The sequence below is a fragment of the Monodelphis domestica genome, chromosome 3 (genome assembly GCF_027887165.1).
Source record: "Monodelphis domestica isolate mMonDom1 chromosome 3, mMonDom1.pri, whole genome shotgun sequence".
NCBI lineage: Eukaryota > Metazoa > Chordata > Mammalia > Didelphimorphia > Didelphidae > Monodelphis > Monodelphis domestica.
In genome coordinates, this window is record NC_077229.1 from 2,430,027 (window position 1) to 2,499,201 (window position 69,175).

General features: G+C 44.4%; 2 protein-coding genes and 1 long non-coding RNA gene across 9 annotated transcripts; 1 reads left to right on the top strand and 2 right to left on the bottom strand.

Moving 5' to 3' along the window:
* The first annotated feature begins 19,696 nt into the window (after window positions 1–19,696).
* Window positions 19,697–32,585, top strand: LOC100015852 (zinc finger protein 260-like). 4 transcript variants are annotated; one of them, XM_056820251.1, is made up of 5 exons: window positions 20,142–20,506; window positions 25,837–25,963; window positions 26,196–26,215; window positions 26,664–26,759; window positions 30,512–32,585. In XM_056820251.1, exons 1-5 carry the CDS (start codon window positions 20,440–20,442, stop codon window positions 32,338–32,340), a joined length of 2,139 nt encoding a protein of 712 aa, XP_056676229.1. In that variant the 5' UTR covers window positions 20,142–20,439; the 3' UTR covers window positions 32,341–32,585. The 4 variants fall into 4 exon arrangements, with proteins under 4 accessions (XP_016288399.2, XP_056676231.1, XP_056676230.1 ...); XM_016432913.2 differs by lacking the exons at window positions 26,196–26,215; window positions 30,512–32,585 and adding an exon at window positions 28,712–28,846 and having other exon boundaries at window positions 19,697–20,506; XM_056820253.1 differs by lacking the exon at window positions 26,196–26,215 and having other exon boundaries at window positions 20,137–20,506; window positions 25,778–25,963.
* On the bottom strand, window positions 28,647–41,352 carry LOC130457868 (uncharacterized). The gene is made up of 2 exons (XR_008917115.1): window positions 40,807–41,352; window positions 28,647–28,885 (listed from the first exon to the last, which is right to left on the bottom strand). It is a non-coding gene; the product is annotated as an uncharacterized LOC130457868 (long non-coding RNA).
* A 1,789-nt stretch (window positions 41,353–43,141) lies between these two features.
* LOC100015925 (zinc finger protein 420-like) lies at window positions 43,142–59,783 on the bottom strand. Of its 4 annotated transcripts, none has more exons than XM_007490143.3 (4): window positions 59,164–59,783; window positions 53,911–54,037; window positions 53,492–53,584; window positions 43,142–50,090 (listed from the first exon to the last, which is right to left on the bottom strand). In XM_007490143.3, the coding sequence occupies exons 1-4, from the start codon at window positions 59,194–59,196 to the stop codon at window positions 47,839–47,841; spliced, it is 2,505 nt and encodes an 834-aa protein (XP_007490205.1). In that variant the 5' UTR covers window positions 59,197–59,783; the 3' UTR covers window positions 43,142–47,838. The 4 variants fall into 4 exon arrangements, with proteins under 4 accessions (XP_007490205.1, XP_007490206.1, XP_056676218.1 ...); XM_007490144.3 differs by having other exon boundaries at window positions 59,314–59,782; XM_056820240.1 differs by lacking the exon at window positions 59,164–59,783 and having other exon boundaries at window positions 43,142–45,369; window positions 47,952–50,090; window positions 53,911–59,153.
* Between the last annotated feature and the right edge of the window lie 9,392 nt (window positions 59,784–69,175).

A 69,175-nucleotide genomic window follows, 5' to 3' on the forward strand; every position in this document is an offset into this window, starting at 1 on the left:
TTGCTTGGCTTGACTTAGGACAGCCCAGGGGTCTGTCAGCTGTTTCTGCACATGTCTGTTGAAGGCCATTTCCTCAGATAATTAAATCTTGAGATTGATGCAGACCTTCCTAATCTTGTTAAACTAAGGAGGGTGGAGAAGTGTAGAATTACCAAGACCTGATTCTGTTATTCCAAGTATCTCCATTGTTAATGATCAGGAAATAGCTACATCAGATCTTCTAAAGTACGGTCTGATTAGGGTGAAATAGTTTTAAAATTCACACTAGCTGGGTCAGACCTAACCTCCACCCACCCAGAGACTGAGGTGGTATAGGAAAGGGAACTTGTATCTTCAAAGTAAATATCCCTTTGCTAAAACTTAAGTGCTGTTAAGCCACTAGTCACTGGACCCCTAAGAGAATACATCAAGTGGGGACTTCAGCCAATGACAGAGAAGAGACTCCCAACCCTTCTTGGGGTGTCTGAGAGGGAACTGTAGTGAGGCAAGAATCAACTATCTTAAATAGTTTTGTTCTAGACTCACTTGTTCTCTGCTTTGAGTAAACTATCAAAACAGAAATCAATCCAATCTCTTTTGTTCCGTTCTGGCCTCCAACTCAAAAGTCCCAGCAATTAGGGAGAAGGTGACTACGGATATCAGAATAAAATCTCCTCCTTCTCTTTTGTGTGTGTTCTGCCATCCATTTCGTCCTCCCTTCCCAGATATACATACATAAGGCAGTGTGGCACTGAATGGTAGCTTGAAGAAATGGGTTTCTTGGAAAACAAATGCAAAGCAGGAAGTTAAAACAACTCTGGAAGAAAATGAGAGTTGGGGAAGCAGAGCCAGCATTGTATCATGTGGTACAGCACAGGCCCTCTCTGTTCTCTAAGAGGAGGAGCCTCTGGCTGCTCAGGGCTATTCCATGTGCCTTCCTTCCCTTAGTGCCTTCACGTTCTCTCTCTTGTCCTCATAGGCAGAGCTGTGGCACCAACCTGCCCCTTTTCTTTTAGCCCTTGGCCTGTGGCCTTCAACCTTACATTCTGACACCATTACCCTGTGGAAGGTTTCTCCTTTTTCCTTCCCCTCAGGAACTGAAGCTGTGGTGAGGCTCTACCAGGTAACGGGGGCACAGTGGACAAAAGTGCTGGGCCTAGAATCAGGGAAAACTGAGTTCAAAGCCAACTTCAGACACTTCCTAACAGTGTGACCCTGGGCAAGTCACAGAACCCTACTTGCCTCAGTTTCTTCATCTGTAAAACGAGCTGGAGAAGGAATGGGCAAAGCACTTGAGCATCTTTGCTGAGAAAACCCCAAAGGAGCCAGGAAGAGTTGGGCATGACTGAACAAGGCCCAGATCTGTAGCAGACGTAGGTCTCTCTGAACATCCACATCAAGTAAGTGTCGCCCTCCTCCCCCGGTCCCAGGAGACCTCCAACTTGGGCTTCAAAGTCGCCATTCTCCGTTCTCCTTGGGCACACGGGAAAGCCAGAACCCTTATGGATCACAGGACTTCCTGCTCTCCCGGAAGAAGTTTCCCGGTGCAGATGGAACTGGCTAGCAGGGCCTAGAACAAAGAAAATCCACCTCAGTTTCCAGGCGTTCAGTGCCTCGTTCTGCAGTGGCTTCGCACAGCCCACTGGGAGGCCCTGCTGATGGCTCCAAGGCTGGAGGGTCTGCCGCCAGGAGAGGCAGGAGCCGAACCTAAAGAGCAAGGAGGGACCGCTCAGGGAACTGATTCCTGATCAGGTACTTTAAAAAACAATCAGGAGGGGGCAGCTGGGTAGCTCAGTGGATTGAGAGCCAGGCCTAGAGATGGGAGGTCCTGGGTTCAAATCTGGCCTCAGACACTTCCCAGCTGTGTGACCCTGGACAAGTCACTCGAACCCCATTGCCTCGCCCTTACCACTCTTCTGCCTTGGAGCATTTACACGTATTGACTCCAAGATGGAAGGTAAGGGTTTAAAAAAAACCATGGGGCCACTGAGGCCCAAGTGTTGGGGCGGGGCTTGTCCCCACAGGTGGGGCCTCCTCTCCTCTCTGTGCAGAGCATACAAGGCGCCCCTCTGGTCGGAGCACTACACTTCCCAGAAGGCTTTTCCAGAACAGTCTGAGCCGGGAGGACTGAGAAGCCCTGTGGGCGCAGCTTCCGCCCAGTCCCCTGCTTGTCCCTGCCCCCTTTCCCTACTTCTGCTCTGGTCTTACTGTATCGTTTCCCCTGGTGAATGCAAGGCCTGCTAGTGAGGTTCTCCTAAGCCCAGGCGCCACCCTGGGAGAGGCTGCTGGGCCCAGGGCTAGAGGGAAGGCCCTAGCAAATGTACACAGCCAAGGGGGAGTGAGCACAGGGGAAGAGGGGGCTGGGGCTGGCAGAGGGGCACCTGGGGGGAGGCAGGTAGGAGGTGTTAAAATTAAATTAGGGTTGGACTCTGAATATATATATTAGGTGGGCGCCAGGGATTTAATTTCTAAATCCCAAAATGAATTACTAAAGTAAATGGAATTTATGGTAGTTTATTTACAATAGAAGGAAGATATTAAGGAATGAGAGAGAGAGAAAAAACTCTGACTTCCTCTTATACCAGTTAGCATTTCTAAGCCCCAGCCAGGGGAAGAGAGTCTCAAAAAGATGGGCCTTTCCTGGAGGCTTCACCAGAAAGGCGGGGTCACGAAGTCAGCTTTTCACTCACCAATGGTAACAGTCTAAAAGAAGTCTGGGTGTCTGTATTCAGGTGGCTTCTCCGAGTCAGTGCCCAAATCTCCGAATGTCCATCTTCTCTTCAGCTCCAAGTGACTGATCCTTCACTCCAAGCCCTGGTGACTGTCTTTTTTCCTCTATTTAAAGAGCTTTTTCTCTTGTGTTACCTCCTCTAAATTTTCATGGCTACCAATCATAGCAGATGCTTTTGCCCATTCTTTAGTTCTCACCTTCTCTGGTTAGATTATATCTTTTGGGGTTACTTAACACCTCTTTTGTTAAATTCACCTTTTGTAGTTACTTAACACCTTTTTGTAGTTAAAATCTAAAAATAGATTGTAGCTTACAATTCTAGCTTCACTATAAAGGAAGAGCTAAGTATCTTCATTGTTACAATCAGTAGATAGCTAAATCAAATCTTCACAGAGGGGAAGACCTGGGGGGGCATGGCATGTAGGAAGGCACCTGATGGCAGGTAGGAGGGCAGGCGAGGGTGGGTACCTGGAGGGTACTTGAGGAGTGCCAGCTGGCATCATGGGAACCCAGCTAGATGAGCTGGGCCTAAAAGTCTGCCACTGCTGTGGGAGAGGGGCCAATACCCTTCGGTGCTGGAGGCAGCTGGGTGGCCCGAGGATGCAACCCTGAGCCTGGCCTCAGGAAGACCCTAATTCAAATGTGGCATCCAGCGCCATTCCCCTCCCCACCCCCATGTTGCCCCACCCCCTCACCCCAGACAGGGAGGCAGGAAGCGCTACCATTGGCTTCTGGACAGAGGGGTGGGGGAAGTGAGGAATGTCCTTAGGGGCTTTCTAGTAAGGGACTGCAGGCGTGCCCACAGAGGGCTCTACATCACATGCCACAGGTTCGCCATCAGGGCCTCAGTCCATTGGAGAAGGCAATGGTAAAAGGCTCAGTGTCCCTGCAGGATGGTGCACTGTGGCCCAGGGTGACCCAGAACAAGCCTCAGTTAGTCTACTAGCACTGATCCCAAGAGCCAATATTCATAGAGGCCCTTCAGGGGGTCAGCCCAGCTTTGGCTTGGATGTTGAACACTATTCATCTGTTTAAAGCTTCATTTCCAACTACACCACAAAGGTTGGGGGATACCTGGACAGCAGCAGGAGATTTGAAAAGCTCTTTCCTCAGCTTCTCTCTCTTAAGCCTGAGGCAGCCATTGCTTCCTATCAGACCCATTGTATAGAAGAAGAAACAAGCTAAGAAAGCTTGAATGACTTATGTTAAATTTATGGTTGGACTGAATAATATTTTAGTTGGTTGCCAGGGGTTTAACTACTAAATCCCAAATGAATACTAAAGTCATAATGGAATTTATGGTTGTTTATTTTACAATTAAGAGAGAAGATATTAAGGAAGAAAGAGAACAAAAGGAGAGAGACAAGCTGATCCAGCCTCCTCTGAGCCAGGCAGGAGTTCAGAGGTCCCAGGCAAGGGAAATGAGTCTCAAAATTATGGGCCTCTCCAGAGGCTGGTGCCTCCAGAAAGGCCACAGGAAAGGGAGTCAGCCTTTATACTCACGTGTCAGTTCAAAGGAACAGGGTCACCAGGAAAAACAGGTCCAGTAAGCACTCTTCTGAATGAAGAATTATTGTCTACTCCAGTAGAATTGCCAGTAGAACTCCAGCAGAAGTGGAAGTCCATGTTGAACTTGCAGAAGAACTGAGTTCAGGACTTTGTCACTCTCTTTTAAAGACCTTTTTTCTTGTGTCACTTCCCTTAAACTTTACATCTACCAATCACAGTTGACGATCCACTCTAGGACTGCCCAGAAGGCAGTCAGTCAATTCTGATTCGTCACCCACTCTTTCACAAATGAGTCACAGACCTCCCACTCAGTGTGTGAGATGGGTGTTCATACCTTTTTGATTAAAACCAAAATGGGCAGATCTCCATACTCAACTTTAAGTACCATGCTTACACTTTGGGGGATTAAATCCAAAAATAGGGGATTACAATTTAATCTTCACAATCAAGGAAGAGCTAAGTACCTTCATTGTTACAATCAGGAGAGAGCTAAATCCAATCTTCACACTTGCCTAGTAAACATTAATTAGATGCCTACAGTGGGCCAAGAACTACTTGTGCAAAGGACTGGAGATACAGAAAGAAGTCAAAAACAATCTCTGCCCTCAAGAGTCTTGCAGTCTGATGGAGGAAAAGAAAACAATGAAAAAAAGGAAGGCTCTGGGATGGTTTCAGAGGAGTTGGGGAAGGCTGCCCATAGAAGGTGAGATATTAGTGGGGATTTTAGGGAAGTCAAAGAGGTTAGTGGTTGGTACAGAAGAGGAGGAGGGCCTTCCAAGAATGAGGAACAGCAGAGAACATGCTGGTTTGTGGAGCTGGCCGGGGTCAGGGTCATTGACCTGAAAAGTTTGTGTTGGGGAATAAGGGATAATAGGCCTGGAAAGATAGGAGGCATCTGGGTCACAAAGGGCTTTGTTAAGGGTAAATTTTAGGGTTCAGACAGAATATATTTTTTAGTGCTCGCCAGGGATTTAAATTCTAAATCCCAATGAAATACTCAAGTCAGAATGGAATTTTATGGTGGTTTATTTACAATAGAAGGAAGAAATTAAGAATGAGGGAGAGAGAGAGAAAGGGGAAGATCTGTTCCGACTTGGTCTGATCCAGGGGATGTTCAGAGGCCTCAGCCAAGTGGTCTTCCCAGAAGATAAAATCTAGCTCAGCTTCCAGCCACGAGGCCTCCTCCAAGATGAAGGGTCTCCTTGGAGGCTAGTGTCTCCAGAAAGAGCCAAGGAAAAGGGTAGTAGTAAGCTTTATCACTCACCATGTGGTCATCTCAGGGAAGCTGTCTGAGGTTCCATGCTTGAGCTCCAAGTCAAGTTCTACCACCAAAGCCTGAAAAAGTCCCTCTCACAGGAAATGACAAGAAATATAAAGGCAGTTATTTACATCATTTCCTGTGTCTCACACCAATGGTGGCTTAAACTTGGCTTCATACAGTCCAGGGGGTCAGTCAGTTATTTCTGATTTGTTACTTGCTAACACACACACATAAGTGGGGGGTGTATACATTCCTGGTTGTTAAAATTCTAAAGACTAAGCAGGGTGGAGTAAATCTAAAATTCTCGGCTTTGAAGGCCAAGCAGAGGATTTTGTATTTGTTCTGGGAGGCAGTGGGGAACTCTTGGAGTTTACTGAGGAGGGGACATGATCAGACCTTCATTTTAGGAAAATCCCTTTGGTATTGGAATGAAGGATGGACTGGAGGGGGCAGCAGCCATTGCCATAGTCCGGGAATGAGGTGATGAGGGCCTGTAACAGGGCAGAAGCAAGGAGAGCTGGGGCATATTTGAGAGGTGAAATTGACAAACTTTGGCACCATATTGGATATGGGGAGTGAGAGAAAGAAAGGAGTCCAGCATGACTCCTAGGCTGTAAACCTGAGAGATTGGGAGTATAGTGGTAAAATTCTCCAATCTGCAAATAAATCAACTGAGGCAGAGTTCCAAGCCAACAACTAAAGGGAACCTGCCCATTTCAAAAAATAGGATCCCAGACCTTCTTCATGATCAGAGACCCCTACTTTATCCAGAGAACAGCTTTTATTCTCTTCAGGGCCCAGCCCTGTCCTTATATGCCTGGCCCATTTAGGCAGCGGTCCCTTATAAGTGGATTCAGAACTCTTGGTAGGGCCCAAGTCATATTGTTATCAAACAACAAGGTGGGCATTTGACAGTCGCTCCATCTGCACCCCATCCTTATGACAGCTAGCCCATCCACACCCTATCCTTACAATGCCTGCTTTAGCAATCGGCCCTGGGTGCTCTTTCTAACAGATCCTGAGCAATAAAGCTACTGATTGGTCACAACTGAAACTTAAACAGAGAGAAGGCCAAATGACTTCTCACAGAAAGATGGTGTTGCCCTGGAAGCTTAGAAAGTGGGGGGTACTTAGGGGGAAGGAGAGTTCTGTAATGCACGTGTTGAGTTTCAGATGTCTGCTTGACATCCACTTTGAGATGCCTGAAAGGTAGTTGGAGATACTAGAAAGGAGGCCAGTAGAGGCTGGGGCAGGAAAGGTAGATTTGAGAATCATTTGCGTAAAGACATTAATTTAGCCCAAGGGACCCAATGAGATCACCTATCTTCATCATCTTCAAGCCCCCAGTTAATTGTACCATCGCCTACTCCTATAAGGCCTTTGTTTTTCTGACAAGTGAAAACTGAGCAGAACTTTTACTCCTGTGGAAACCACCATCTTCTCTTGCAGCCCCAAACTTTTAGCTGCCCTTTATGCTAGGCACGAACCCCAAGGAAATCAAACACAGAGGAGTCCCAAGCACAGTCACCATTTAGAAGCAAAGACTGGAAACAAAATAGTAATGGGGAAATGTTCTGTGTGAACATAATGGAAGTATGTGACAGTAGGAATGTGAAGACTCAGAAAACCATGGCAAGGTATATAAACCAAGCAGACCCAGGAACCCTATATAGAGAAAGGCTGCAAAAATGTAGTGGGAAATTACAATGATAGAAATTAAATTCCATGTCATTAGGATACCTAAAGTCTCCTTCCCTCCTTGCTCCCTGGGCAAGAAAGGGGAGCTTCTGGCCAGAATTGTGATTCAGGGATTGATTCATCTGGATTTGGCGAGCCTCAAAGGAGGGATGACACTCCAAGGAGAGCACCGGAAGAAGGATTTGGAAGTGGCACCCAGGAGCAAGGAGAACCCTCCAGCTTGAGAGTGTTGGTGCTAGGAATGTCTAGCAAGGGTCCATTGAAGAGTGGTCAGAAAGAAAAATTCCCACCTTGATGGAAAGCTTTGGCACCTTTAATGAAGCATGAAGCCTGGGCAGAAGAGTTTCTCAGAAATCCAATCTAAGACCACATTTCTATGAATAGCCTGATCCTTTAGAGACAGAAGACCTCCACTGACCTTGTACATTGGTTTATGGCCTTTCTTTACTCCTTCAAGCAACGAAGTTACGACATCAAGGCTGGTGGTCCCCTTGTTATAGGGAATTTTAATGGCGAGGCCCTTCTTATTTGAGGCATATTGAATCTGACATGTTGATCTGCTCTCAGGAAGCAGCAAGGTCCAGACCAGAATGGAAATCCATTTGAAAGCTGGGAGCAGGGTACAAGGAAAGAAGCCATTTGGAAACGACTATCACGATTTGATGGTTATTAGAAAGTTCTGTCATGATTGATGGGCAAGTTGTTCACACTGATTAGCAAGTTATTCTTTTCATTGATATCCCCGTGTCTCCTATTCCAGCAGAAATAGATGCAGCCTGAGCTTGTAATATGGGTGAGAGATGGGTGATGGGGACATAGGACTCTCTTTATGACATAAATGAAACTTCATTGGATTCACTGAGCAGAGTTCTTTTTCTATGTCTTCTTCATTCAACCACTCCCAGAAGGAAGTGTAGCCTAGTGGTTATAGAGACTAGGTCTTGGGGTCCAGAAGACCTAAGGTTAAGTTTCAAGTATCTGTGCGATGGCCCTTTGTGTGTCCTTGCTCCAGGTAACCCCCAGACCATAAATGACTGAGATGTTGGCCTGGACTGGCAGAAGAAGTTTCCTCAGGGGTTTCCAATAAAATCACTCTCCCCCTAGATGAGTCTCCACTGATCACTACATAATTTTGTGATCCTCTGAAGAGGTGGGTTAAAAGACTGATTCTTTAAAAGAGAAAATAAAAGGCATTTCTCATAAGGTGTATTTGACTTCTCAACAATTCCCCTCCAAATGGGGGCATGAGGCCATCATTCCAGCCCAAAAGGCTGACATTGTTTAGACGCCGGAGAGACAGGATGACCTATTCACGTAGGATCCTAGATCTTGAGCTGGAAGATCTTGGAAGTCTCTTGAGGTCTATGCCCTTGTGGAGAGCCATCATACCCCACTGCCTGACAGAGTTGCAGTCTGGGGTGATGAAGGCTGCAGAGCAGCCTTCAGAAAAGATGAGGCACCTACTGAATCCCCTCTGTGTGACTTCTCCCTCCAACTTCCTTTACTAATGGAATTGTTATGATTATTGTTCCCTTCCCAGTACAAGAGAAATAACGTAAGAGCAAATACTTAGAGGGTTAACACACATATGCCCACATATGCCCCACTTCAATCCCCCAGATTATTACCCTAAGAAGACTACATTCACAGAATTAAAACCCTAAGATCATCACCCATTACCGCTCCCTTTTCCCTCTCAGCAGAGGTACACTCAGAGGCCCCACACCCACTATTAACCAAACATACAAGCCACAATCAATCTCTCCTCTGAAGCACGAGTACTGACACTCTTCACTGCTTTGCTAAGTTTACAATAACCAGGCAACATTGACAAGGTGCCTTAATGAAGCACAAGAAAAATGTATCTTGGAAACCGAGGAAATTCCTAATTCTAGTCTGTCTTAAATCACCCTCTAACCCCGTACCTAGCTACGAAATGTTTTCTTACCCATCGCCTAAGTAAGTAATTGTGATTGACTGTGAGAGCTGATCAAAAGTAAGTGATTCTCCTAGCTGGTCAGGAGGAACTAACCTCCGGATCACCCTGTTCATGTCACTCTTCTCCATCTATTGTAGCAACATAGTGAATGATCACAGAATGTCCATTAAGTGATTTGTTAATGTGTGACATATCCAGTTATCTGTAGATCATGTATGTTGAAAAATGGTGTGCCAGAAAAACATGTACTCACTAAAGCTATAAAATAAACAAACCCCGTGCAATGGCAGAACGGCTGAGTGACGCCTAAGCACAGGTTTGAGCATTCAATCGTCTCTCATCTCTTATTCACCTGACCGCTCCACCTAGTCAGAAGGACCCTGCACTTTGGGAGACCACAGGCTTGGCTCTCAAAATACCCTCCTATTACAAATGAGGCACCAAGACCCTGACTTCCCACATTCACCTGGGTATTGATTGTCAGTGGGAGAATTTGAATCCAGATCCCCTGGAGCCAGTGTTTCTTCCATGGTAATTCTATGCCTCCAGAGATGTCTGGAGGAGGGGCTTACTTTGTGTACAGGGAGCCCTTGGTTTGCAAACTGACCCTCCCAGCCCATTTCCTCAGGTCGAAGATTGCCTCTAACTTCCCATTACAGAGACCTGAAGACAAGGAAGGTTCCCAACATATTCATAATGGATGAATGGGCCAAATGAACTCATTTTCTCTTGTAAAGATGAAAATTTTGAGGATACGGGTAGAGGTAGAAATTTGTAAAGATTAAAATTTAAGGGAGACTGAGGCAGGTAGAAATTAGTTTCTCTCTGCAAGGAGTATTATATTTTTAAGAGGTTTATTAAGGATTAAGGATTAAAGAAAATACAGGATAAGGAAAATGTGCCTAGGCCAGAGGCCTAGACAAGACCTCACCTACATTATGAAAAGAGCCACGTCTGCTCCAAAACGGAAGTCCAAAAAAAAGACCCAAAAACCTTTGCCACCAGCTTAAATCCTTCCTCGATCTCAGCCCTCCTCAGAATTCCTGTGAGATTACAAAGCATTTTGGGGAAGTGGAGCAAAGGCTTGTGGGGATTGAAGTCCAGAGTTCAAATCTCAATTTTACACTCTTTATAATCCATGCTGTGACCCATTTCCTTGTACTTCCTGGTAACAGTAATTGAGTATTCTCCAGAGGTCTATTTGCCATCCTTGGGGTCTATGCTTTCTTAAGCCCCAAAGAGAGAGAACCTAGTATTGAATCTTTTTTTTTAAACCCTTATTGTCCATCTTAGAATCGATGCTGGGTATTGGTTCCAAGGCAGAAGAACAGTAGGGGCTGGGCAACATGGGTTAAGTGATTTGTCCAGGGTCACACAGCTAGGAAGTGAGGCCACACCTGAACCCAGGACCCACCCATCTCTAGATCTGGCTCTCAATCCACTTAGCTGCCCCCTCTAGTATTAAATCTTAAGGTAGCTCATTGACTCAAAACATTTTCCAATTTCTAATGAGCAGGGCTTGCAGCTTGCAAACCCAGCTGGAACAAGGGGAAGCTCCATCAATGGCAGAGCAAGATAGTGGCCCCAGCCTTGTGGGCAACGGTTCATTGAGCTCTTCGGGTGCCCTGTTGGTGAGGAATGACCCTTGTTTCTCTTGGGTCTCTTCCTATCTTGCCCTCGTCCTCATTCTCCATTTCTGGTCCCTCGGCCATGCCAGGCTCACCAACGGGAGGAAACAGCCCTCTTCCATCAGGTGCAATGGAGAGGCCCAGAACATGGATAAAGGAAAGGCCATGAGATCGGACGATGAGGGAATAGATGGTGACTGGACAGAGTAGTTTCTCAGTGATGAGCCTGGAGTCCTCGCTGCAGATGGGTTAGAAGGAGAGGAGGGGAGGGACTGGACGTAGATGGAGAGCAGTGGCTCCACAGTAGGCATTAGGGCCATGAGGGTTTCAGAAGGACAGGTATACTTGGGGTGTTTGTAGGCAGCAGGGAATAAACCGATAGAGAAGGCGATACTAAAGCTGAAGGAACAAGCACGCCACGGACTGTAAAGCTTGTGGCAGGAGTGAGCAGTCAAGCTCAGAATGACCCGAGACTCGTGAGGATAGCTAAGAGGAACAAAAAGATGGTATTAGCTGAACTGGGGGGAAAGAGGAGAGCCCGGGTCTTCTTGGCTCCAACTCCGTGATTATCAGGGATGAAACAGAGAAAGAGATACCGGTAGATATTACGAGTGAATGTTGCTTCCTGCAAGTCAACGTCACGTTCACTTCTTTGCCAGGCCCATCACACTGCGGATTCATATCAGGCTTGAAGTCCACTGAAACCCCCAGATCTTTTTCAGAATAACGGCTATCTAACTAATCTTCGCCTGTCTTTTCTTTGTGAGGTTGATGTGTTTTATTCTCAAGAGTAGGGCTTTACATGCATCCTTCTGGAAGGCTGCTGTCTTAGATTCACCCCAGTTACCTACGCTGTCACACTCCTTTTGGATTGACCATCCTTAAATTCAATCTTTGCTTTCATCTGAGGCATTACTTCTAATCATAAAGAGCCCAAGGGGCCAATCAAGACACAAAGAGCACTTCTGGAATCCATCTGTCACAACTAGAAAGAAGTAGCTTTAGTCAGAAACATGCTTTGATTTATGGGAAAATGTAACACAAGTTTATAGAAATTCACTTATTCAGTTTCATACCGTCAAACCACTAACGAGAATCTTAAGGAAAACAGTAGGGGAAAAGTCGATCTCAAGCTATACTACCAACAACATGGCGTTGGTGAAAATCCTTGGTACTGTTTAAACAAATTAGAGAAACAAGGACGAGATCACCCAGCAGATAAAGAATTCATGACCAGATAAGGTAGAGAAAGGAGGGCAAAAGATGAACTGGATCCTTGAATCAGTAAAGTTCAGAAGTATTTGCACAAACAAATCCATTACCGCTAAGGTCAGAGGAGAAAAAGTGACTGGGAAAAAAGTCTAGGAGCAATCGTCCCCTTTCCCCAAGGATTCCATACTCTCAACCAGTTTGTCCCAGTTGGCAAGAATCATATGCGAAATGAGATTTCTTCTTCCTGATTCTTCCACCTTCTGAAGGATGAAAGTATCTCTGACAAGTCAAGAAAGTTTTCTGGGGAGCATCTGGGTGGCTCAGTGGATAGAGCCCTAAGCCTGGAGATGGGAGGTCCTGGGATCAAATCTGGCTTCAGACACTTCCCAGCTGTGTGACCCTGAGTAAGTCACTAAACCCCCATTGCCTAGCCCTGACGGCTCTTCTACCTGGAACCAATAAGCAGTATTGATTGTAAGACAGGAGGCGAGAGTTGAAAAAGAGAGCGCTATTCTTTTGGCCAAGACAGAGAGTGTGTGTGCGCTCCAGCAGATGTCTGGATAATTAAAGTGTGTGCCCCCATCTACCTACTGCGTGCCTCTGTGTCACAACTCTGGTCTGCTTCCCACTGCTCACCCATTTCTTCCTCTCTGACCAGGCAGTCTAGAGTCTACCACAACATCTCTTGTTTCCTTCTGTGGGTTTTAAGATTAATAATCAATAACTAAGCATTATATTTTTATAAAGTTGTATTAATAATAACTAAAACAGAAGAACTGCCTGACTTCAAACGAGAACGAGGGAGACGTTACAGCCACTTAAATACAATCATGCAAAACATGGCGACGCAGGAAAAATGGAATTTGGGGAAATACTAAGGGACTTCTGGGGGATGAAGTCCGAAGGCTCAAAATCTGCATTTATTCATTTCTCATTAGACCTTCACCCCAACATTTTTCTCCGTGCTTCTCTCCTCTGTTTTCTGGGTCTCATGCAATGCTGTCCTCTCTTTTACCTTTTTGTTTTTATTACACTCAAACAGAACCATTGTGTTCAAACTTGAGTTTCATCCCACCAGTGTTCAGTCATACCCAGGAGGCCACATTTGCCTCTGTCTTTGGACCACTGTCTTATTTGTTGCCTAATCTTTGGCTCTTTGGGTGTGGATACTTGAGACTGGGGTTGAAGAAAATGAGCACGCTACTTTCCAGCCTGTTCTACCTTTCTATTTCTATGATTTTTCTGTATTACGGATGGCTCCTGTCTTCACCGGTATGTAGCGTACCTCAATTATAAAGAAGAAAGGTAGGAAAAAGAAATTAGAGGAGTTCCCATTGGCCAAAAGGAGACCAACATTTTCTTGTTTGAAAAAATAGGATGGTTTATTACAAAATTTGGGGTAATTAACCTTAAAACAGACTGAAGTTATTTATCCCACCAAAGAAGTGGAATGAAAACCAAATCCTCAAAATTATCATCATTTCTGCTTGACTATCAAAATTCAGATAGAAACAGAAATTCTACAAAATTATAAACTATGCAGAATATCTGGTAGTTAATGGATTAAAATGTTGAAGCACAAAAGCACAACTATAAAACAATCATTACAGAGCTGAAGGAAGAATAGAATCAGTGGAAAGATATTTAGTGGTCATGGATGGACCGCATCAACTAAATAAAATTAAAAGGACTAAGTACAGCTTAACTTGGTTAGAATTAGATGAAAGCACACAATGGGACAAAACATTTAGGATATGATGGGGAAGTTATTTTTTCAATTAGGGATGGGAGAGCCCTAGCATTACAATATATGAATATTTTACAGCAACAATGATCAAAACTATTTGGTATTCATTAGCCAAGTTTTAAAAAAGAGATGATTGTACTCAGCAGCAAGATGTGGGAGCAAATGTATGTGGCAACTTTGTTGGATCATCCCCCAAACAGCAAATTTCTGAGAAAACTAGAGAACAATTTAGCAGGAAATAAGGTATTTTTGTTTTTTTTGTTTTTGGCCAGAAAATGCTGTTTATCAGGAGAAGAAGAAGACATTTACAGTTTTTATTTCTTTAAGATTGGACAACCAAACATGAAAACAAGGAGACATTTTAGTAGCAGAATCATCCCAGGAAAGACTCTCAAGAGATGGTCCCTTTGTTGCCACATTGAGAGCAGACAAGGAATGGTATTCCTGGTTAGAGATGGGTCAAAGCAATGAGAAGAAGTGTTCTCAGCAAATGAGAATCACACACAGGAGACCTGCCCATAAGCCAATAAACAATGAATACAATAAATATGTTGGAATCTTCCATGTGATCCACCAAAAAGAGGAGGAAAGACCATGTCACACACAAACAAGTATGTTAGACACAGAAAGCCCTTCAGACTGTATTCAAACCTAAGAACAAGTAATATAGTGAGTATGGAAAGTCCTTTAGACATAATACAGGTATACTTAAAGTTGGTAGAATATGTACTAGAAAGAAACATCATGCATGTAATGATTGTGGGAAATCTTTCAAGTTCAGACAAGTTCTTATTCAACATGAGAGAACTCATTCTGGAGTAGAACCTTATGAATGTCTTATATGTGGGAAGGGCTTTAGCCAGAGGTCAGGATTAACTCAACATCAGAGAGTTTGCACCGGTAAAAAACCTTATGAATGTGATATATGCAGGAAGGGCTTCAGTTGAAGACCAGGACTTACTTAACATCACACAGCTCATACTGGAGAAAAACCTTATGAATGTAATATATGTGGAGAGGTCTTCCAATTAAGAACACAACTTGCTCAACACCAGACAATTCATAATGGAGAAAGTCCCTGTGAATGTAATGTATGTGGGAAGAGCTTCAGTCAAAAGACAGTACTTGTTCAATATCAGAAAATTCATACGGGAGGAAAATCTTATGAATGTGATGTAGGTAGAAAATGCTTCAGTCAAAGGTCAGGACTTTCTCAACATCAGACAGTTCATACTGGAGAAAGGGATTATAAATGTGATATATGTAGAAAGGCTTTCCATTATCAGAAGGAACTTAATCTATACCAGACAATTCATACTGGAGAGAAACATCATAAATGTACTGAATGTGGGAAAGCCTTCTGCTGGAAAAGAGGACTTACTTTACATCAGAGAACTCATGGTGGCAAGAAACCTTATGAATGTAGCTGAAGTAAATCCCTGTTTGCTTTGTTGAGTATTTCAGACCTTTCCCTCTTAAACTCCACAGTCATGTCCCTCATAGAAACCCCATACCCTTTTGTAGGCTAAGTCTAAGAGGGGCAACTGGAAGCAGCTGACTTCCTTCTGTAACAGTTAAAATTTAGGAATTAAGGGGAGACTGAGGCAGGTAGAAATTAATTTCTCTCTGCAAGGAATATTATATTTTTAGAGGTTTATTAAAGGTTAAAGATTAAAGAAAATACAGAATAAGAAAAAACATGTGCCTAGGCCAGAGGCGTAGGCCAGAAAACCTCACATCACAGAAGAGATGCATCTGCTCCAAAACAGAAGTCCAAAAAGACACCAAAACCCTTTGCCACCAGCTTAAATCCTTCCTCCATCTTGGCCCACCTCAGAATCCCCGTGAGCTTACAAAGCATTTTGGGGAAGTGGAGCAAAGGCTTGTGGGGATTGTAGTCCTGTATTCGAGTCTATTTTTTTATACCTCTCAGGGTGAAATGCCAGGACCATGTGCTTCTGCCATGTGCTTCCAGCCATTTTTTTATGGCCTGGGGTAAAAAAGGTTTTTATAAGTTATTTTTTACCTTATTTGGGCTTTAAAAGCCTCTTAGGGTAAAGAGGACCAGGTTGTTGTTGTTGTTGTTGTTGTTACTTTAACACTTTTCTTCCTCACTGATCTCTCTAGGTTTTACTTTTCACTTAAGTTTAACTCTATAGATGGTGGGATTTGGAAAAAAGGAAATATATTTTCTGTTGGGGCAAATGGAGGACTATTTTCACCTTCTTAAGAGGGAGTGAAAACATTTCCCCAGGTTTTTCTCCTCACAGCTAATTAAGAAATAGCCTATTTTCTGCTGGTAAAGTAGCTGAAAGAGAGAATACTCTCAGGTGAAACCTGAGGGTCTGCTAATTTGATTGTTTTGTGAGGGGGATGGGTTCGTTTCCCCTGGTGAGGCCTCAGGATCCAGCTACTAAAATTAAAGGCAGCTGTGCTATATTTTGTTTTTAAGGGGAAAAAGGAAAAAAAATGAACTTGCCTTTCCGCAGCTGATTTGTGTAGACTCAAAATAAGCTATTAAAAGCTGACTTAGGGATAGTCACAAAAGTAAAAGAAAAGTTTAGGAAAACTAAGAAGATTGAGGGTATTTCCTCTCAACTGATTTGGTCAGTCAATTAAAATATAAGGGTGAAAAGGGGTTAATTTTTAAAAGGGTTGGACTTATATTTCATTAGTTTGGTCACCAGGAATTTAATTAATTCCAAAGAGATTTTATTTACAATTCCTTTTCAAAATGTAGAAAGAGTGAAGTAAGAAATCAAAGAGAGGATAAGGTAAGATATCTAACCTAAATAATTTATCTTCGGCCCCTGGCTCAAAACTAGGCAGGGGAGTTTAGTCCTCAACTGGATAGGACTTGGTTCTTGTAGCCCAAGACCTGGGGAAGTCTCTTCAGAAAAAAATCTAGCAGTCAAGAGTCAGCTTTTTACTCACCATTTGTCAGTACAGTAAGCAGATCCTTCTGCCCCTCTTCACCAGCCTCAACTCAACAGCATGAAGAATTCCTTTCTCACAGGAAGTAACAGCTCCTTTTAAAGACACTTCTTTTGCATCACTTCCTGTGATTTTCCCCAATTTTACATCTACCAATCACAGTTGATGCCTTGTTTTAGGACTTCCCAGGAGCAGTCAGGTGATTTTGATTTGTCACCCACTATCACACATGTGGGTAACAAATCTCCCCCACTTAAGTGTGAATTGGGGTGTTTGCATCTTTGGTGATTAAATCTAAAATGGGCAGATCTTCATACTCAACTTTATGTAAGGTGTTCTAAAAATAGGCAGGGATTACAATTTAAATCTTCACAATCAGGGAAGAGTTAATTAATTTCATTATTATAATCAGGGGAGAGTTAAATTTAATCTTCACACTACTGAAGCTGACCTTAACTCTTAAATTTGCTTGGAGATTGAGCACAAAACAGAAGGGGTGGTCAGACCCAGGCTTAGACTCATCTAAGCCAGATGTCATATACTTATGCTTCAAAGTTTCTGCCAAGAAGAGAGAAGGGTAGCACCCCAACCCTATTTTGTGGAGAGCCCAAGAAGAGAGAGGTATTTGCCAATGTTGAGTTGAAGCAAAAAAAAAAAAGACAGAGAACAAGGTCTCTTCTTTTGTTTTTCAATAATTTGGGTTCTTATAATTGCTGTTTTGAACTTGACAAACAGACCCCCACATGTGGACATTTTGACATAAAAGAATAGAAGAGTAGGCTTATTGCTTTTTATTTTTTGAGGCAAACAAGGTTAAGTGGCTCACTCAGGGTCACCTAGCTAGTAAAGTGTCTTAAGCAGGATCTGAACTCAGGAAGATACATTTTTCATATTTCAAGCTCAGTGCTCTAGCCACTATACCACCTAGCTGTCCCCCAAAGAAAGAATTGTCTATGAACTATAAATCTCCATCTTATACTGCTTTTTTAAAAAGTATATTATGTATGTATTCTCTATGATAGTTTCACATTTGTGTTGCTTGTTTATGTTTTTGAACTTCCTTCTGTTCAGCTCTGTATAGTTTTTAAAAAGTTGTTGCATTGAGGTTCTCATCATTTTTTACATCACAGGGATTGCCATCTCTCCAATTCTTTTCACTGTCCCAAAACACCATCTCCTTTGTAACTGCTTTCTTTTTGTTTTGCAACATGGCTAGTATGGAAATGTGTTTTACATGACTTCACATGTATAACTGATATTGTCTCCCTTCTCAATGAATGAGGAAGGCATGGAAGGGAGAAAATTTAGAACTCAAGGCTTTATTTTTTTAGGTTTTTTTAAGAATGTTAAAAATAAGTGAAAAAAATTTAATTATAACTCTGGAAGAAGATGGAATATTCCATCATGAATCATTTGGAACTATGGTTGGTCATTGAATTGATCAGAATGGCTAAGACTTTCACATTTGGTTAGAATATTGGTATTATTATATAAATTGTTCTGGTTCTACTTGCTTCATTTCCCATCAGTTAACAGAAATCTTCCCAGGTGTTTCTCAATCTATCTCCTTCATTATTTCTTATAGCACAATAGTATTTTTTCAATTACATGTACAAACAATTTTTAGTAATTGTTTTGACATTTTGTCATCTCCTTTCACTCCCCTCTCCCTGACACTGTAAATAGTCTAATATAGGTTATACTAGTGCTATCATGTACTACATATTTCCATATTCCTTATATCATGAAAGAAGACACATAATCGCCTATGTGAAAAAAATGTCATGAAAGAAATGATGTGAAAATGGTATGCTTTGATCTGCATTCAGGTTCTGACAGTTCCTTCTAAGGCTGTGGATAGCTTTTCATCATGTGTCTCTTGGGGTTATTGTGAGCCTGGTATTTCTGATAATCGTTTAGGCCTTTCACAGATGACCATTATACAATTTTTCTGTTAATCTGACTCTGATCACTTCACTTTGCATCAGTTCATATAAGTCTCTCTAGGTTTTTCTGAACTCACTCAGTTTGCCATTTCTTATAGCACAGTAATTTTCTGTTACAACCATTGTTCAGCCATTCCTAATCAATAGGCATTACCTCAGTTTCCAATTCTTTGTTACCACAAAAAGAGTGGATACAAGTATTTTTAGACATATAGGTCTTTTTTCTTTGATCTCTTTATATAGAGACATAATAATGGTATCGCTGGGTCAAAGGGCATGCAATTTTATGGCCTTTTGGACATGGTTCCAAATGGCTCTCTAGAAGGGCTGAATCAGTTCAAAGCTCCACCAACAGTGTATTAGGGTCCCAGTTATCCTGTATGCGAATATCTCTCATTTTCCTTTTCGGTCACAGGCGATATCCCAGAGAGGCTGAAATCTACTCAATAGTGCTTCGGAGAACTTTTCCTTTGACTATAGTTTTAATTTCTTCATCTGAGGATTGCTTGTTCATATCCTTTGACCATTTATCAGTTGGGGAATGACTCGTGTTCTTGCAAGTCTGAGCCCGTTCTCTCTAGGTTGGAGAAAGGCGGACTCCGTCAGGGACATTTCCCCATTGTTTCCCTTCCGATCTTGCTTGCACTGATCTTGTTTGAACAAAATCTTTTTTGTTTAAAGTAATCCAAATGATGTTTTACTTCTCATAATGTTCTGTCTCTCTCCTTTGGTCACAAATTCTCCCTCGTCCCTGGGTCTGACGGGTAATTCTGTTCCCCTCGTTTGTTTATGGTATCAGCATCCGGATCTGCCGCCAATGGCTGGTCCTCCATCTAGTGGCTGCTCTCTTCGCCCCAGCTCTCTGTAGACCCCTCCTAGGCGCTGCCACAGTGCTAGGCACCCGGGGGCTGCCTCGCCATGCCCCCACGCAAAGTCTCTCACAAGGCAGAGTAGGACTAGCCCCATCAATGAACCGAGAGGGAGCTGGACCCCACAGGATGGGTCAGGCCGCTCCTGGGCCTTGTGACTGGAGGGGTACCAGGCTGGGCGTCCTGCCGGGAGCCGGGGCTATCAGACACTGCCACTTCCGGTCTGATCTGATTCCTCCATCAGCCTTGTTGCAGGCAGCCGGAGCTCAGGGGCTCAGGGCTGAGAGCAGCTGATACAAATGAGGCAGAGGAGGAGCCCGGGCTTCGGACAGAGGCCTTAGCAGGCAGGTCTAGGAGGGCTGGCCCCGCCCTGAGGCTTGGGTCAGGGTCAGCTCACGTAGAGGCCCAGCTTGCGCCTTAGCTCAGCGGGCACAGAGGGGAAACTGAGGCCCGGAGCCGTAGGGAGTCTGCCTGACAGAGGGACACCTGAGGCGGGGCTCAGTCCGGGGTCCTGGGGCCCGGGTGGTGGTCTGGCGGGGCAGAGGCGCGGGCAGCGAGAGCCTGGGAGAAGGGAGAGCACCGCCCAAGATCCAGAACCACCAGGCGCCCGCGCGGGCCTCGCAAGCCCCTGGACTACGTTTCCCAGAAGCTCGTGGGATCTTCCGCGGTCGGCTGTCACTTCCGCTTCCGTCCTGGCAGAGAGGTCCTCCGCCAGGGCTTCCTGGGAGTCGAACCCGAAGAGCGAATGCTGAATCCTCGTGGCTGGGAGTGGAGGAGGATCTCCGCCTGGGGAGGAGGGGTGGGAGGGGGGCGGGGCAGCAGCCCGAAGCTGACAGAAGCATCTTCCCGCCCCCCACCCCGGGCACGGCGGCCGCAGCGCACCCTCCTCCCCCGCTAGGGGTCACTTGAAGAGGGGCAGCCCCGCCCCCGCCCCCTCCTTCCGCCACGTGCTGGCCACGTGGGCTCCCCGGAGATTCCGAGAGCGAATGAGCGGTTGTAGCCGCTCCACCTCTGGCCAGAGGAGAGATGTCTGCCACCGCGCCCCGCCGCCGGGTAAGGCTCCTCCGCGCTGCTCCTTGGGTCGGGTGGGGCATCCGGGGGCGGCCCGGCCCCTCTTGCCCCGCTGCCCGGATGACCCTGCGGTCCAGGCCCGCCACACGAGATCCTGCCAGATCCCCACCCGGTCCTCAGCCATGTCTTCCCCGGCTGCCGCTGCCCCGGGGAGCTTCTATTCTGGTGGGGGGACACGTGTGGACGGAACAAGATCGTTTAGATGGGAGGATGAAGGGCCAAGGATTGAGGATTCCAAGAGGGAGAAACCAGGTCTGGCTTCTGGTAGGAGGAGGGGCCGACAGGGACCCCATTCCAGCTTGGGGCCGGGCAAGGAGGAGACTGGAATTGGGGGGGGGGGGGAGCGGCCACGATTGGCCGCGCCTTGGCGCAGGGACCCCGCGGAGCCGGTTCCACTTGACTTTGTCGCCTTTGCCCCAATCCTCCTTTAATGCAGGCCTTCTCGGGCCTCCACCCCACCCCCAATGCCCGCTGCCGCCGCCCCTACCCACCCTCCGCCAGTTTCCTTCTTTCCTCCCACCTTTTGCCAAATTCCGCTTCTGGCCGCCTTCGCTTTCCCAGAACCCTCCGCGCCCGCCCGATTTCCTGCTGAGGCTTGGAGGGGAGGCTGGCGGGTGGGGCTGGCGGTCCAGCCGAGCTGATGGAGCCTGTTTGACTGCCTTGTCTTTATTTTGGTCCCATTTCTCGGCGCAGCCTCAGCTGCCGCCCCTCCGGCCCCCTCCGTTGGGGTTTCTTGTCTCCAGCTTCCTTCCTACCGGCCCGCTGTGCCACCCTGTGCGATGGGAAGCCCTCAGGAGGATTCAGAGCCAGCTTCAGACTCTGGCCGTGTGACCCTGGGCGAGTCACGTGGCGTGTTTGCCTCTGTTTCCTTGTCTGTACACACTGGGATAAGAACCCCCCCCCCCCCCGCGGTTATGGATCCGTTTGTACAGGTCTTGCAGACACTTCCGTCTTCTAGCCGGAGCTGGGTCCCCTCCCCCCTCCCTTCTGTTATAGAGTCAATGCTGCAAGCACAGCTCTTCCGATTAAACACACCGGAAAGCACAGGAGTCACCGGCAGATCCTAACAATAAACGGGATCTATCTGAAACCACCGGCCAACATCCCCTGCAGTGGGGACAACCTAGACGCCTTCCCAGTAAGATCAGGAGGGAGCCAAGGATGCCCCTTGTCACCTCTACGACTCGGCACTGTACCAGGAACACTCGCCGGAGGGCATCAAAGCAGGCAGTGAGGAAACCACACGCTGCGGCCGACACGATGGCGCACTTGGAGAACCTGAGAAAATCTACAATAAGTAGCAATTTTTAATGACTCTGCAAAGTTGCCGGATACAAAATCAGCCCACAGGAAAAACCAGCATTTCTAATATATTTCCAACAGCATCCAGGAGCACAAATTAGAAAAAGAAACTTCCTTTGAAATCACTGTAGACGATATAAAATCCTTGGGAATCCACTGCCAAGACAAACTCGGGAATTATGAACCTAATCACAAAACACTTTTCACAAATAAAATTAGAGCTAAACAATTGGAAAAATATGAATTGTTCATGGGGAGGCAGAGCTAATATATGGGAGAAGCTAGATATAGGCCAATATCTCACACCCTATACCAACCTATGGTCTCTCTCTCCCCCTCTCTCTCCCTCTAATACTTTCTTCCTCCTGTTTGTAATGAAAACACCATTAAAAAAGTTGGCGGCTGACTTGAGTTTTCATTTAGGAATTACATAGCTGAATTCCTTGGCGACCTTAAATTTATACTTAATTTATTATTTATTTATTATGATTATGATATTTATTATATTATTAATTATTTACATTATATTTATAATATATTTTATTTTAAAATATATTTATATCATAATTTGTCATATTATTTATAGTATTGATTTATTAATTAATATTAATATCAGTCTTTTAAAGTGATTTCAACATCACAACTGGCCAATATGGCATCGAAGGAAAGTGATAAATGTTGGAGGGGGTGTGGCAAAATTGGGACACTGATACACTGCTGGTGGAGTTGTGAATTGGTTCCAAGGCAGAAAACTGATAAGGGCTGGGCAATGGGGGTGACTTGCCCAAGGTCATACTTCTTGTCTGAGTTCGGATTTGAACCTGGAGCCTCCTGACTCCAGGCCTGGCACACTCCACTGAGCCACCTGTCTGGCCCTCCGTAGAGGCCTCTACAAACCTCATCAGGCTGTCCCTGCCCAGGAGGAGCTCAGGAGTGCCATGGAGAGATGAAGTCTTGACCCTCATGAGGCTCATCTTTAACCTGCATCTCTCTCACAGGCACTTTACACACTTCCAATTCTGTCCTCACAACCCTGGGAGGCAGGTACTCTTATGATCTTCATTTTACAGTTAAGGAGGCTGAGGCAATCAGAGGGTAAGGGACTTGCCCAGGGTCACACAGCCTGTCAGTGTCTGAGGCCGGATTTTACCTCTCGTCTCCCTGACTCCAGGCCCAGCTCCCTGCACCATGACACCTCCAGCTATTCCCCTTGATGCCTCAGTTTACTTTTCTGTAAATATTGGTTTAAGCGATATCTCTAAAAGACTCCTTTCCCTCTCTCGCTCTATAACCTTAAAGAGAAAAGTCCAGACAGCCATGCAGATGGTAGGATTTGGGCAGCCTCCGTGAAGGCTGAGGAAGCGACTCTTGGTTTCCTCGAGGAAGACTTAAGAGAGGACAGCCTCGATGGACTCCTTCTGAGCACTTGGCTCAGTTCTGGTCCAACCATTCTGGAGGGCAATTTGGGACTGTGTGCAAAGGCCTTTAAAAGACTGCCTACCCTGGGATCCAGCCATACCCCTGCTTTGGGAACAAGAAGTCCACCATTTGGCAAAAATTACTTGGAAAAACTAAAAAGCAGTTTAGCAGAAACTACATATAGGCCAACATCCATGCCATAACCCAAGATAAAAGTTAAAATCAGTGAAATGATAAGCGAATTCGGGGAGCATGGAAAATGTTACCAGTCAGCGATATGGATTAGGGAAGAATTTATGAGCAACAAGAGTTAGAGAGCATTATGGGATGTAAAATGGATTATTTTGATTAAAAGGGGGTTGTACAATCAAGATCATGACAGCCAGGATTAGAAGGAAAACAGATAATTGGGAAAACATTTTTACAGCAAAATTGATAAAGGCCTCATTTCTCAAGTTATGTAGAGAACCGAGTCAGATGTAAAGGATCCATTGATGATGGTCAAAGGACACCAACAGGCACTTCTCAGAAGAAGAATTCAAAACTATGTGGTCATATGAAAAAATACACTCTGCATCACTCTCGATCTGAGAAATGCCAGTTAAAACAACTCTGAGCTATCACTTTGTTACATGTAAAAAGGCTTATCACTAGATTTACACGCTTTTATAATAAAGAGAGAGAAATAGGCTTTTCAGCCTTTCTAACTTAAAGCAAAAATCTGGCCCCCATCATAGCCGAGAGCAAAGCTCCAGCACAGAAGCAGAGAGCGACCCTGCTTCCTGCACTGGCTTCTCAAACCTTTCTCTCAGCCCCTTGCCCAGATCTTCCTATCGGCCAACGGCTCACCATCTGGCTTCTGTTCGTCATGCCATCGCACCAGGCCTGCTCTGGGAGGCTGACGTCGGAGTCATTACTCGTGATTCCTACATTCATTCATGGTGCATGGATTAGAGCTAGGATGAATGTCCCCTAAATATTTACTTCACACATTTCCACACCTAAGTGGCTAAACATTGGAATAGATGTGGAGAAACTGGAATGCTGATGGCCCAACCATTCTGGAGAGCCATGTGGAACCATGGCGGGAGAATATCGATAACAGCCCTTTCTGTGGTGGCCAAGAATTGGACACTGAGGGGACGCCCATCATTGGAGAAGGGCTGAAGAAGCTGTGGCCTACGTGAGTGATGGAACACTGTTGTGCTATAAGAAATAATGAGCAGACTGGATGGTCATGGAAAAGCCCTGGAAAGACCTCCGTGAAGGAGCAGAACCAGGAGGACAGAAGTAATGCTGTGGAATGACTAGCTGTGAAGGACTGGATTTATCCACCATGATCTTGGACAATTCCAAAAGACTTGGGATGAAAAATGCTCTCCACCTCCAGAGAGAACTGAGGGAGCCTGATGCAGAGAGGAACATGCTTTGTAGCAAATTCCTGTATTCTCATTTTCTTTTGCAACATGATGAATAAGGAAATGTTTTGCATGTCTGCATATGTCTAATCTGTATCAGATTGCTTCCCTTCTCGGGCGGGGGAAGGAGAGAATGTGGAACTCAAGTTTAGGAAACAAATGTTGAGCATTTTGGTTTATATGTAATTGAGAAAAATAAAATTGAAGTTAAATATTTGAAAAGGAGCTAAGCACTACTATAATACAAAATATATTTAAAGAGGAGCAATTACATCATTGCCTATTTGACCATTTAGTTTAAGCTGAATTATAGGTATTGTTGAGTCATTTCAATCATGGCAGACTCTCTCTGGCCCCATTGTAGGTTTTCTTAGTAGAGATACAGGAGTGGTTGATTAGTGCCATTTCTTTCTCCAGCTTGTTTTACAGATGAGGGAACTGAAGCAAACAGAGTGAAGTGAGTTGCCCAGGGTCACCCGGCTAGGAAGTGTCTGAGGCCAGATTTGAACTTGGGAAGATTTTCCCTGACTTCAGGCACAGGGCCCTATCCCCTGTTGCTCAATGAATAGTTCACTCGTCATACCCTGAATCCCTAAGCTTAGACCTCCCTGTAGAGGTTATGTCTTTGCCTACTCTCCCTTCTGCCATTCCTGGATGGTGATATGGCCCTTTGGCCTGCAGACCCTGTGTAGGTCCTAATAGTGGTACTCTGATCTCATGGATTTAGGCTGCTTTCATGCAGGGGACACCTTTGCCCAGGAGGTGGAGCAGCCCCTGCTCAGGGTCTGGTTGGGGGTTCAGAGGTGAGGCCTGAACCCAGGTCTTCCTGACTGACCTTGTCTAGCTTCTCCCATTGCTATGGATTACTTGATCGCGGCCCACTGTTGAGGCTATGCAGCAAGTCTTTGACTCTTCTCCGGTTATCTGCCCGATACAGGGGTTTATGGACCTGAAAGAGAACTTCATTTTCACCAGCCTTTGGCTTGGTTTCCTTCCTAACCCCGTGTATTTCTTTTATGCATTTAAAAATGTGATTCTGAGAAGAGATCCATAGTGGGGCCTGGGATTAACAAAAGATCGAGAACATGTCTTGGAGTTTCCCTTCTCTTTCCAGATCTTTTAGTCCGTGCAAGAGGAAGTCCTGGGTAAGCATTCATGTCGTTGGTGTTTCAGGACTTGGTGACATTCAAGGATGTGGCTGTGCACTTCACTGCAGAGGAGTGGCAACTCCTGGAACTTTCTCAGAAAGAATTGTACCAGCAAGTGATGCTGGAAAACTTCAGAAACCTGGTCTGGCTGGGTAAGAGCCTCCCTTCCCTGACTTAGAAGCTGCTCCGAGTGGGGGGGGGGGGGAGGGTTCTTCTTCCCTAAGTAAATATTTTGGGGGCTCCTTGGGTGTGCAGCAACTCTCATTTGGCCCGAAGACATCACAGATTGATAATTTTCTTTTGTGGCCAACAGACAGCATTTTTTCAAGTTAAAATTGTTTTTCCAAAATCTTACCATTCTTCTGCCTTGGAAACAACATACAGTATGGATTCTAAGATTGAAGGTAAGGGTTTAATATATACATATATATATATTTTTTTTTAAATGGCTTGTAAAAGATGGTATCTCCCCTTTAAAAGTTTGGTTTTTTTTATACACCTGGAAGCTAGCAGAGTGGTTATCTTATCCCTGAGGTTGTTGACCCTCCCATTGCCTTCCCTCAAGTCTTCGATTCTCCTCTAAAGTCCCAGAGCCAGATGCCCAGAGAACAGAAGACTCCTTCCTCTTCACAAGTTGATGTAGTGAAATTTTTTTAGCCCAAATCTCCTCTGAGATGCACACCACCTTACTATTCCTCTTCCTGGGAAGACATGCTAGAGGATCCCTCTGAATTTGTATAGATTCCCCTCTGGACCCTCCTGGCAGGCCCAGCTTCCCCAAGAGAAACAAGGGCAGGGATTTGGTTTGGAGGCAGCTTCTGTTCCTAACGCTTTCCCATTCCCATTGAACAGGGCTTGTGGTCTCCAAACCAGATGTGATTTATCAGCTGGAGCAGGGAGAAGCATCATGGAAGCTGGGAGGAGAAGGCCAAAGAAGCAACTGCTCAGGTGAGTAACCCTGGCAGACAGAGTCTGCTTAGCATAGCTCCGCTGACCATTCCTGGAGGTATTGCCCTCGCCATTCCTCTGTCACATGAGCCTCTCACAGCCTTGCCTGTGTCTCCATGGACACATCTGTCCCCCTTGCTGGGGCATTTCTCTCAGTCTTCTGCTCTTTGGGGTCACCTGATTCTTAGCTGTCCTTCCTTTGTATCCCTTGACTATTCAAGCCAATCTGTTCTCTTTTAAGGTGTCTAGTAACTTAAACCAGATAATAAAAAGTCTGTTTCTGCCATGTCCCCTTCTGACTTTTTCCTCCTGTATTCTTTTGAAGATTGTTATAACTTTTTAAATTGAACTTTTCTCAGTGTGTACTTCTGGCAGTTATGATGGCAGGCTGCTCCATTTCTACTGTTGAACACTGACTGGGTTGTTTCCATAAGTGAAGCTGAATTAATATGTTTGTTTGAGACTTTATTTCCTTTGGCCGAGTTAAGTAGTGAGCTATGTTATAATTAAAATAGTTGATGATGTAAACTGTAGTGAGTAAAAATAGTGGAAGGTATAAATTGTAGTAGATATAAGAGTGGGTGAGTAAATTGACCGCAGAAAATATGTTTCACTATAGTGTCTTGGTTTTAAATCAAATATAAGGTGGTCGCCAGGGAAATATTCCCAATTATGAATATACCCAAGTCAACTGGGTTTTATAGAGAATTTAATTAATACAAATGAGGAATTAAAGAAAGGAAGAGAAAGAGAGAAAAAGGAAATAAGTATAAAGGGCCTTAAGTCAACATGGCCTAGACCTGAGTCTTAAGAGAGAGAGATCAGTCAGTCAGTCTTTTATCACTCACCGCAAGGTCTGTCTAAGCAAGGATTCTAGTGACAGAGTCTCCTCAGAGAGAGTTCCAGACAGAGTCCTCCTCAAAGAGCCTTCCAGCCAGAGACTGTTTCAAAGGGCCTCTCTCAAGAGCATCCAGAGGGACAGAGTCCCCTCAGAGGAGCTCCAGCGAGACCTCCTTAGAGATTGTCCTCCAAGAGCTTCCCTTCTCCAGAGCCTCTCTCAAGAGAGATTCTCCAAAACGATTGTCTTTTTCTTATATAGGGTTTTTTTCTCTTATGTCACCTCCCCTAAGTCCTTCCATCTACCAATCACCGTAGACGTTTTCTAAAGAACAGCCCATTCTGAATTCCCAGCTAAGTCGACTAATCCCCAAAGTAAGTCTGAACCAGAGAAAACACAGCTGGGTTGACTAATCCCCTCAGTAAGTCTGAACCAGAGAAAACACAGCTGAGTCGACTAATCTCCTCAAGAGAAAACCTCTGAGTAAGTTTTCACCTCTTTGCTCCTGGCAAGTTTACAAGTTGCCCGGCCTTTATAGGTACCTAGCACCCCATTGTATCAATTCTAAAAATAGGCATGGCTCAAAGAACTCCCTGCCTCATCATAAGCATGGGTCCAAGTACTTTCATTGTTTAGCAAGGAGTTTTCTCCCCTAAAGCAGTCTTAAGTACAGGTGGAGTAGAGATTCTCCCATTTCTGATCCTGGCGAGTTCTCACATCAAAATGGGGAATGTTCCCAGTGGGGAATTGTTCCAATTGAGAATTCCCCAATGTGGAAATTTTTAACATTCATAAGTCTGAGAAATCTCAAGATTCACAGCTAAGAAGGGCATCACTGTCACTTGTCCCTATCTTTAGGGTTTTCCCCTTAATTCAGACATTTTATGTACCACTTGTTTCTACACCCCCTTCATTTCCAAATGTTTCCCAGTTATCCTTGTAACAAAAAACAAGAGAGAAAGTGAGAGATTTTCTGCTTCTCTGGCAACACCGATGGCTGCTGCCCAGCCATGTAGTCCCCCCTTCAAAGGAAGGAGGGTCAGATGCACTTTCTCTTGACAGGCTTCAGATTTTTATAGTTGTTTCCATTTACACGGATGTCATTCTTACACAGACACACAGAATCACTGTGAATGGGTACAAGACTGTTGGGCAGACCTTGAGCTGCAGGGGAGTCGGAGGCCAGCCTGTCTGACTGAGGTATATCACAGAAGAGAAGAAAGGCCAGGGAGGCAGTGACTTGCACCGGGCCACTGAGTAGGCCATGGTTGTGGGCCCCTTGAATGACCTGAAAAGAGAAATTACTTTTTAGAAAATTTGCCTTTTGGAAAGTGGGCTTTAAAGGTTCAATTTTAGTAGAAATGCTTAGGACAAACTTTTTTATTATGATTATGGAGAGCAAAACAAACCTACATAGTGACATAATCTAAAGACAAGTATATCTCACAGCCCAGTGAATGTGTTTCCTTTGGCAAGAGGGCAGCTATCGGGTCTCTAGGACCTTCACTTCTGAGCCTTAAATCTCTCAGAGGTTTTCTTTACAATGTTGCTTTCTGTATCAATTGTTCTCCTGGTTCTACTCATTTCATTTTGTACCACTTCATTACAGGTGTTCTTGGTTTCAATAAAATAGCCTGTGGTGTTATTCCTTGTGAAAGAATAAACACTTAATGTTTAGGTATAGTATTTGTTTAGCCATTCTGAAATAGCTTGGGCACCCTTTTAGTTTCCATTTCTTTTTCTTTTTCCAAGAAAAAGATCCACTCTTAATTTTGTATGTGTAGGGCAGTTTTCTCTTTGCTTGATCTTTTTTAATAAACAGGCCTAGTAATGGCATTCCTGTGTCAGAGAGTTTAATTACTTTCTAGATATGGTTCCAAATTGCTTTCTAGAATGGCTGGATTGAAAACTAATAGAGATAATGACTTCATCATAATAGCAGGGTAAAAGTATATATTATATCTAGACATTCTTTTGTTCACCCAGTGTTGCCTGCCCTTGCTTCCATCTACTGTATATTTCTTCTATATAGAATAGCTATCTATCACCCAGATATTGAGACCGTTTGCTGTCTTGGTTTTCTCATCTGTAAAATGGGTATGACAGCACCTACCTCCCAGGATTGTTGTGAAGGCCAGATTAGCACTTAGTTCCTGCATATAGTAGACACTTTATAAATGTGAGATATCATAGTCATTATTGTTATGATAACCTCCTGTAGACTGAGCCTGATTTAGAATGTCTGCTAAGTTTATTCCATGTGATCAGGTCTGTTTATGCTCTTAGAACAGGAAGCCAAGGAACTTTACTTCTAGCCCCTGATTGTGGTTCAAATCTTGGGGACAACTTCCTTAGCTTGTAGGAAAAGAAATAGGCTAACTTATATACCAAAGGAGGCATGGGGTGGGAGTTGGGGGGGAATGAGACTGGCTTATCACATCTAACCAAGACAATTATTTTCATGGAAATATAGAATGACTAATAATTTTGAGAGGGAATCGGTGTTCATAGATGGGTCATGCCAACACAAACAAAAATGACAATATTACCTTAATCTGCAATGTTATGCCATTTCCAGTCAGTTTTTAAATAAAAACAAAAGGTAAAGTATAACAAAAGCAATAATTTTTCAAAAAGATAAGATAAAGAATCTAACATTACAAGAATTCTCAATGTCATATCATAAAACAATAATAGTAAAAATTCCTACATTGGTTGAAAAGTACATTTGTGGAATAGATGAAATAAACAAGATCTAGAAGCAAACTTGCGAGTTACTCTTTTAAAAGATTGTTTAGAAGGCAGTTTTGGAGGAAATAGATTTAGAAAAACTGGTTTTTATGGAGGATACAGGATAGGATCAATTGTATGACCAGGGAAATGGGGGATATTTACATTTTTTAATGTCTTTCAGATTGGGAGACTCTGTTTGAAGCCAAGGAGTCACCTCCAAAGTTGGTCATTTCTATGGAAGAATTATCCCAAGAAATACCCAGAAGTGATAATCCTTACTTCTCCAGGTTGGGAGGAGCCTGGGAATATTATGCCAGGTTAAAGAGCCAGCAAAACAATGAAGAAAACCATTTTCAGCCATCAAAGGTCATGGTAAATAATTCTACCAATAAAATGAGGGTTTATGACTATGATAAATTTAGTAGAACCTTCAGTCTGGGACCAATTGTCTTTTCAAAACACACAAAAATAGTAGGAAAGAGACCCCATAAATGTTCAACCAAGAAAAAACACAAATCTTATATAGACCATAGAAAATATAATCAAACGTACTTAAAGAAGATATATTCCAGTTATAATGAATGTGGAAAATCCTTTAAGTATAATATAGCTCTCATTAAAAATAATGGAACATATACCAGAGAGAAACATTATAAATGTAATGAATGTGGGAAGGCCTTCTCCCTTACGTCACAGCTTTCTCAACATCAAACAATTCATTCTGGGGAGAAACCATTTGACTGTAATATATGTGGTAAGGCCTTCCACCTGAGAACACAACTAACTCAACATCTGACAATTCATACTGGTGAGAAACCTTATGCATGCAATGAATGTGAGAAGGCCTTTAGCCAGAGATCACAGCTTACCCAACATGAGAGAATTCATACAGGACAGAAACCCTTTGAATGCCATGAATGTGGGAAGGCCTTCCGCCTGAGATCACAGCTGAATCAACATCGGAGAATTCATACCGGAGAGAAGCCTTATCAGTGCAGTGAATGTGGGAAGGCCTTCAGTCACAAAACAGAGCTTAATCGACATAATAGAATTCATACAGGAGACAAACCTTATGAATGTAATGAATGTGGGATGGCGTTTCGCTTAAGTACCCACCGTATTAGACACCGGAGAATTCATACTGGAGAAAAACCTTATGAATGTAATGAATGTGGGATGGCATTCCGGCTGAGAGCACAGCTCACTCAACATAATTACCAGCACAATAAAGTTCATACCATAGAGAATCGTTACTCATGTAATGAGTGTGAGAAGACTTTCAGATATAGAATAAGCCTTACTAGACATTGGAGAATTCATACTGGAGAAAAGCCTTATGCATGCAGCGACTGTGGGAAGGCCTTTAGCCAGAGGTCACAACTTAATCTACACCAGAGGATTCACACTGGAGAGAAACCTTATGTATGCAATGACTGTGGGAAGGCCTTTAGCCAGAAGTCACAACTTAATCTACACCAGAGGATTCACACTGGAGAAAAACCTTATGTATGCAGTGACTGTGGGAAGGCCTTTAGTCAGAGGTCACAACTTAATCTACATCTGAGAATTCACACTGGAGAGAAACCTTATGATTGTAATGACTGTGGGAAAGCTTTTAGCCAGAGATCACAACTTAATCTACATAAGAGAATTCATACCGGGGAGAAACCTTATAAATGCAGTGAATGTGGAAAGGCCTTCTGTCATAGGTCAGGACTTACTCAACATCAGACAATTCATACTGGAGAAAAACCTTATAAATGTAATGAATGTGGAAAGGCCTTTCGACAGAGGATAGGACTCACTTTACATCAGAGAATTCATACTGGTGAGAAACCTTATGGATGCAGTGAATGTGGAAAGGCTTTCAGTCAGAGGATAGGACTCACTCTGCATCTGAGAATTCATACTGGTGAGAAACCTTATGAATGTATCAAATGTGGCAAGGTCTTCAGCCAGAGATCACAGCTTACTCAACATCAGAAAATTCATATTGGGAAGAAACTATGAATGACATGACTGAGGGAAGACCTCATTCCTTGAGCAAATATCTCACTCAACATTGGTTCATAATGAGGGCATATAGATAAGCAGGACAGTTGTTTGTTTGCTTTTTAATTACCATGTTAAATTTAACATTCTCCTTTTTAAAAAATACCAAATTATAACAAATTGAATTATAAATTCTGTTCTTTGCCTATTAGAATGTTCATGTTTCTTATTTAAATACAGAATAAAAATATTTTTTCCCTAAAGAATCAGTTCTTTAAAGGAGAAACCTTATGTGTATAATGAATGTTAGAAAGCCCATCAACCAGATCACAAAACTTACTGAATATTATATAATTTATATTGGGCAGAAGCCTTATAAATATAATGAAATGTGAAGAATTTCAGTCAGAGCTAACATCCTTTATAAAAGAATAAAAGCAAAGAGAACTTTAAATATGGAGCAAATCTATCCTTTCTCTCAGAAGTTGTTCCAGATCTTTTACTTCTTTTGTCAAGACCATAGCCCCATCATACCCACATTCCCTACATTTTCCTCCTAATTTACCAAGACTATTGTAGCCATCTAGGCATGCATCTCCCCAAATCCTTTCCTTAAAAATTACGAAAATCATCAACTAGATTTCTTCTAGTTCCAAAGTTAGAGGAATCTTTCTTTGTTCACTCATGTGATGAATATGTGGGCAGGACTTTAACTCCAGAGCAATACTTGGCAGAAAAAATGGCATTTGTCTGGAGAGCACAGCTGACTCATAGAAGTTGCATGGTACATTATGAGAAGCACTGGATATGGTGCCGTAGGAGTTGGGTTCAAGTTCTGCTTATCACTTTGTACTTTTGTGACTGGGTCCATCACTCAACCTCCTGGACCTCATGTTTCTTGACTATAAAATGAAGAGGTTGGACCTCTGAAGTCTTTTCCTTTCCAGTTGTGGCCCCAAAGAAGAGAATTTGTGAATTTTGGCTCTTATTTGCCCATGAATCTTGGGGTGATGCAGCAGGTCCTTATTCCTTCAGTTCAACTTAGAATTCTGAGAGTTGTCAGTCTTGCCTTTGCCTCCATCCCAGAGGAGAAATCATCTGGACTCCTCACTGAAGTTAGCTACTTTTTTCTGTAGCCTCAATCCTTTTCCAGAACTTCATTCTGGTAGTCAGGTTCTTTCTTCCCCTCTTGTGGACTACATGAAGCATGTACTGAAGGCTCACTCACCCAAGTCCAAGCCATGGTGCTGTAAGAGCAGCATGCAAAGATCAGTGGAATAGACTGGGGGAAAACGACCTCAGCAAGACAGTATACGATAAACCCAAAGATCCCAGCTTTTGGGACAAAAATCCACTATTCGATAAAAACTGCTGGGAAAATTGGAAGACAGTGTGGGAGAGACTAGGAATAGATCAACACCTCACACCCTACACCAAGATAAATTCAAAATGGGTGAGTGACTTAAACATAAAGAAGGAAACCATAAGTAAATTGGGTAAACACAGAATAGTATACATGTCAGACCTTTGGGAGGGGAAAGGCTTTAAAACCAAGCAAGATATAGAAAGAATCACAAAATGTAAAATAAATAATTTTGACTACATCAAACTAAAAAGCTTTTGTACAAACAAAACCAATATAACTAAAATCAGAAGGGAAACAACAAATTGGGAAAAAATCTTCATAGAAACCTCTGACAAAGGTTTAATTACTCATATTTATAATGAGCTAAATCAATTGTACAAAAAATCAAGCCATTCTCCAATTGATAAATGGGCAAGGGAAATGGATAGGCAGTTCTCAGATAAAGAAATCAAAACTATTAACAAGCACATGAAGAAGTGTTCCACATCTCTTATAATCAGAGAGATGCAAATCAAAACAACTCTGAGGTATCACCTCACACCTAGCAGATTGGCTAACATAACAGCAGAGGAAAGTAATGAATGCTGGAGGGGATGTGGCAAAGTAGGGACATTAATTCATTGCTGGTGGAGTTGTGAACTGATCCAACCATTCTGGAGGGCAATTTGGAACTATGCCCAAAGGGCGACAAAAGAATATCTACCCTTTGACCCAGCCATAGCACTGCTGGGTCTGTACCCCAAAGAGATAATGGACACAAAGACTTGTACAAAAATATTCATAGCTGCGCTCTTTGTGGTGGCCCAAAACTGGAAAACGAGGGGATGCCCATCAATTGGGGAATGGCTGAACAAACTGTGGTATATGTTGGTGATGGAATACTATTGTGCTCAAAGGAATAATAAAGTGGAGAAGTTCCATGGAGACTGGAACAACCTCCAGGAAGTGATGCAGAGCGAGAGGAGCAGAACCAGGAGAACATTGTACACAGAGACTAATACACTGTGGTATAATCGAACGTAATGGACTTCTCCATTAGGGGCGGTGTAATGTCCCTGAACAACTTTCAGGGATCCAGGAGAAAAAAAAAACACCATTCATAAGCAAAGGATAAACTATGGGAGTGGAAACACCGAGAAAAAGCAACTGCCTGAATACAGAGGTTGAGGGGACATGACAGAGGATAGACTTTAAATGAACACTCTAATGCAAATACTATCAACAAAGCAATGGGTTCAAATCAAGAAAACATCTAATGCCCAGTGGACTTACGCGTCGGCTATGGGGGGTGGGGGGGAGGAAAAGAAAATGATCTATGTCTTTAACGAATAATGCTTGGAAATGATCAAATAAAATATATTAAAAAAAAAAAAAAGATAATTGGGAAGGTGAGGAGAAATTCTGACCTTTCTCTGGAGCAGTCAGAACAAAGGACCTCGTGGGACTTGGGAAATAGGGACATTGATAACCTCTAACCAAACCTCCACACTCTGATATCCTTGTGTTATTAAATTATTCAAACAGTCAGATAGTAAGGAGGAATTATTCAACGAGCTTGGAGAAAGCAACTCACTGGGGTTACTGATCAGCCATAGCTGAGTGCTGGTCTAGATTCCTCCCGCTGAGTCAGCAGACTAGGGGGTGGCTTGTCTTCCTAGGCAGTTTGTACACGGGTATTTGGGGGCACCCCTTCCATCACCACTTAGGGGGGACCCCCTTCAACTCCCATTGCCGGCTTTCCACAGGGGGATCACATTCTCCTGAGTTATACTCTGTACCACAGCTCAGGAGGAGTGAGTGAGAGCACTCCTATCTTTCCTCACACATCTGCTCATAAATTGTGGCCTCCTCTAGATCAACAAACACCATTCCCGAAATAATCATTGCAGTGCCTAGGTGTTAGGGTCACAACTGTAACAAAGTAGTGTAAGCCATAAACTGTGATGATTAAAATGGTGGGAGTCATAAACTGTAATGATAAAAGAGTGGTTGGCTTAAATTGTGACTGCAGAAAATATGGTTTCAAGACAGTGTCTTGTTTTAAATCAAATATAAGGTGGTCGCCAAGGAAAAATCCCAATTATTAAATATACCCAAGTCAGCTGGGTTTTATAGAGATTTTAATTAATACAAAGGAGGAATTAAAGAAAGGAAGAGAGAGAAATAGGAAATAATGAGAAAAGGGCTATACCAGCCTAGGCCAGCATGAGCCAGCCTAGGTTGAAAACCCTAAGAGAGGGATCAGTCAGTCTTTTATCAACTCACCACAAGATTTGTCTATGCGAGGTTCTAATGTTCAGAGAGACACCAGTTCAGCTTTGGCCAGCTCAATCTCCAGAGAGAATTCTCTGAGAGGGAGACCCGAGAGAGTCCTTCAAGGCAGCTTTGGCCAGCTGCCTCCTCCAATTCAGCTTTTCCCAGCTGAAATCTTTTGTCCTCGAGACCTCCTTTTTGACCTCCTTTTAAAGGGAATTTTCTCCTTTGTCACTTCCCCTAAGTTCTGACATCTACCAATCACAGACGTTTTTCCAAAGGACAGACCATTCTTAATTCATACCTGAGTAGACTTAAACTTTTGGTTAAGTTCACACCTGAAAAAAAACCTCTGAGTAAGTTCTCACCTCTTTGCTCCTTTTAAATTCACAAGTTGCCTGACCTTTATAGGTACTTAGCACCCTTTTGTATTAGATCTAAAAATAGGCACAGCTTAAGAACTTTTGCCTTACTATAAGTGTGGGTTTAAGTACTTTTCATTGTTTAGCAAGGAGTTTCTTCCCCTAAAGCAGCCTTAAGTAGGGGTGGAGTAGAGGTCTCACATTCCTGATCTAAGTTCCTTCATTGTTTAAAATGGGGAATGGTCTTAACCAAACCTTACGAAGTAGGGTCTGAGAATTTTTAAGTTTCACACAACCTAAAATATTGTTGGCTCTAGGACTCTTCTGCAAATAGGAAACTCCCAAAGCTAGATATATTCAAGGTGAGACTTGAAGTCATCTTTTTGTTTTTTTAAGGGATTTACGAAATGGGTGGAAGGAGAGAGTGTGCATCACACAGAGGCAGTCTCTATGGAGGCCTGGAGACCAGAGATGGAATGGCAATTCAGGCCACAGCTTCTGCGCTACCTTGACCGGAACTGGATGTGAAAGGGCATTAAGCTTTACATGTTAGGCTGAGAATTCTGTGAATGCCTCCTTGGTTGCAGATTTCTTCCTTTGTCGTTTCTGGTTGGCTCAGCCATCTTGAGCTGTTTGGATGCAAAGAAGTCTCTGAGTCTTTGACTAAATGCTTGCTGGGAAACAATGGGAGCAGCCCAATAACCAGAGTGAATCTCTTGAAGAGAGCCAGAGCCAGAGAAATGATGCGATAAACGGAATCGACATTACAGTAAAACTCGAGACAGAGCTGTGCTAGGACTCAGTGCAGGGTGGGGGGCAGTTAGGGCAGGGATGCTTCCTGACAAATGCCCCTCCCTCTTTCAGACCTGGCACAGTGCTGGCATAGAGGACCAGCCAGTCCCCACCAACATCCAGGCAGCTGCATTTTCAGGCAAGAAACTGAATCAGTTCTGTCAACTGAGAGGCTTTCTGATTGGGCAGTCTGGGCTCAAGTTCTGCCATCCGGGCATGTCACAATGCCACCTCGCCAGCCACGCAGGGGTTTCTGCCAGTCCGTTCTGGAGGTCAGGGCTTTAGCTGGCCATGCCTTCTTCCCCTTCATGTGACTTCTGGTTCTTTCTTAATGCAAACGTGCTGGTAATTGAGAGTGAGAAAGGCTTTGCAAGTAGGAAGTAGCAGCGGCCTGGGTTTGCAACGGAGGGTCTGCTCACAGGCACAGAACTGAAAGAGCAGTTCCAGAATCTGGGGAAGGGATAAAACCAAGGACCAAAGACTGTTCAGCCAGGAGAGCTGAGAGATCACTTTCTGCTGGCTCTTTGTCTACGCCTGAAGGAGGTGACTTGCCTTTCCTGATAACCGGAGGTGCCTGGGTTTCCAGCTAGTAAGAGATTCCCGAGATCCCGTCCATCCCTGTCTCCAGTTGCCATGTCCCAGAGACTTGCAAGCTCCTGGATCCTGACTGAATGTGTGTGAGAGCCAGAACCCGGATAAAAGTCTGCCTTTGAAGAAGAGGCTTGTCGCCATCTCGGCTCAGCCCGTCAGATCCAGAAAACCTCCTTCCTCTGTTGGTCACAGGAAAATCCTTTTCAAGCCTGAGGTCCTTCCAGGAGAGCAGACTCTGAGAAGAAGCAACCACTGGGCCTAGAACTTTCCCAGATCCCAAGGCCCTTGGTCACACGCTCCCGTCATTCTCTACAGTTTTACACCTTTCATCCTTTATCACGGGTGTCGCACTCACCTACTTCCTAACGGGTGCTCTGACCTTTTGTGGTCATTTCACAGTCTTGGGGAGGCCAGCACGTGCAGTTGCCCCTCTTGATTCCAGGAGGCTAACCTACTTGTCTCCTGCAAGAGGGAAAACTGTCAAAAAGTAGGGCGTAAGAGTCTAAATTTGGGCTTTATGCTAAACATAATAGTTCTAAAGTCACATTGTGGTCCCCAACTGAAAACTATTATAGCGTAAGTTTAGCAGCTTTATTCACAAAGAGGTGGAAAGCGTGAAAGTGGAAAAACGTAGACAAAGACACAGATTCTAACAAGCCTACCAGCCCTTCTGAGAAGCCAGGCTCAGCCCTGGCAGGGGCCTCTCTAAATCCCTCGTCTCTGTGTGGATTTCCCAGTAATCCTCGGCCCGAGGTCCCAGTGGTGTCTTCAGCCAGGGAAGGCGTCTCCTCCTCCAGTCTGGCTCATGGATGGACGCAGAAGGAGTGACTGAATCCTTGAGGTGGCCTTTTAAAGTGGTTTTCTCCGTGTTGCTTCCCGGTGCTCCCCCACTTTACAGGAACCAATGGCAGTCTTTCAATTTTCCCAGCACTGCCCAAGGCAGGGTGCAGTAGTCTTTGGAGGTGTGAGCTTACTTGTACTTTAAGTTCTTGATTTGTTTAGCTAAAAATAGACAAGGGGAGAGTTAATCCTATCTTCACAAGAGGAAAAAGATGGAAAAATAGGAGACAGATAGATAGTTTCCTTTCTTTATTGTTCCATTTAGCTTGCTATTCTGTGGCCACCATTAGAGCCCCCTAGTCACACTCACAGGTAAGTCAGTCAGCAACAAACATGGAAGGGCGAAATCCTCTCTTGCCTCAGTTTATCAAAACTTTTCTCTGGCCACTCACATGTCATGTCTCAGGAGCCAGTCTTGAACCCACATTTTCGCGGTCACACTTACCAGATGCCTGAGAGCACAAAAGATGTTGTACATGTCATGGAGGGTTTAACTACAGTTTGAGTAATCAAAAGGAGGAAGAAAAAAGACTGACAAGGAGCCATCACAGAGCATTCCCCACTTTGGCACGGGTTTACAATCAGGATAAAATAATGGCGCCTGGCAAGAATGAAAATGGATGCAGGGCTCAACCCTGCTTAGGTCTCCTAACATAGTGTTTGATTTCTGAGAACGTCCTCTCTTGTGGTCCGTTTGGACTCATGATGAGCCTCACTGCATCTTCTCCAGGAGATCTACTTCCCTGGTTCAGCCTATTGGCAATAGCTTTGCCTACAATTGCTTTAAAAAGATCTTCAATCTGGGCCTTTTGGGCTAATTACACAATCCCCCCCCAGGAGGATGAGAGACTGCCCAGGATCTGACCCTGAATCTACCACAGTCACACTTGGCACAAGCTCTATGGCTGGACGATTAGGTTTTTTATTTTTTAAAAAAAGCATTAAATATATGGATCACCTCTCCTAAAGACAAGAGGAGAAACGTTTAAAAACATTCCAATTGTGTACCTAAATATAAGAATAAATTAAAACCCGAATGAGTCCCCGATAGGTAGTCAAGGTCTCATGGAGGTAGTTTCTATCCTAGAAGCGTACAGGATGGGGACGGCAACATGGCAGCTACCCACCACCTGCCATGACCGAAGGAAAGAGCAGGACAGGAAGTCTGACAAAGGGCAGGCGGTGATGACCCCGGCCAGTGACCAAGTGCCCAAACGGCAGCCCTCGTGCCCCCTCCAGCACCCTCCAGCAGGTGTGCCAGAGGGTCGCCCTCGTCTGATTTCTGCTCCAGTCAGAGGGCCGGCAGGCCCGGAGGATGGAGCCAAACGGGGATCTCCTTCAGTCTCCATGTCTCGGCCCAGGAGTCCCCACACTTTTTACACAGGGGCCACTTCACTGTCCCTCAGACTGCCGGAGGGTCGGACTATAAAAAAGCTGGCTGCCTGGGATGGCGGAGGCTCGCCATGCTGCCGTCTTCCATGGTGCAGAATCCTTTGTGCAGCACCTCGTCCTCCTTCAGGGACTCTCAGAACAAGGCGCCAGCCAAGGATGATGTCACCGGAAGTAGTGCTGTACCTGAGTGACCCGGCACACTTGCTCCTCTCACTGACCACCAATGAAAGAGGAGCCCCTTCCGGAAGTGCGGTGGGGGCCGGATACATGGCCTGGGGGGCCGCGTGTGGCCCGTGGGCTGTAGTTTGGGGATCCCTGCCTTAGAGGCTCAGAAGGGCGGCTCCCAAGTCCCCTGAGGGCTCCCCCCACCTCATGGCGGTCCTTCATCCTGTGCTGCCGCACCAGCACCCACAGTGGCTTTTAGCTCCCTTTTCCTGCAGTCCTGCTCGCCTGCCCGGCAGTACCCCAATGGCAGCTTTCCAGGATCCGAGCAGCCATCGGAAACCGCCCCTTCCACGTGGGTTACTTATTTTTTATTTCAGTAGCACCTGCAGCATTTATAGTCATTCTACTAACCATGAATCCACCAGCTCCCGGGTTTGGTTTAAAATATGAAACTTGGATGGGGAAGAAAAATGAAAATCACAGCGTGAGCCCAGGCCAACAGGGCAGGAAGACTGACACCACGTGACCGGCACTCTGACCTCTCACCCGGATGGAGAGGGCCCAGGAGCCCCCCCCTTCAGGGGGTAGCAAGAACTGAAGGAGGGAGGCGGCCCTGCCTTCTATCAGCAGTGCGTGGAGCCAGCGAGGGCCTATTCCTCGTGAGGCCACTAGGGGAGCCATGCCCACAGATGAGAAAAACTGAATTCGAATCCAGGCCCCTACCGTTACAGGCAGTGGGACCCACGCTGTCTCTTCACGCGTCTGCCTCAGTTTCCTGCATTGTAAACAACGGCATCGCACCCAGGGGTGCTGAGAGGATCAAGCGAGATCCCACAGGGCGGGCGCCCCAAAGCCCCCAGGGCGGTCGAAGACCGGAAACGGGGTCAGCGGATGTGACGTTAGGGACGGTGGGCGGGGCCTTCCAGCCCGGGGCCCCTCCCACGCCTCCTCCTGGGTGTCTCCCTGTCCTGCCTTCCTTCCCTGCCCTCCTCCAGAACAGAATCCAGCCTTTGCGTGGCCTCACTTGGTCCAGTCCCCCATCCAGTGCCCGCTGGGTGCCAGATGCCAGGCGCACGGAGTGGCCGGAGGGTTCTTGCTTGCGAGAACCAAGGAGGAAGACCAGGGACAAACAGCATGGCCAGAGAGCTCGGGAGGGGACAGCCTGGGGCTGACCGGGGAGAAGGACCCTGAAGGGCCGCCAGGGAAGGGGGAAGCTGCCCAGGGAGAGGGCGTTTGAGAGAGTGTCCGAGGAGAGAAGGCCGCCATGGGCGACCGCCAGCCCGGCCCCATATTGGATGTTGTATGAATGGAGATTGTGAGCCTTTGGCCGGCATCCCCCAGACGCCCCCTAGTCCCGCCTCCGCCTCCTCTTCCTCTCTGACCTGTGACCCGGCTGAATTCCGGAAGTTCTTTTGATTTCGTTATTATCAAACTTTATAAACTACAATATTTATTAATAATTTAAACCCCCACGATATGAGGGTGCCACTGGGGACAGCCAGGCCACCTGGAGACTCACTGACCGAGGTGGGAGCTGAGCGCGTGGAGGCTGAACGAAAATGGCGGGGAAAGATTGGAAAAGGCCCCAGACTGGGACCTCAATGGAGACTGAGGCAGAAGAACATCCCTGGCAGTGATGCCACCCATTGAAGGACCATTGGTAAGTGGGGAGAGCGCTGGGCCTGTACTCCGGATCTTCCCTGGTTCCCTTCTGGCCTCAGACACTTCCCCACACTTCACCCTGCTTACCTCAGTTTCCGCATCTGTAAATGGTCTGGAGAAGGAATCGGCAGTCCCCTGCACTGTCTCTGCCGAGAAAACCCCACGTGGGGTGACAAGGAGTCATCGTGAGGGGAATGACTGAAGTGGACTTGAGAGATGTTTTTCCCATGTGTCGGGTCTCCTGAAGGGCCTTGGAAGCAGGAAGCCGGGGAGGAAAGCGCCACTTCCTTATCGGGCGGAAGGCCACAGCCAAGCTGGGCAGGGGAGCAGCAGGAGGCTCTCTGGGGTGGACTCTGGCCCCTTGTTTGTTTGGGTTTCTAGAGGAGTCCGAGAATCTCCAGATTCTTGTTTAAATGGGGACTAGCCTTAACCGTAACCTTAAGATAATGTTCCAAGGTAGAGTCTGAGAAATCTCAGGATTCACACCACTGAGCCACCAAACTGTTTCCATCTATTGATTTTCTCCATATACACCACAAGTTTAGCTCATCTGAATATCCAGGAGTTTGTGGGCTGTCTCTCCCAATAGTCTGCGAGTTCTTGCTATTTCTAGTACTTAGCACCATGCCTGGCACATAGTAGGCACTTGCTAAATGTTAACTGCCTGGCACGGAACACGCTTAGATTTGCCCTTTCATGTGGATCGTTCTTGGTGCCAGTCTGCTGCGGGGCTTTGGGGGCTACTCTGGCTTGTGTGTCTGAGAAAAAGGCCTCTCGCCGCCTCGGGACGTGGGATTCGATGCGTTTGCCGAAGGGGTGGACCTGCTCCTCCGATCTTTCCTTTCCGGCATCAGCTAGACCTAATGCTAAGAATCCGATGGGAGATGAGGCAGCTGCTCTTCCTTGGAGTTCTCTGCCAGTCTTAGGTGCAGCCCAGAGGCCCCATTCCTGGCTGATGGAGCTGCACGGCAGAAGCCACCTGTGTGCCCACCAGCACAGAAACATCTGCAAAGGTGCTGTGACCCTGAGAAAGGAGAGTGAATCACTGCTCCCTCGGGCCTCCACGTGGGCTGCCTTCCCCATCGGGGCGTCCTGCTCGCTCAGAGTACGCAGAGAATCAAGAAATGCCTGGTGTTCAGCCGAGTTCTAAAACTACCGCAGGATCGGGAGGGTGAGCAGTGGACGGTGGCCACTTCCTGCCCTCATACTCTAATGCACAAAGCAATGAGAGCAGATGGAAAATGACCCGAGTGGCGGCTCTTTGGCGGGACGAGGAAGCTCCTCCTAACAGAGGTGTCCCTCGAACAAGAGAGCTATTTTGGGGATGGGCACAGCCATTGTCAAGGCAGAGAAGGAAAAACACAACAAGTTTATAGAGTGAAACACAGAGAAGGGCTTTGGAGTTTATCTACTTAGATTTATTAGTTACTCTAAAAGCTGTACAACATAGATTCACAGTTTTATATGAAATCTCTTTTATTCTCATGTATGGAAATGTTCATGTGTGTCACGTTTGTAATAATAAACTTTTTTAAAAATCCTTTGGGTTGGAGTGGAGACGAGACAGGCGGACCAATGAGAAGGCAGTGGTGATGGGCGGCTCAACTCTGGTGGTGGTTGTGTGAATGAAAAGAGGGAAGAAAAGACAAGATTTGCCATGAGGGGGAGAGGATTCACGCGAAATGAAGAGTTCTTGCTGGGACGGCAAACTTGGATGACTAAAGGCTGGTGGTGCCCTCGCCAGGCATAGCGAAGTTTGCAAGAGGGGCAATGTGGGGGGACATGGCTTCCGTTCTGGATGTGTTCAGTCCAAGATGTCGGCAAGGCATCCAGCTTAAGTGCTCAACAGGTCGTTGGTAGTGTGGAAGTGGAGCTCCAGGTGGAGGCAAGGGTTGGAGATGGAGATCTGAGAATCATCTGCATAGATTACCGAGTACACAGGAGCTGGCAAGATCACTCGGTGAGTGTAGGGAATAGGGGAAACCCTATTAAGTGGGCACAACGTGAATAAAGATCCAGCAAGAAAGATGGAGGGTCAGAAAGTAGGACAGCCAGGAGGGTGGAAGCACAAAGATTGGAGAGCAGAGAGTATCTCAGAGGAAAAGGGAGTGAACAGAGCAAGTTAGTGCTGCAGATGTGTTGAAGACTGAGAGCAGGTCATTAGGTTTGATGATCAGGAGCGCAGCAGGAACCTCAAAGAAAAGTTTCAGTTCAACAATGAGGTATCAACCCAGAGAGCAAATGCTTTACAAGATGGGGGATGGAAAAATACAGGATTATGATGGGCAGACATGGGTGAGATTGGGGCATAGTTATACCCATCGGGAAAAGCACCAGTAAATAAAGAGAAATTGATTAGAAAGGCAGGATGATATTGGGTTTCATCCATTAGAAGTAAAAGGGGGCAGCCTGGTGACTGGGTGGATTTAGGGTCAATCTAGAGATAGGAGGCACCAGGTTCAAATCTGGTCTGACACTTCCTAGCTGTGTGACTCTGGGCAGGTCCCTTAACCCCCACTGCTTAGCCCTTAGCACCCTTCTGAGTTGAATTAACACACAGTATTGATTCTAAGAAGGTAAAGGTTTGGAAAAAAAAAAAAGGGATGAGATTTCGGGTATCTCCAGAAGGGCGAGTCTTGGCAAAAAGGGCCACCTCTTCCTTCGACCCTAGAAAAAGTGTGTGTGTGTGTGTGTGGGGGGGGTGATGACAGATGTAGAAAAAAGGGAAACTGAAGTCAGAGGGCAACCAAATGAGATACAACTATAACTGGGAAAGGCTGAACAAAACATCAAAATACACCAGAACACACTCATTTCTGGTTGCTAAATCAATGTGTGGGCAGAGATTCATTTGTATTTGAGTTTGACATCTAGGCGAATGGCTTCGATTTTTTCAGTGATTAAATTAGGGGGTAGTGCAGGTCTCTGGCAGGCATGCACAAGTGTGGCTTTATGAAAATTGCCATCAGGGATGGTCTGGAGACGGTCTCCTTTGTCACCATTGGCTCTTCGGGCAGCAAGATCAAAAGGCAATACTAAAGGAAATTCAGACTCTTCTGGAAGGACAAATACTGACGCTGAAATACTTTGGTCTAGGTAGAAGACAGGACTCACTGGAAAAGATCTTGATATTGGGAAAGACTGAATGATAAAGGAGAAAGGAATGGCTGGGGATAAGATGGGTAGATCGTATCATGGAAAAGAACCTGGATAAACCAAAGGAAGTAGAGGACAGAAGGGCCTCGTGTGCGACAGTCCATGAAGAGTAGGACACAGCTGAACACCACCACTCAGCCTTACCTTACCAGGCACCAGGCCCACTAGGCCTCTTCCTGTGGCCATCTACATGCCACTGGCCATGCTCTTCTCCAATATCAAGCTCTCGTTGTAGATAGTAACCAAGCCAATGCTACTATCCTTAGAAAAGCTGTGTCTGCTATTGGTCTCTTGGGCTCCAAATTGCCATCTCTGATTTCTGTTTCCAATGAAATAAGAGGTCATGGAGGCAGGAACTATGGCTTGTATTTGTATTGCCAATACTTAGCATTGTGGTTGGAGTATGGCTACTGCTTAATACATTCTTCATTTATTTACTTCAGGCAGGGATACCAGAGAGGAGGCTTGCTGCAACAGACTAGGCGATAAGAAGCTGAATTAAGGAGGTCCTATGGAATATTTCAGTCAAAAACAGCAAGATTTGGCAATTGACTGGGAAATGTGCATGTGCTGAACATAACAGAAGGGAAGAATTTAATTGTAGGCAGCTAGGAAAGGCAGAATTGGAAGGGATAACCTGAAAATGCATGAGAGAATATCATTACTGGGTGGAGGTCTGGGAGTTGGCAAGAGGGTCTGGGACCAAAGGCACAAGATAAGGGATTAACCTTAACAAGGTGCAAGGATATCTTTCTTCCTCTACAATAGAAGGAAGAACATTTGATATGTGGAAGAGGCATGAAGAAAGAGAAAATTTCATGCATGCAAAACAAAGCAAAGGACTTCAGCTGTCAATCAAGAAAGAACATTCCAAATAGAATATTCCCAGGAAAGACAGTTGAAGAGTCAAGCCAGGCTGAAGGAGGAAGATGCTCTGAACTGGCCCCCTGTTAGCTTCTGTCCTAGGCTGAAGGATCCCTGGAGGGGCGGGGGGGTGAGGGGGGGAGGAAGACTTCTGGAGCCAGGCTAAGAAGAAATTAACTTTTGTTGGTGGCTTAGAGTGTGAAGAACTGATTGTATATTTGAGATTTGAGTTTGAAGGAAGAAAGATTAAACAGTTATCCTCCCATCTCCCTGACAGATTTTTGTGTCACAGTTATGACAGGACTGACATTTCCCAAAATCCTCCTAACCCTCCTTATTGATTAGGGATAACCCTATCCCTCTCACCTCAATTTCCATCCTTGTCCTGTTTGTCCCAATAAACCTCTTACCTGAGAAAGAGGGAAAAAGTATCTTCTCTAAACCTCACAGTTCACCTTTGAGTTACATAGAAAGGTGGCTGACTAACAGTGGGGAGGGAAAGGGAGGCAGGAGGGTGTGGGTGGAAAACTGGGAGGTGAAGACTGGAGGGTAGGAAATATCTTGATCTATTAGCCATCAGTAGTGATCAATAGGCAACCCCAGAGTATCTTCTCTATCTCTCAGAAGTATCTCTATCTCCATTACCACAAGGCACTCTCAGGTTTCCCCTAGTATCTCTCTAGTCACTCCAGAGTATCTCATTTATTACTACTAGAAATATCTCCTGGGTGTCCTATTTCTAATACAGATAATTACAGGAATCTCGGAGGAGTGGGGTATGGAGATCAGAACAAGCACTAGATTGTTACAATTTTCTTGGCAAATCCAAGAATCTTATGTCAGCTGCAATATGTGTGAACTGGGAAAGAGGTTACTGGAAGGGGCAACTAGGTGGCTCAGTAGATAAGAGAGTCAGGGCTCAAAATCTAGCCTCAGACACTTCCTAGCTGTGTGATCCTGGGTAAGTCATTTAACTCCAATTGCCTATCCCTTATGACTTTTATGCCTTAGAACTGATAACTAATATTCCTTCTAAGGTAGAAGATAAAGATTAAAAAAGGCAAAAAACTTGAGGAAGAAGGAAAAGGAATAGCTGCTGTGAGGAAATACACATGGATTTACACACCTCCTCATTTGTGCAACTTAGTCTGGGTTCTCAAGGCTGATTGAACCAAGAAAACAAACATATACTGTAATCAAATGACATAAATGGAAAGGATGAGACACCAACACACTAAAAGGAAATATAGCAAAATGATAAAAATCCAGCCAATTTGTGGATTTGGGGTGCACACATGAGCACGTGTTACACACTGCACAGGTACTGGGGTGCTTTTTTGCATTAAATAGTTGTGCCGACTTTTTTCCTTTCTAATAAATACTATTTATTACACAAGAGGACTACCTAGGAGGAAGAAGACTATTTGGGACGACTGTAATATAAGAAAGAAGATATTAATAAAAACTTTTTGTTAAATGATTAATAGCCCTGAAATCTTCATGTTGATTCTATTCAGAAGATTTCTCTCCAGTATGAATGCTGGAACATTTGCCATAAACTAAGTCTAATGCAGTACATGTGGGGTTTGTGGAAGGTAGGCAAGAAGGGGAAAGGGTTTAGGAGAGAAGCTCTGAAAAATACACTGGAACCTGCTGAATCTTTAGTCTGAGTTCTCTCGTTTTGAATTAGTGTTGGGTGAAATCCCTTGTGTTCATAACATCCATATGACTTTCCAATAGAAATGATCTGATTTTTAGGATTGGACTCTGGCTAGACACACTTCCATGATCACCATTTCACTAGATTTCTGTCTTCAACAGGAGCTGACATCGAGTAATGTTTGCTTTGGAAGGTCTCCCTTTAATCATGGCATTTGTAGAGTTTCTTTCAAGAATGAATTTTCTTTTTATTTTTTCCCAAAAACCCATACCTTCTGTCTTGGAATCAATACTGTGTATTGGTTCCAAGGCAGAAGAGTGGTAAGGGCTAGGCAACGGGGGTCATGTGACCCAGAGTCACACAGCAGGCAAGTGTCTGAGGCCACTAGGACCTCCCATCTCTAGGCCTGGTTCTCAAGCCACTGAACCACCCAGCTGCCCCCCAGTATGAATTTTCTGATGCTGAGTAAGCTGTGTTTTTAAGCGGAATGACAATACACATTCATTACATTCATAAGGTTTCTCACCAGTATGAATTCTCCTATGTCGAGTTAAGTGTGTACTAAGGCGAAAGGCATTCCCACATTCATTACACTCATATGGTTTTTCTCCAGTATGGATTCTGGTATGCCTTTTAAGTTCTGGTCGGTGGTTAAAGGCCTTCCCACATTCATTACATTCAAAAGGTCTCTCACCCGTATGAATTTTCTGATGATGGGAAAGTTGTGCTCTCAGCCGAAAAGCCTTCCTACATTCACTACATTCATATGGTTTCTCACCAGTGTGAATTGTCTGATGTTCAGTAAGTCCTGTCCTTTGGCGAAAGGTTTTCCCACATTCATTACATTCATACCGTTTCTCGCCAGTATGAATTGTCTGATGTTGGGTAAGTCCTTGGCTCAGGCGGAAGGCTTTCCCACAAACTTTACATTTATAAGGTTTCTCTCCAGTGTGAATTCTCTGGTGCTGAGTAAGTTGTGAACTTAAGGGAAAAGCCTTTCCACATTCATCACATTTATAACATTTCTCTCCAGTGTGAATTCTCTGGTGCTGAGTGAGATATGAGCTCAGGGGGAAGGCCTTCCCACATTCATTGCATTCATAAGGCTTTTCTCCACTATGAATTTTTTGATGTAGTGTAAGTCCTCTGCTCCATCGGAAGTCCTTGCCACATTCATCACATTTGTAAATCTTCTCTCCAGTATGAATTCTGTGATGTCGGGTAAGTTCTGCCCTCTGACTGAAGGATTTCCCACATTCCTTACATTCATAAGGTTTCTCTCCAGTATGAACTATCTGATGTTGAGTAAGACCTGTGCTCAGACGGAAAGCTTTCCCACATTCAATACATTCATAAGGCTTCTCTCCAGTATGAATGGTCTGATGTTCAGTAAGCTGTGTACTCAAGCGGAAGGCCTTCCCACATTCATTACACTCGTAAGGTTTCTCTCCAGTATGAATTCTATGATGTCGAATAAGATCTGCCCTTTGGCTAAAGGCCTTTCCACATTCATTGCACTCATAAGGTTTCTCTCCAGTATGAATTGTCTGATGCTGCGTAAGTCCTGTGTTCAGGCGAAAAGTCTTCCCACACTCAAGACATTCATAAGGCTTCTCTCCAGTATGAATGGTCTGATGTTCAGTAAGCTGTGTTCTCAAGCGGAAGGCCTTCCCACATTCATTACATTTGTAAGGTTTCTCTCCAGTATGAATTGTTTTATGTTGAGTAAGTCCTGTACTCAGGCGGAAGGCCTTCCCACAAATCTTGCACTTATAAGGTTTCTCTCCAGTATGAATTCTCTGATGCTGGGTAAGATATGTACTTAAAGAGAAGGCTTTCCCACATTCATTACATTTAAAAGATTTCTCTCTGGTATGAATTGTCTGATGATGAATAAGTCCTGTGTTTAAACGAAAAGCTTTCCCACATTCATTACACTCATAAGGTTTCTTTCCAGTATGAACTGTCTGATGTTGGGTAAGTTGCACTCTCTGTTGAAAGGCCTTCCCACACTCATTGCATTCATAAGGTTTCTCTCCAGTATGAATTCTCTGATGTTTAATAAGCTGTGATCTCCACCGAAAGGCTTTCCCACATTCACTACATTCATAAAATTTCTTTCCTGTATAAATTCTATTAGGTTGATTAAGCAGTATATGCTGGTAGAAGTTTTTCCCATATTCATTACCTTGATAATGCTTTTCTCCAATATACAGTCTATGTTTTTCAGTGATTTCTGAAGTATCCCTGAAAGATTTCCCACATTCATCATACTTAGAAAATATCTTTTTTGCACAGATTCTGTTATATTTTCTTAAGTCTGTATATAGTCTGAAATACTTTTTAAGTGTATCATATTTACAGAGACTCTTTCTCACATATATTCTCTGTTGTAGAAAAATGTTCAGCCCCCAATGGATGCTACTGCTAAGCTTATTATATTCTTGAACTTTTAGTTTATTATGAGATTTCTTTGGGGTGATTTTTACTTGCTGAAAATGTTTCTTCTGGCTCTGCCACCTCTGTAACTTGGCATCAGATTTCCAGGCCTTTTCTATTTTGGAAATATAGGTACTGTTCCCTGTGATTCTTTCTTGGAATGATTCTTGTACTAAAATATTTGGCTTTAGAGCTGACTTTGTGGTTTCAGGCCCAGCTCCCCAATCTGAAAGACATAAAAAAAAAAGTAATTATTGTTCCTCCTCATAAACATGGAATTTTGTCATATTTTCTATCAAGGAAAAAAGACCATCTTCTAAGCATATTTTTTCACATGTGAACGTTAAAACTACTCCATCCTACTCAGACCGTACTTTAGAATATTTAATTTAGCTATTTCCTGATTGTAACGAAGACACTCTCTTTGACAGAATCAGGAATGTCTTGTAGTACTTTACATTGCTCCACCCTACTTAGTCTAACAAGGTTAGGAATGTCTGTACCCATACTTAAGGATTAAGTATCTAGGAGGATGGCCTTTAAGAGACATGTGCAGAAATAGCTGACAGACCCCTGGGCTGTTCTAAGCCAAGTTAAGCTACCATTGGTACAGATGAAACGCAGGAAAGTGATGTAAAACCACCTACATAGGGCACATCACTTCCTCTCTTCGGCCTCTTTCCCCAGAGAGGTGGATCTGGCTGATCACTTCCTGTGAGCAGCCTGGGCGCCAGTTCGATCCTGGAACTTGGCCTGGAGAAGGTCCCTCAGACAACTACGACTGTGCTAGGAATAATTGACATTTATTGGGGCTACTGTATCATTTATAATACAATGGCAGGGATGATAGACAATGTTCTGGAGACATTAACCAATATGTTTAAAAAAAAAAACAGAAAGAGAAGGAACGTACCCCGCAAGGGACGCTTGGGCTTTTGGTATGAGAGAGAGGGGGAGAACTCCCCTTTCCACAAAGTGGGGTTCAAGGGAGACAGCAGATGTAATGGGTTGGCTCAGAGAGAAGAGGGGGTTCCAAGACTTTCCCCCTTCTGCCTTCCCTCCTTAGCTAAAGCTGCTCTCCCCAATTCACTCTTGTCCCTCTTGTCCCCTCTCCACTACTCAAGACTCAAGGGTCTCCCCTTGATTCCGTTCACTCACACTCAGCTTGGAGAACAGATAACTTTAATGTTAACTCAATCAGATAATACAAAAAGAGGAACGGGCAGGGAAGAATGGGAAAAGGAAAGTGGGAAAAGGGAGTCCCTGTCTCTATCTCAACCCTTTTCCTCCCTCCTCAAGTTTGGGGGAACGCAGACCTTGACAGCCTGAGCCCCCCTGAGAAAAAGTCAGGTAGACTCACCCCTGGGCAACAGGAGCTAAGGTAAAGTCTGCTCAGGTTCTTCTTCAGAAATCCCTTCAATTGGGAAGTGTTGGGGGGAAAGATTTCCAGTCACCAGCAGGAAAAGTGGGTAACCCTCAGGAGAAAGTCTTTATCCACCTTCTCTCTTCAACGTCTCAAGACAGACACACCCTCACTGCTCTCCTAACCAGAGTCTTCTCTCCTCAGGAATCCACCCCTGGGGCCCCTCCCCCATCAAGGTGATCAATTTCACATACTCTTCAGTCTGGCACTTTTTCTCTAGTGCCAGCCTCTATCACAGTAATAAGACTGACTCCCTTTCCCTTGGCTCAGGGGAGGCCCCCTTGGCCAAGGCCTTTAACTCCTGCCTGGCTCAGTCTGAGCCGGGGCAGTTTAAATTAACTCCTTCCTCTCCCTCTCTCTTCTCCTTAATTCCTTCTCTCTATATTAATTAAAAAATCACTGTAAGTTCCAGCTGACTTGGGTATTTTAGTATTTGGGATATCCCATGGCGACCAATTAATTTATATTTTAAGTCACAACTATAAAATTATCCTTACACACAGAAGCACTGTAGTATAATGGATGTTTGGCTTTAACTCAAATTAGGTTCAAATTCCTCCTCTTTCCCTTATTAGTTTTGTTACCAGATAATTTTAATCTCTCTGTATCTCAGATAACTTTGAAACAAAGCATGCCATCTTCATTGATGGGAGAAAAATTATCACACTGATGGAAGCACAGGTCCTTGTTAGATTGCTTTATTTTTCTCAAAATTGCATTCCAAGGATCCAAGCAGTTCATCCTGAATAGGATCCCACTTGCTGCAATTTATACAAGTTGTCAAATGCAAGATTAACATTTGCTTGTAGATCTTGATTACATCTCATTTAATCCACTGATTTTGAACTACTTGTTTAAAGGACTAGATAGTTTTCATAGTTACTGCTGGATAATACATATCTGGTCACGCTAGACCTCTTTTACTCCTATCATTTTAAATTATTTCCCTTAACATAGCTGGGTATCACTTACAAAGAGCTTTATAACTATCTTTTTACCTAACAATAATTCTGGGAGATAGGTGCTATCATTATCCCCAACGTACATATTGGGAAACTGGGAAAGGCAAAGGTTAAATGACTTGCCTACGGTCACAAAATTGAGTTTAAACAAAGAAAGAGAGTGGAATGGAAAATGGACCTGAGACCTAAAATCCAAAGCTCCAGAGGAAGCACAAAGGAGGGAGAGGAAAACAAACAAATAAACACATAAATTAGAGAAAGCCTGTAGCAGGCCTTAGGAGCCAGGGAAAAAGGACAATGCAAGTGTCTGAGGGCAGACTTCAACTGAAGTCTTACAGTCTTCATGTCTAGCATTCTATCCACTATGTCTGCTCGCTGCCTCTAACATTCTAGGCCTTTTACTCTTTCACATAGATTTTGTTTAATTCTTGTTTTGGGGTTTTATCACTGCACTCATTTCCCATGATTCACCCTCCCATATTCTATTGAACAAAGAAAAACAGTTAAAGGAGATCCCCAACACAGTGCCTGTGTCTACTCCAACAGCTCATCCTTCTCTACAAAGAGGTAAGGATGTTTCATCCCAAGATTGGTCCTTACATTTGACCGAGTTGAGAGGATATCTGGTGCTACTTTCATTTGTATTATCATCCTCCTAATCCTGTTGTCTTTATTCTGCTCAGCTAATACAAGACTTCTCACACTCCTCTGAATTCTATGATATACTAGTATTAACTGAATTGCTCCGTCTGTCCCCATTCTTCTTGAGCCTGGCAGCTTAGGGATCAGGTGCCGGGGCCCCGGGCCCCCTCCTTCTGTCCCTGTCAGACGGCCCTTCTCCGTCTCCACTGTCCCACCTGCTGCCTTTCTTATCATCAGCCCCAAATGAAGCAATCAATCATTGAGAATCATTTAGGAAGTGTTTTCTATGTGAAAGGCCCTGTCAAAGGGCTCAGGATACAAAGGAAGAAGGAGGCTTGGTCTGGCCTTCCAGGAGCCCACTCTGAGCACAACGGGCAGAAGTGAGGCCAGAGGGAGGGCGTTAAAGCCTTACCTTCTTAGTGCCAGTGCTGAGGCAGAAGAGGGGTGAAGGCTAGACAGTGTGGGTTAAGAGACTAATCCAGGGTCATGCAGACAGGAAGTATCTGAGGCCAGGCCACCAACAGATAGGGGAGACCCCCAAGGCATTGGAAGGTGCTCAGTCACCTGATCTGTGGCTTTCCCGGGACTCAAGGGACTCACCTTGACTGCAGCTTCCTGGGACCGCCTTTGGGATCTGAGGTGCTTCCCCTCGCTCCAACTGGTAGATCACATCCGGTTTGGAAACTTCAAATCCTATCCATGGAAAATAAGAAAGTGCTGCGAACAGACAGCCACCCTGAGTCCAATCCTGAGCCCCGGCTCTACGAAGGTCCCCGGCTGGAGCCTCAACGTTTCTTTTTGGGCCTAAGAACGAGCAGTGGGAGAGGTGCCAGCCCCTCAAACTGCCAGGCCCCAGGGATACCAACAAAGACGTTCCAGGGGACAGGCAGCTTGGGAGAATGAGCCACCTGGAGTCTCTGCTCAAACACGACTGTTCAGTCGTCACCCCGTGACGCTCCCAGGCATCCACTAAGGGAGGAAGGACTCCCCGAGTCCCAGGAGCAGCCTGCGGGCCTCACCCAGGCACACGAGGTTCCAGAAGTTCTCCAGCATCACCTCCCGGTAGAGCTCCCTCTGGAATGGGGCCAGGAACCCCCACTCCTCTGGGGTGAAGTCCACAGCCACATCCCGGAATGTCACCGACTCCTGAAACGCCAAAGACACTTTTGACTCCCCACAGGCTCTCCCTCCTGTGTACCTGCTGAGAGGGGTCAGTGTGTGGGAACTGTGGAGGATTTCTCGTGTGGAGGGTTCCTGTAGCCTGGTGCATGCCCAAGCCTGAGTCCTACACCAAAGGTCAAAGGCTCGAGGCTGAACATTCATCAAGCACCTCCCACACGCCAGGCACTGTGGAAAGTCCTAGGCATTCAAAGAAAGGCCAGAGAGAATGCCCGTCCTCAAGCTGCTCAGTCTAACGGGGGACAGCGCATAAAGACAGGCTGAAGAGTCAGGTAGCTGGCAGGAGAGGGAGCATCAAGGAGTGCTACAGCCAAGGGGAGAAAGTGGTCTGGGGGGAGGGGGGGAGTTGGTTTCATCTTGCAGAATGAGGAGTCCTGGAGATCTTGGAGTCAAGAAGAGCAGCTGACTAGGAAACGCCGTGAAGGCCCTGGGTGCCTCCTGAAAATGGAGATCCTGGGAGGAGCTTTCCAGTGTCCACCCTCCAATCACACAATAACAAATACAAATAAGACTTACAGAAAACTTTTTTTTTAAAGGTAACTTAAGAAAAAAAGGATCCCAAGAATCTGAGTAGATTTTTTCAGTTTAAAAAAAGGGAAGTAACTGGCAGGAAAAAACAAAATTATAATCTGAAAAACCAGAGGAGTCTAATTTCCCATCCCCCCAGGCCTATCTCCTTTCCCAGCAGGGTGTAGGGAGCTCAGCTCTAGTGTCTAGCCTAGACCAGAAGCCCATTGAAGAACAAGCAGGGCATGGATCCCAGACCAAAGGGAACTCTCCCTCTAGACCAGTAGGGCTTCCCAGCTCTCCAAGTTCAACAATCAGCCTTTGCCGTAGATCAGACCACTTTGGGAGCACTGACATTTTGCACATCCCGAATAAGAGAGAATAACTCGACATTCAATACCCCAAGAAAGTAGCAATAGGAACAGTTTAGGCTTTTTCTCCAGAAGAATCTTGAGGTCCTAAAGATAATTCTGATTTTCTGAATTCAGTAAGTATGTTAAAACTATTAGTAAATAGAAAAAAAGAACTCCACCAAGACACAAACCCTGAAGATAAGAATGACTAAAACATTTACAAGCAATCTTGTAGGAAAACATAGCTTGGGTAAACTAGAATTTTTGGAAGAGATAAAAGCAAGCATTAAAAAAGTTTTTTAAAAATGTTAATAAGTGAAATGAGAATACTTGGGTGGGGGGAATTGCCAAAGAAATGAGAGCTATGGAAGAAAGAACTGGAAAGGGAATTAATAGCTCAGCATAAGAACAACAAAACCTTATCCAAGCGAACAATTCCCTAAAAATTAGAATGAACTGAACAGGAGTCAATGACTCCATAAGACAAAAAGAAACATTAAGACAAAGACAAAACTTTGATAAATGGAAAAAAAAGTAAGGTATCTCCCAGAAAAAAAAAACCAACCGACCTAGAAAACTAATTCAAGGAAGCTGAATGACTGGATTATCTAGTCAACACAAAGGCCAACCACAATTCCAGGTCATGATGCCACATGCTGCCCACAAAGAGGAGGAGTACTCTCAGAGAAGAGATCAAGACATGTATCTCTGCATGCACATATACATACATACATATACACATACTTCCTTTTGGGCATGGCCAATATGGAAATTAGTTTGCTTCACTATAGTTTTTAACAGGTTTTGTTTTCTTTTCATTCTCAAATGTAGGAGTGGGAGAAGTTTTTGCTGACTGGAAAAAATAAAATTTAGTTTCAGAAAAGAAACAAAGATATAATAATCTGAGACCACTAGATGAAAATTTTAAGAAAACAAAAAGTAAAATCAACAAAATAGAAATTATATCAGAAAGCTAGCTTGATGAAACAGTGAATTCTGAGTTTGGTAGTAAAGGTAGAACAATGGAAGATGATGAAACAGATAAGACTTCAGAATCAAAGTAAAAAAGAAAGGAGGGTAGACCTCAGCAATAAAATCGGAGATTACTGAACTCAGAAAAAATGCACAGTAGCATTTTTTTTTGTGGTGTCAGAGGAAACAAAGGAGATGAATAATGGTTGGGAAATGGCTAAACCAAATATGGTAAATGGACGTAATAAAACATGACTGTACTGTCAGAAATGGTGAATATGATGATTCCAGAGAAGCACAGAAAGACTTCCACAAACTGATGCAGAAGGGGAAGAAAGTAGAACTAAGAAGGCAACATCCACAATGATTACAACAATTTAAGTGGAAATAATCACAAAACAACTACAAGTGAATATTTCTTAATTATAAATAGTACATGTGACACCCTCCCTTCCTCACTGAAGAGATAAGAGAAAATATGTCCACCCTATGAATGGGCAGAGGCAGAAGATCCATGTGTTTAGAATATTGCACATATTCTCAGTTTATTTATATAAGTGACAAAAAACAGAAAAAGAAACAAAGAATCTCTTTGTTGTATTCAAATTGACCTAACAGAATGCAAATAAAGAGAATCCAATCCACAGGACGTCCAGATAGAAACTCTAAATTGATTCACTCCCAAATGTAGTTATCAGTTCCTAGAATTTCTTAACCAAGGAATCTGACAAGAGAAAGCAATTTACTTTTCAAAAGGCAAAAACTCAAATTTCTTAAAACTACACAATAAGGATGAGAAGCCAGAATAAAATATATTATGCTGAATTCATTTGAATCTCAACATTAATTACCTAGTTTTCCTCTAATTATCTTCTATCATTTTTTAAAGTTAAGAAAACATCATTCTTTCCTGATGAGAAAGCCAGAACTGAAAAGTAAAGGATGACTATTCTTATGCTGTAGAAGATTATGTATCTACTGACCCTTTCAGAATGAGTTTTTCCAAAAATTACTATCCCATTAGCAATTTGGTAGGATATAGATTTGGCCCAGCACCGTATACCACATAACACAGTAAGTAATCTAAAGGCAAAAAGTCATGAGAAGAAAAGATATAGATTGGACTGGAGAAAAACAAAACAAAACATTGCATCAAACATCTGAAAAAATCTGACCATACTCCACAAATCTATAGGGAAGCGCCTAAGACCTATTTTCCAATAGACAAGTTGTGGAAGAACATGAAGAAAGTCATCTTAGGTAACGAAAACATGAATACACTGTTAGTTAGCAAAGAGTAAACTGGTCTGACTCTATTTGATGTTTTAGAATTCTCTGAGAAATGTGGCTAACTATTCAGTGCTCTGGTGGAGTGGGTGACGTACCCAAAATTGGGATTTCAAAAACACCCACCAACCAGCAAGCTCAGCCATAAACCAAAATATTCAAATCAGTGCTTTTTGTGGTAGCAAAAAAACTTGAAACAAAGTAGATGGCAACTGATTTGGAAATGATGAAAAGTTCTATTATTGCACAAAAGAATGAAAAGAAACATAGGGCGATCTAAACAATGAACAGTGTGTGAACCAATGTGTGGTGAAAGCCAATCTGTACATCATGACAACAATGAAGAGATTCCAGAAAGGAAGCCAGAAAGACTGTTTTCTGCATTACAAGACAAAGTTGGGGAGAGACCTGACTGAATCTTTAAAAAGGGCATTAGTGAAAGCTTTTCCATTTTATTTTGCAATTATACAACTAAGGTGACTGAAAGGACATATGCATGTCCTCTGATCCAGAGATTCTCTGAAGCACATAGGTGTGAACACAGCAGGACTTTCGGTGCTGGCAAAAATGCCCAGTGATGGAGGAATGGGCAGACAGACGGTGGCACACAACTGAAACAGAACTGTATGGTGAGTGAAGACACAACTAGGCTATGAACAGGAAGAGAAGAATGGGAAGATCAGCTTGAACTGATGCAGGGAAGTTGGCAGAACCAAGAACACAATGTATACAGTGATTACAGCCATGCAAATAGAACAATCTACAAAACTGATCGGGCAGCAGTGGTAGAATACCAGGCCAGGAATTGAGTAGACCCACATTCAAATCCAGCCTCAGACAATTATTAGCTGTGTGACCCTTGCAAATTGTTTAGCCCTGTTTGCCTCAGTTTCCTCATCTGTAAAAGGAGCTACAGAAAGAAATGGCAAACCACTGCACTCTCTTTGCCAAAAAAACCCCAAACGGGATCATGAGGAATCAGCACAACTGAAACAACTAGGCGACCACAAAGGGAAAAGCTCCAGGAAGCCTCCAAGGAAGAGATGAGAAGACAGTCCCACTCCACTCTCCAGAAGAGGCGGGGAGCCCACTTCGGCAAAGCTTCGGAACGCTGCACAGACCTCCGGGATCTGGGGCCACGTTAATTGGTTTTGCTGTTCCTTTTCCTTAAACGACATAATTTGTTATGCTGTGTGGCTCTTGAAAGAAGAAGGGAGCTAGAGGGGCAACGTTAAGCGCTGGAAAGAGAGAAAGACCAGTGAAGATCATTTTTAAGAACGCAAACAACGAATGTGCTTAAAATGACCCGACACCATCCTAAGTTGTGACATTAAATAAAAACGAACCACCCCTGAATGCTAAAGATAAAGTGTCTGGTGGAGCCACGAATTCATTCGCCATTCCGGGACACAAGTCAGGACTCTAGAAAAGTCCCTGAGCTGGTTCCCCCCCATGAAAAGCTTCGTCTGCGCCCAAATCTTCCTATCGACGCCATCCAGAAGGAAAAATGGGGGAGTCCTGCCTGCTCTGGGCTGGAGCCCGGAGATCACTGGGCGGGGAGGGCAAAGGAAAGGGAGGAATTGTGGGAAGCGCCCGCCATGACGTAAGCAGACAAAACAAGCCCCAGGGCTTTCCCCGGATTATCTCCTCGGGCTTTCGGAACCCTCCGGTTACACAGCTGTCCCCGGTGGGCAGGATTCAAACTCGGGCCTCCTCCGGAGTCCAGGCCGACACCCTCCCACACTCATCCATTCCTGCCTACTTCAGATCTTCCCCGAAGGAAGGAAGGGGCCAAAGCCCAGATGTCCGCCAACCCCGAGTGGGACGGCGCCGGGCACTCCTGGAGGGGCCTCCCGGGACGAGGTCTGCACAGCAGGGAGCCCAGGAGGCCCAGAGCTCGGGGGGAAGAGGGGGACATCCAAACCTGGCCCCACCCCACACCGTCCGGCCCCGGCCAGGAGTGAGTGCCCTCACCTGGCGGGTGGAGGCGGTCCACGCTGGGGCCATCACCCTTCTGCTCCTCCCCTGGAGGCGGGGCTGTCCCGAGGCCGAGCTGCGAGGGAGAAGGGGCCGCGAGCCTGGGGAACCCCGCGCTGCTCCCTGCCGGGAACGAACCTTCCGTACCTGAGAAGGAACCGAGCCCAGAAGGAAGTTTCTACTTTACCCTCCGGCCATTGAGCAGCCCCGGGAGGGGCGGGACGGGAGCCCGCCTGCACGTACAAGGCGTACCCAGTGATTGGTCATGGAAATAAGCCCCGCCCCACGGAAGTTACTAATGGGCTGCCGGTGGGGCAGAGTCTGGCTGCGCATGCGCTCAGCGCAGCTCTTTTCCTCTGTTCTCTTTCGTCAGCCTCCGAGACCCGGCAACAGCCGTTCCGCCGCCTCCGGTGTCCCGGCGTCTGGCCGGCTAAGCCTCCGACTGTCCCTCCCCCCCGAAACAAGACTTTTGGCTCGTGCCCTGGCGGCGGCCGCGAAGGCTGCAGCGTAGCACAGGCGCCCCAGGCCCCGAGGGCGGGCGTGACTTAGCACGCTAGTGCCGGGCTGCAGGGAGGCGAGGCTGGCGGAAATGGCTTCTCATGGCTCCCTGGTCGGCCAATCCTGTGCAAGCGCGCTCTGGCTCGGAATAGAAGCGACTCCAGCAGAACGCAGCCCTGAACTTTGGGAAAGTGCATGGGGCGAGCACGGTCTTCTGGGAAGCGTAGTCCTGTGGGCGGCACTGCCCAGTGCGCACGCGCAAGCCTGCTGAAGCCCGCTTTCTTCCGAGCCTGAGGCCAGAAGGAAGGAAGGAAGGGTGGCACCCAGGCCTGCTGAAAGGAGGGCAGGATCCCATGGTTATAAAAGAGTTCCCATAGGCGCTTCCGCTGCTCGAGGGAAGACTGAAGGTTGGCCGCTCCTGTGGCAGCCCCTCCCCGCAGGGAGTGCCCACCGGGGGAGGAGGGAAGGGTCAAGGCGCAAAGCCTTGTACAGGCTGTACTGGGAATCATCTAAGGAAGCCACCCCGGAATTAGGAGGCAGCCACACCCACCGCTCAGTGCACCTAGTGGGCCTCGGGGACCCAGGTGTGAGGCTGCCAAGGGGGTCAGCAGGGGGCTAGATCTGAGAATCCTCGGCCTGGACAGGGCTATGAAAGGCGGGGCTCCCCGGAATACCCTGAGTCCGGAATGGACCCCAAAGATCCGGGGGGAGTGAGTGCTGGTCAGAAGAGGCCACACATGTGGCCCCCAAGAAATCAGTAGGAGTTTGGGAGAGGCAGTGGATGGCCTCCCCGGAATATAGCCCTAAAGGATGAGAGTCAACAAGGACGGAAGACACGACAGAGGATTTTACAGGGCCGGGAGAAGAGCCACAGGCACGATTGTTGGCAGAAGAGGGGAAGATGGGAGTAACAGTGACAGACGAGAGGGACCTACTGGATGTGGGGGGGGGGGGGGGGTGCGGCATGGAATGGGATCATTTGAGCCAGGAGGAACACTAAGAACTATTCTCCAGCAGGTAAGTGACTAAAGGATAAGAACAGTTGGTAGAAGAAGAGTTACCAAAACTGCATAGGGGAAATGCACCAAATCACTCACAAGAAAAATGTCCATTCAAAGAACCCGGAAGTTCCAGCTCATGTCCGAGGCATTGCCAAGGAGGAAAACAGATGAAAGCCCTCAATGTTGGAAGAGATGAAGGACGCCAGTGTTTGTGGAGCTCTGATATGACCCAAGCATCCTGGAAAATCATTCTAGAAAAGGTACTAAATCATTAGTATCTTTAAATAATGGCAAGAAACAGTTATCAAGTACCTTCTTTGTACAACTACACAGTGATATTACCTACTACTGTACCCCAAGGAGGTCAAAATCAGTGGGAAAGGCCCCACAAGACAAATATATGTGGTAGCACTTTTGGTGGCACCAAGAACCTGCAAATAAGCAAGTAGGTGCCCACTGATTGGACCCGAGTCAGTTGTAAAAGAATACCATGAAAGTGAACAGAGGCTTCCTAGATGGCTTTGCCTTGGGAGAGGGCTTAAGTAGACTGTCTCTGGGGTAGAGAGGTAGAGCCCAGATCCCAAGAAGCAAAGCAGTAACTGGCAACCTGGGATTTCTTCCAAGAAAAAGCTCAGTTCCATCTTAAATACAAATGTGTATATTCCAAAGGACCACATAATGGCTTTAGAGTAGAGGTCCCCAAACTTTTTACACAGGGGCCAGTTCATCGTCCCTCAGATCATTGAGGGGCCAGACTATTAAAAAAACTATGAACAAATCTGTATGCGGCTGTCTGGGATAGCGGAGGCTGCAGTGCTGGCTGCGATGGGCCTGTCACACCTTGCACAGGCCCATCACCCCTACCACTATACTGGACAGCAGCATATACAGTGCAGAATCCCCTCCCTCAGATCGCTGCTCACCATGTTGACATCTTCCATGGTGCAGCCACATAATCCTTTGCATGGTGCTTCATTCTTGGTCATTTACTCTCAGAACAAGGCGCAAAGCAAAGGATTATGTCACCAGAAGTGTGAGCGCTGCCACACTTTGAGGTGCCACCACATATAGTACTCCAGGAGCACAGGATGCTCCTCTCACTGACCACCAATGAAAGAGGTGTCCCTTCCGGAAGTGCGTTTGGGGTGGGATAAATGGCCTCAGGGGGCTGCATGTGAGTTTAGACAAAAATAAGTCTGTGCCATGAGGGTAGAGAGGGAGCTACTTCCCTCTCCTTTTGTAAAAATGGAGACTTGAATCCAGGACTTCAATCCCCAGAAGTCCTTGCTCCACTTCCCCAGAATGCTTTGTAATATCACTGAATTCTCACCTGGGCTGAGATCGAGATGGGGTATTTAACCTGATTGGAAAGGCTTCTGGGCCTCTCTTTTCTTTCCTGTTTCTGCTTGCAAGCAGACACGACTCTTTTCATAATGTAGGTGAGGTTGTCTAGGCCAGAGGCCTAGACACGTGTTTTCTTATTCTGTATTTTCTTTAATCCTTAACCTTTAATAAACCTCTAAAAATATAATACTCCTTGCAGAGAGAAACTAATTTTTACCTGCCTCAGTTTCCCCCAAATTTTAACTCTTACACTTTGTAGCAACCCCAGACCACCCCCTAGAAAGGGGAGCCACAGCAGGGCAGTTGGGCCACCAGAGTAAAGCTGAAGGAACTCAAATCCTTTCAATGTTTTGCTCATAATCATTTCCCCCTTTGGGCGGACTAGTAATGGTGTAAAAATAGGCTAGAATCCAGGACTTCAATCCCCAGAAATCCTTGCTCCACTTCCCCAGAATGCCCTCTGATCTCACTGAATTCTCACCTGGGCCAAGAGCGAGATGGGGTATTTAAACCTGGTTGTGAATAGGCTCGGCCTCTTTTGGACTTCTGTTTTGGAGCAGACGTGTCTCTTTCATGATGTGAGGTTATCTTGTCTAGGCCTCTCTGGCCTAGGCATGTGCTTTCTTATTCTGTATTTTCTTTAATCCTTAACCTTTAATAAACCTCTAAAAATATAATACTCCTTGCAGAGAGAAACTAATTTCTACCTCTATCAGTATCCCCTAAATTTTAATCTTTACAATAGGGTGATGAGGGGAAGGTGAGGCACAGATGCCCAGCATCAGGTCAGGCCCCGAGGCTCCTCTGAGCCAGATCACAGGTTGAGATGCCTCTATTTTGTTTTCTGTATCAGACAGCCTCAGCCTCAGTATCCTTCGCCATAAGAAGGACTTGCACTTTGGTTCAATATCTAGTCTGGAAGTAGCTGATCCTTAAGGCCAATCAGTTAAATACTATGTGTTCATGGCTTCAGGATGTGTGGAGTAAGAATTGGTCATTCGTAGTGTATTATTCCCAATTATGGTTAGCATTAGGATTAATAGTAGTAGAGATCATTTCAGATCAGTTAGCCCTGTAACTCTCCTCATAGCTTAGCTCAGCCAGACGCTTCAGGGAAGAGAGGAAAGAAGCCTCTCCCTGAAGTGACCAGACCCTCCTCCCACTGAAGCCCCTTCTGATTAGTAATCAGAAAGGCAGCCAAACAGCTTTCCTTTTCTTTGTTATCAATTCTTTGTTATCATTTCAAGGGTTAAGAAAATGAAGTCTCAGGAAAATGACAGTACAGGGAGGCCAGGGAGCCTCAAAGAGACAATAAGAGAATCTCCCATGGGAATAAAACTCTGATCTAGAAAATTGTTGCAGACTGTGGCTCTGGCCTTACACATTCCTGAATTAAGACAAACGGAGAAAGTGTTCATTTGAAGAAATGCCCCATGACTCAGAGAGCTGGAAATCCAAAAGGGAAGGGGGTAAGGAGTGGCCTTTTCTCAGTCCTCCTCCAGCTAGATTTCTGTGAATTAGACCAGCCACCCTGTCCTACTGGAAATTCTCCTCTCTGGGTTGGTACAAAGTCAGTTTAGAACCAGCTAGTGGAGGTTTTAAATGCCAAGGTGAGGAGTAACACTGCTTTCTCTTGGTTCTCCTATTATCGGCAATTGCTGCATTGTGATCCATGTCACCACTGCTGTGGATGTCCTCTGTCTTCATGTCCTCCTGGGAACCTCATCAGTCCATGTGGGTTTAATCATATCTAGATTTACGACTTTCAGGTCTCTAGATCTAAACCCACATCAACAACTGCTTTCTAGACATTTCAAGTAACATGTCTTATCTGAGAAAATCCTCCCCCCACCCCAACCCACCTCTCTTCCAAACTTCCCTGAGGGCTCTCTCATCCTTCTAGGTTCCCAGGGTCATTGTTTTCCTCTAACCACTCCCCTTGTATCCCTACCTGGGCTAATTCTTGTCCATTCCACCTTCATTACCTCTCCCATACCACCTTAGTTTAGGCCTTCACTCTTGCCTACTGAGGCACTTATGTTAACTTAATTGGTTACCCTGTTAATAACTCTTCCTTCCCCATGTTATGGTCCAACGAATAGGCAAAATAACTTTCCAATAAAAGAGCTTTGTCCATGTTACCCCTTTGCTCAAAAACCCACATTGGCTCCCAACTCACAGAAAAAAAAAATGCCAACCTCCCATCTTGGGATTTAAAAGCCTCCATGAGCCAACTGGGCATCTGTGGACAGAGCCAGGCTGAGATAGGAGGTCCTGGGTTCAAATCTGGACTCAGACACTTCCAGTGTGACCCTAGGCAAGTCACTAATTACCTAGCCCTTACCACTGAATTCATATTCTGTATCAATTCTTTTCTTTTTTTAAACCCTTACCTTCTATCTTAGATCAATACTGGGTATTGGTTCTAAGGCAGAACAGTAAGGACTAGGCAATGGGGGTTAAGTGATGCCCAGAGTCACACAGCTAGGAAGTGTCCGAGGCCAGATTTGAACCCAGGACCTCATCTACTGAGCCATCTAGTTGCCCCACTCTGTATCAAATCCAAGACAGAAGGTGAGGGTTATTGAAAAAAATATGTTGCCACTTTATATTCCACAAAGTCAGTAACCACTTATTTAGCATGTAGAATGTATCATGTTCTGAGCTAAATTCTGTGGATTCAAAGAGGCAACAAGAGGTCAGTTCAGAAGAGATCGGAGAAAATCAGGGAAGTTTTGAAACCACCACATCGAATGTGGAATAAGGACCAAAAAGAAAAGTGTAAACCTCAAAATTTCTCAGACTTATGAATGTTGGAAATTTCCCCCATTGGGGAATCTTCTACTTAAAAAATTCCCTAGCAGATAGTGAGAATTCTACTTGAATGTGAGGGCTCCTTGCCTTGGGAATATCCCTACTCCACCCTATTTAGGACTGCTTTTTTTGAGAACAATGAAAAGTACTTTGATCCATGCTTATGGAAGGGACAGGAAGTTCTTTGAGTCATGACTGTTTTAGAATTGATACAATGGGATACTAAGTACCTATAAAGGTGGGGCAACTTGTAAACTACTTAAACCTAAAAGGGTGATAACTTATTCAGAGGTTTTTTCTAATGAAATTTGTCGACACAGCAGCATTTTTTTCCTGACTTACTAAAGAGATTAAAACTACTCAGCTGTGAATTCAAAATGGGCAGTCCTTTAGAAACATCTACAGTGATTGGTAGATGTAAGGACTTTGGGGAGGTGACAGAGAAGATTTTGCCCTTAAAAATAAGAGCTCAGGGAAGAGCTGGGAAGTCATTCTGAAACATTCAGATTGGAGAGACTCATTCTGAGGAGACTGATTCTGAAACAGTCAGATGGAGGAGGGAGCTGGTGAAAGCAGCTGAGATGCTGCTGGCCTGGTGTCATTAGAAATCCTTACTTAGACAGATCTTATGGTGAGTTATAAAAAACTGACTGATTTCTCTTTTAAGACTCAGGTCTAGGCCATATTGGCTTTGAGGCCCTTCATACTTATTCCTTTCTTACTCTCTCTCTCTTTCTTTGATTACTCATTGTATTGTTAATTAAAATCTCTATAAAACCCAATTGACTTGGGTATTTGAATAATTGGGAATATTTCCCTGGCGACCACCTTATATTTGATTTTAAACCAAGACACTGTAGTGAAACATATTTCTGCAGTCAAATTTACTCACCTTCTCTTATATCTATCACAATTTATATCTTCCACTATTTTAACCACTACAGTTTAAGACCTCAATCATTTTAAATCTCACAAAAGGAAAGAAAATCCCAATTTATTCATAATGGAGATTTACTGTTTCATGTTCATTCTTCTTTTTCTGTTCTTTGTCGACGTGGGCTATTTTTAACCTGGGGTCCCCAGGATAGATTTTAGGGGATGGAAGAAAAAGAATTGACATTTTAATTTTGTTTTTCAATTTCCAACTAAACTTTAACATTTCCTTTAATTGTGAACTGAAGAGAGACAGAGAATGTGCCAAAGGATTCCATAACACAAAAATGGTTAAGCGTATCTGGTCTGGGGAAATGTTCGTTTTTTTACCTTTGTCAAGTTCATAATAACAAAAAGAAAAGTTTCTTTTAAAATGTTGCATTGCTACGTGTTTGTATTTCTGTCATGACCACTTGAAACTCCATCCCCACCATCACAGAACCCTCCCTCATATGAAGCATACTAAAGCAAAACAAATTTCTATGTCCTGAAATGCACTCTTCCCTTTGCTTCACCCTTTCAAAGACTGTTAGCTTCATCTAATGCTTGAGTCCAAGGCCACCTGCCCTGGGACCTTTTTGGGATCCCCTTAGATGGGACTCCTCTACCACATCTTCTCATGAAATGTTTATCCACTGAGATATCCACTACTTTTAACAGCTCTGAGAAGCCCAGGGCTTTTAAAATTAAGGTCTTTGTCCTTATCTACAGGATATACATAACAGTGAGTTGCATATAGCTGAAAATCAGCACTTCTTTAATTGGACTGTTTAACTGGAGACTTGCTAGGAATATCTTGATTTAGGTGGATAAAGTGAAGATGAAGCCTGGCTGGAATAGCATCCTGGAATTAGCAGGTGATGGGTTTAAATGGGATAAAGTGAGATGTTAAAGTAGGCGGGAAAGTTTATTCCTTTGTGATAGGAATGAGCATGTATGGTTGATGGCCTTTAGATGGTTGAGAAGGCAAGTTCTTGGGGTACCAATGTTACAAGGGAATCACTTTAAAAGACTGATATATATTAATTTAAGGTCGCCAAGGAATCAGCTATGTAATTCCTAAATGAAAAACTCAAGTCAGCCGTCAGCCTTTTTTGGAGTTTAATTACAATAGGAGCAAGAAAGGAATTAGAGATATATATAGAGAGAGAAAGGGGAGAGAAGGGAATAGGGCTTAAATACCCCTTCTGTTTAGGCTGGGCCAAAAGGCCCAAGCCCTTAGATAGCTGGGGCAAAGAAAGGAGATCAGTCCCTTTCACTCACGTGTCCAAAATGGAGAAACAGTCTCAGAGGCCCCCACCTTCAGCTTCCTTCAGAGCAAACTTCCTCAGAGCCCAGGAACCACTCCGACCAAAAACTCAATCCTCCTTCCTCCAGTCTCCAGACCCTCCTATCTTTAAGGAAACCATCCAAGTTGCCTCCCCTCAGTCCTCACATCTACCAATCACTCTTCATCAATTTCCCTGTCAATGGAGGCTCTCGCTTAACCCAGGACCGCCCAGAGGTTTCTGGCTTTTGCACATGTCTGTTGAAGGTCATATTTTCAAATGATTAAATCTATACTCCTTTGCTACAGCCCTTTCTAAATCCTGTTAACTTGAGTATGGTAGAGATTGGAATAATTAAATTTTGATCTAGGCTGCAGCCCTTACTCAATCCTATTAGGACTGAATAGGGTGGAGATTTATTCCAAGTATCTCCATTGTATCAATTCTAAAATCAATCAAGACTCAAAGAAATTCCTGTTCTATGCTTAAGCATAGGTCAAAGTCCTTTCCATTGTTCAGCAAAGGGTTTCTGTCCTAAAGTAATCTTAAGAAGGGAAGAGAAGGAACCTCCCATGCCAATGGAGTTCCCATTCCAATAGACTATCAGTAAGAAATTTTCCAAGTATGAAATATCCCAATGGTGAAATTTCCAACATTTATAAGTCTAAGGAAATTTGAGGTTTACAATCCCCCCTGATGATCATTGGGAGACTAGTCTCCCCATTGATCATTTAACATAATCATTTTGTAGTTCTAAATTCACTTCTAACTAAAGATATACACAATATTCAATTTTCTAGGAGAAATTAGAATAGTGAGAGAGGAAATAGAAAAGAAAAGAAAGCAAAACCAATGTTTGCTAGGCGCATTGACAGAAAGCCAAATTAGGGGCAGTCCCTTTTGGCATAAATGTTACAATAAATGTTCAATCAAAAGTTCAGTCCAATCAATCACATCCAAGGTTCATTCTTGATCTTCTTGATGAAGTGTAGGTTTTTGGCATCTTTCTGCAACAGTTCATTCTCTGGATATAAAAGTTTCAAGCTTCTTTCTTGAAGATCTTTTCTCGAACAAAATCAAAATCTTTGAAAATTTTTTATAACAGTAAAATCTTAAACAAAAGTCTTGGATTTTTATAAAAATACAATCTCAAACAAAAAAAAATTCAAAAATTCTTAGATTTTAAATTAAAATACAATCCCCCCTGAAGTAAGTATTTAAAAAAAAATATATCAAGTTTAGCTCAGAATGCAATGTTCAGTTATGGGGGTGTATGTGTCAATTATCAAAAGAATAGAAAAATAATCAAAAACATAAGAAAAATTCAAAATAGACCTTGTATAGGTCCAGTTTAAAGTAATTTCTATCCCACAAGTATGTAGGACAGAATGCAGTAATATTTCACTTAGCCATTTGTAGCCAAGACTACAGGAAGTTGCCATAATATAAGAAGGAAAGAATTCTATTTTGATGGGGAAATGTCATTCCCTTGTCTGATTTTTCCTCAGGGATATAGGGAGCCAGCATGATAGTCAAGCTTTGTACTTGTTTGAGTACTTCAAAAGGAGTGTAGATACAAGGAAGTCCTACGACTTAAACATAAGTTAAGCGTCGCAACCTTGAGTCTCACTTTAATATTTCATGTGTGCTCTATTGGCACTATTCAGGTTTAGTCTGTGCTCCTTGTTTTTATCCCTTTTCCTGGAATCAGACACAAACATTAATCACAGTCCTATAATATTTTATCAATAAATGGCAGGTTCCCATAGTTTAAAGCTTTTAGGCATATATTGATATTATAGCAAGAGTATATATATATTAACTTGTATTACTGCAGGGAAAAAATATTAATATTAATTATGTGTACCTTCAGTACAAAAATGAAAAAAAATCAAATATTCTGATAAAAAAAATAAAAGAAAAGAAATAAGAAAAAATAAGAAAAAAAATCAGTAATTCAATATATTCTTGAAAAAAAATATCCATTTGTCTATGGATTATTATCTCCAATTCTTATGATAAGATAGAGTCACAATTCATATGATAAGATAGAGTCAATCAGTCTCAGCAGAAGATGCTTTCTTCACATGTGAGCAGTGAATCCAAGAGTCTCTTTCTCCAATCTTTATAGATGTTGGAGTAGTTAATAAT

Coding starts and splice junctions, on each gene's coding strand:
- LOC100015852 (XM_056820251.1), top strand. CDS start 20,440: ATGAGCGGTTGTAGCCGCTCCACCTCTGGCCAGAGGAGAGATGTCTGC. Junction 20,507..25,836: donor CCACCGCGCCCCGCCGCCGG/GTAAGGCTCCTC, acceptor TTGGTGTTTCAG/GACTTGGTGACATTCAAGGA. Junction 26,216..26,663: donor TATGGATTCTAAGATTGAAG/GTAAGGGTTTAA, acceptor CCCATTGAACAG/GGCTTGTGGTCTCCAAACCA.
- LOC100015925 (XM_007490142.3), bottom strand. CDS start 54,214: ATGAATGTTCAGCCTCGAGCCTTTGACCTTTGGTGTAGGACTCAGGCT. Junction 53,585..53,910: donor CTGGAACCTCGTGTGCCTGG/GTGAGGCCCGCA, acceptor TTCCATGGATAG/GATTTGAAGTTTCCAAACCG. Junction 50,091..53,491: donor CCCAGGAAGCTGCAGTCAAG/GTGAGTCCCTTG, acceptor TATGTCTTTCAG/ATTGGGGAGCTGGGCCTGAA.